This window comes from Primulina tabacum, chromosome 3 (genome assembly GCF_025594145.1).
Source record: "Primulina tabacum isolate GXHZ01 chromosome 3, ASM2559414v2, whole genome shotgun sequence".
NCBI classification, from domain to species: domain Eukaryota; kingdom Viridiplantae; phylum Streptophyta; class Magnoliopsida; order Lamiales; family Gesneriaceae; genus Primulina; species Primulina tabacum.
In genome coordinates this window covers 17,393,915-17,466,003 of record NC_134552.1, presented here as the reverse complement: position 1 = coordinate 17,466,003, position 72,089 = coordinate 17,393,915, and the positions used below count along the sequence as shown (strand labels likewise).

The 72,089-nt window shown below is 33.2% G+C and overlaps 3 protein-coding genes and 3 long non-coding RNA genes across 7 annotated transcripts in view; 3 read left to right on the top strand and 3 right to left on the bottom strand.

Annotated features, from left to right (window-relative positions):
- The window catches only part of LOC142540885 (putative alpha-mannosidase At5g13980), a 9,176-nt gene extending 3,161 nt beyond the window's left edge, over window positions 1-6,015 (bottom strand). Inside the window, exons 1-22 of one of the 2 annotated variants that reach the window (XM_075647322.1) lie at window positions 5,699-6,015; window positions 5,411-5,494; window positions 5,243-5,331; window positions 4,909-5,083; window positions 4,593-4,712; window positions 4,361-4,447; window positions 4,205-4,276; window positions 3,968-4,081; window positions 3,607-3,707; window positions 3,416-3,509; window positions 3,151-3,318; window positions 2,988-3,074; window positions 2,660-2,725; window positions 2,535-2,591; window positions 2,071-2,290; window positions 1,840-1,979; window positions 1,613-1,678; window positions 1,471-1,530; window positions 1,311-1,382; window positions 931-978; window positions 720-839; window positions 490-555 (exon numbers count right to left, since the gene is read on the bottom strand). In XM_075647322.1, the coding sequence (XP_075503437.1) occupies window positions 490-555; window positions 720-839; window positions 931-978; window positions 1,311-1,382; window positions 1,471-1,530; window positions 1,613-1,678; window positions 1,840-1,979; window positions 2,071-2,290; window positions 2,535-2,591; window positions 2,660-2,725; window positions 2,988-3,074; window positions 3,151-3,318; window positions 3,416-3,509; window positions 3,607-3,707; window positions 3,968-4,081; window positions 4,205-4,276; window positions 4,361-4,447; window positions 4,593-4,712; window positions 4,909-5,083; window positions 5,243-5,331; window positions 5,411-5,494; window positions 5,699-5,905 (2,313 nt within the window). In that variant the 5' untranslated portion in view covers window positions 5,906-6,015. The remainder of the gene's footprint in view (window positions 1-489; window positions 556-719; window positions 840-930; window positions 979-1,310; window positions 1,383-1,470; window positions 1,531-1,612; window positions 1,679-1,839; window positions 1,980-2,070; window positions 2,291-2,534; window positions 2,592-2,659; window positions 2,726-2,987; window positions 3,075-3,150; window positions 3,319-3,415; window positions 3,510-3,606; window positions 3,708-3,967; window positions 4,082-4,204; window positions 4,277-4,360; window positions 4,448-4,592; window positions 4,713-4,908; window positions 5,084-5,242; window positions 5,332-5,410; window positions 5,495-5,698) is intronic. The other variant, XM_075647323.1, reaches the window with a different exon arrangement.
- A 31,473-nt stretch (window positions 6,016-37,488) lies between these two features.
- On the top strand, window positions 37,489-39,294 carry LOC142540884 (ethylene-responsive transcription factor ERF114-like). Its single transcript, XM_075647321.1, has 2 exons — window positions 37,489-37,916; window positions 38,428-39,294. The coding sequence occupies exons 1-2, from the start codon at window positions 37,763-37,765 to the stop codon at window positions 39,069-39,071; spliced, it is 798 nt and encodes a 265-aa protein (XP_075503436.1). The 5' UTR covers window positions 37,489-37,762; the 3' UTR covers window positions 39,072-39,294.
- Window positions 39,295-45,581: 6,287 nt separating this feature from the next.
- Window positions 45,582-48,997, bottom strand: LOC142540883 (E3 ubiquitin-protein ligase SPL2-like). The gene is given in 7 exon segments (XM_075647320.1): window positions 45,582-46,093; window positions 46,522-46,641; window positions 47,087-47,208; window positions 47,306-47,470; window positions 47,692-47,793; window positions 48,520-48,822; window positions 48,824-48,997. Coding segments are annotated over 7 exon segments (1,200 nt in total). The 5' UTR covers window positions 48,923-48,997; the 3' UTR covers window positions 45,582-45,804.
- A 1,719-nt stretch (window positions 48,998-50,716) lies between these two features.
- Window positions 50,717-53,206, bottom strand: LOC142539050 (uncharacterized). Its single transcript, XR_012818794.1, has 4 exons — window positions 52,642-53,206; window positions 51,983-52,479; window positions 51,734-51,814; window positions 50,717-51,103 (listed from the first exon to the last, which is right to left on the bottom strand). It is a non-coding gene; the product is annotated as an uncharacterized LOC142539050 (long non-coding RNA).
- An 11,179-nt stretch (window positions 53,207-64,385) lies between these two features.
- Window positions 64,386-65,100, top strand: LOC142539049 (uncharacterized). The gene is made up of 3 exons (XR_012818793.1): window positions 64,386-64,519; window positions 64,635-64,896; window positions 64,962-65,100. It is a non-coding gene; the product is annotated as an uncharacterized LOC142539049 (long non-coding RNA).
- Window positions 65,101-65,223: 123 nt separating this feature from the next.
- Window positions 65,224-65,945, top strand: LOC142539048 (uncharacterized). The gene is made up of 4 exons (XR_012818792.1): window positions 65,224-65,250; window positions 65,328-65,409; window positions 65,507-65,624; window positions 65,876-65,945. It is a non-coding gene; the product is annotated as an uncharacterized LOC142539048 (long non-coding RNA).
- Window positions 65,946-72,089: the final 6,144 nt, after the last annotated feature.

Here is a 72,089-nt window from a genome sequence, read left to right as displayed (position 1 = left end):
TAGACTAAATGTGAAATTACCACATATGTTACCTAATAATGAAAATAAATAAACATGTGAAGGGTAATAATGTCCGTTCACAATGAGAAAACTTTTTTACTATCCACACTTTTATAGGTATATAGAGTAGGTTTGATTGAGAACAGAAGTAGGCTAATAACTATCTACTTGTAGTTTTATTGTCATGCTGTACCAGTTAAATGTTGGATTTTTTAAATTGAATGCAGGCTAAATACTCTATACAACATAATTTCATTTCGTGATTAAAATTTTCAGGTTAAATACCCTGGGAGTATCGCTATATGCATATTGTAAGATTTTTGGAATAGAAGAATCACATTTGGAAGTGGAGACAAAATGTTGCCCATGATAACCACCTACTATGTTGTTGGCAGCAAGAATATGATAGCATAATTCTTTCACATAAATCTTTCCCAGAATGAAAATAAAAGGAAAACTGTAGAAAGGGTTATTTCAGGCTAAACATACCGGATAGTAGTTTCCTGCGATAGGTTGGTTCACTTGAAGGTCCCAATCAGTTCTGTGGTCTCGAATCTAAACAGAAACAGCAAATAGTAATCGATCAAAGCATTGATAATGTCACAGTCAACGAAAACCAATGTATTGTTTTCTGTAATAAGAATGATATATATTCTGAACAGTATGTTAGGTTTTGAAAAGAAAAATCAGCGACTGAGAGATTAGTGGATGAAACATACCCTTTCAAGAAAATCACGCCCGTTGGAGTCTGTATAAAATATTTTATTGTTTCCTATTTTGGATTTTATGCGAGTTACAATTTCCTTACCAAAACCATCATCAATGGGAATAGGACCAATCTGTAAATAAAGAATAACTAGGTAGGTTTCCAACCACAAAGGATGGATAACTTTCACGAAATAAATAGATAAACAAAGAGGGCTGAATTACCACAAATTCAAACTCAGCATGTTCCTTCTCCTTGTACACTCTTGTAATCTATGCATAGACAAATTAAAAATTCATATAACATAGAAAAAAAATCACAATATGCCTATATCTTTCTTCCAAATCTCTAGTTTTTTCAATGTGCAGATTCACATTTGACTTTCTAAATTTCCAACTGTTTTTGTCATAGATTTTTGAAACTTAGTCATGAGAAACCGAATTAGGTTGGATTGTTAGTAGCTAATTTCAAAATCAGTGCTCGTAAAAAGAGTAATAATATTTTCATTTAAATATGTTGGTCAAGGCATTTTAGAAATAGAAGTCCCAAGTAAAATGAAAAATAAATGTCATCTGATGTATAAACTAATGAATCCACTGCGAACCTGATATATCCAGGAATTAATCATCTGATGAACTTCGTCAAAGAGTGGACCTCGAAAAACTGTAAGTGGAACCTGAAACATATATCAATTATCTTATTTTTTTTGTATCAAGCAATTGTTATTCAAACCGGAGGCTAAACTTAGAAAGGAACGTATATACCTTCTCTTCAGAAAGCACTGGAAATGAACCATTTGGCCGGAAAACGTATGCCCCTGAAGCCTTCAATAAGTAAATGAAATTATTGAATAAAGTCCACCAGCAACAATTTGGGAGAGAAATCTAAATAACATGGGGATGTTACCTGAAAATCAATACTCCTGTCATATCCAGTGAAATAACTGTATGATTGCTCTACAGAAATGTTTACCTTCATTACAAAATATAAGTGCTATCATGTATGTTCACTACTTTGCAGCACCAAAACGGAAGTTTACAGACCAGTTACTGATGATAAGACTACTACAGCATATGACAAATAAAAAAGCGCAGCTAAATGGGAGACAAATGAGTAAATTTCTGAGGACATACCAAACTCCTGCTATTAATATATTGCATCAGCTTTCTATTAGTTCCAGAGTGCACAAGCTTCAAGCTGCCTGAACCTATTTCTATAGGACTGGTTTGACTCCGTTCAAATGTGTACAACAATTGTTTTGACAAAACAGAAGCTGCATGAGTTAACAAGTGACAGAATGTTAAAAAAATCGAGTACGAATGCTCAACTCAATTACTACTTTTAAAAAAGATCAGTGTAACAACCTCCCGGTTTATCACTTGAGATCACATAGCTGCTAAAACCCAAAGGTGGAACAACTGCTCTAAATGCAAGCCAATACTTGGGACTGACATTTGAAGATTTGCCCAAGTATACACCGGCGTATAATTTTGTGTTGGCTATTGAAGCATTAACTATAGGGATAAGCTGTGACAAAATCAATTGTCCTTCAGCATCTCTAACACTGACATTCTCATTGACTACCTGCATCGAGGGCATAAAATTACATTATTTAATTATTTGCTGACTTAATTTCTTGACTTTTTTATTCTTGATTTAGTCGAACAAGTACGTCACTTCAGGTATCAAAACCAGTCCATTTTCCTATTAAATCAGGGACCAGGACAAAGCCTGATGTACTGAGCAGAATAGACAAAGAAAACCTGCTAATTTGACATCACTGTCATAGCAAAAACTAAATAAAAATGATCAAATCAAAAATACTCACAGGAATTCTAACAATCTCCGTTCTTTTCCACCCCATAGGGTTATAGACAAGTACCGCCTGTGAAAAGCAAGGGAACGATTTATCTATTGTTTCAATACCTTTTTTCGATAAAAATTGTTACTTACTATTTTTTTCCCAAGAGAGAGATCAATTTCTGTTGGCGGACAATAGCTTATGTTCAGAAGGGGGCACTGGTGAAAGAAGAAAGGATTCAAACTTTGATGCATCTAATTAACTTCAAAATATAAATAGAAGATCAGTCTCCCGATATCTAGAAATAGAAGTTAAATCATCTAGGTGAGAGAGCATAAGCCAATTCAATTTGATAAAAATGGATTGAACAGAAGTTCAAAAGAGTTTATTGAAGAAACTGAACAACTGTTCAAGTTAATATTTGCTTTTAAAGAAAAGATAGCACAAATACAAGAGAACTGGAAGTTCACGGGCATTTGCCTGCTTGAAGTTTGTAACATGACTCTTGCATTCTGAAGTCGATGCTTGTGTCATACAACCAAGTGCAGTTGCCACAACTTGCTCGGACTGCGGTAATAAAAACTCAAGATTTTAATGCATTACCATCTGGTGGCAAAGAAAAAATGTTGGGAAAATATTGTACCTCCTTGTAACCAATTGAAAGCCGTTTTGCACAGTCATTAGCCACATGTTGCTGCTCAGTACCAGTAACTGCATCATGATGTTGTACAATGGCCAACGCATCGGCCAGTGAGTCAGTTGTCGGTCCTGATTCATTTCTTCCTTTGAAAAATTCTAGCTGTCTTGCTGCCTAATTAAGACCGGAGACCAGTGGGATTTTGGATTGAAAGCATTTGAAAGAGAGTTACCTTAACGATCAGAAATATTTGAAGGGTTTCATGACCTACCAAATAGTAGCCACTCATCATCCTGACATAGCCTTTTAACGCAGGCCTACTTGTAAAATATCCTGTCCAATAAGAATTTTCACGATCCGCATATCTGATACACAATGTGATTCAATTATCAGCCAACAACTTTAGCAGAATAATGTGCATTTTTTGAATACGTTTACGAAAAATCAAAAACTTTAACCAACGGGAAGTAGTCTTCAGTTTTAAGAGGCCATGACTCATATAAGTCATATTTTGCATCAGTGTATATAGATGGAGTTGAATAAAATGCATTGACTCTGCCATCCTGCGATCAGGTTGAAAACCATTAGTTTATAAATAGGGACAGGATCAGGATTTTACAATATTTTTAATACAAAAAATGTTTTCAAGAAGAAGTTTTTGAGCAAATTTACTTCATCTGCACATATTCGAAACAAAGTGATCATAAAATAATACTTAAACCATTAAAAGTGCAATGATTGTCAACAAAGTATTTAAAATAATTAAGTTTCTCTTAAGAATGATTCAACAAAAATGTGACTTGTACATTCAGAAAATACTGACTTGATTTACATAATGTATGAGTTTGTCCATATTCCGAAACCACGTATGCGCATATTGATAGTTGAAGTCAGTTCCCATAGTCCACATTATATGACTTGAACGTGTAACATTGGCCTGTCATTGCGAGGGGGTAATAACTAATGAGATCAGTATGACAAAGGAAAAGGTAGAAAACTAGAAACACAAACAGAGGGAAAACAAGAAAATTTTAAAATACATTTGCCAGTAATTAATTACCTGTGAGATGGCAGCAGCTACAAAATCATTGACACGCTCTTGAACATTGTAATCAAAAAGTTCCATGTCATCCTTCAGTCAAAAACCATATACTTTATCACAATCTTCACAGGTAAAATGTCAAGATTCAGACTTTTTTTTTCCCTAAAGAAATACCTGGACAACAGGGGAATCAGATTCGAATTCAAAGTAAAAACCAGTTGGTGGATCGTAATTCCCCGCGTAGAATGCACCAGTAAATATCTAAATAATTCAGAACGAAATGTGAAGCGAAACACTTAACTTTCATTGATAAAAGGCTTAAAGAGATGACAACTAGTTATGAGCATCAAAACAAAGCCTAATGCAATCACAAGTAGGACCTCAAAATTTGAGTCCATAAAATAACCTGAGAGGATGAACCACGACTTTTGGAACCCTGCCAGATAACCTCGAGGGCCTTGTCAGAACTCCTTTTGGCTCTATCTTGGTAGTCAATTCGAGCAAAGAAAAGAGAGTCAAACCCAACCTATACCGAAGAGTGCCATTTTCAGTTAAAAGAAGTCTGCAATGTAAGAATTACACTGTTCTCAATCAATAAGAATCCCTGATACTACAATAAACATCATTCAGCATATTAGCGGATGGATTAGGTAAAAGACTTGGTCATGAATGAGGAGGCAGGATCACGACCATAATCTGCGCGTACAGACTCGTAATGGTACCTCTGCCCCCAAAAGGTATGCTTGAACAGCAGAATGTCCAAAGGGGTCTATTTGCCAACCGATTCTTGGTGTGACATTGAAATCTTCTTTGAGAAATCGGTGTCCTAGTGTTGTCTGATCTATCATATCAATGTAATGTGTAGTTGCCTCGTCATGCATGCACACGCCACCATTTCTGCATAGACAAAATTATTTTGGAACAAAAAAGAAAAACATCATCACCTACCATACACTGGTCAAAAGAAGAGCAGCTACTGAAATATTGTTTTTCGCATTCATAGGAACAACTGAATAAATCGCTTGCTCGTAAATATCATGAAAAGTACATTAGTACATGAATTCAAGTTGACCGGAGTTGACAAGAACCTTGACCGTATTCTTCACTGCTTCACTCTGGTCTCTCCACCACCGCTGGAAAAAAGCCTGACACAATATTGAAATTATTGACACAAACTGAAAACTAAATACGTAAATGAATGAAATCAAATATGATTTATCTCACCTGCTCAGCAAAGATAAATTTCCGATTTTCATCAGCCAACAATGCTGGAATCAACGAATCCAGCACATTCTTCACACACGCTACCTACACAGAGTATTTTCACGCCAAACCTTCAAATCCGTGACAGAAAAAAATCTAACAAAAACCGAAGTCGACCACAAGTCATCTGAAAGTCAACATCACACTACAAGAAACATGCAGGAATTGCATATTACACTATTTCGTCCTTCATCATTAAACAAGCTAGAAACGCAATTCAATTAGGAAAAAGAGATGAAAATGCCGTACTTGAATAGAATTATTGGACCCAACGTAATATTGATCAATTGTCTTCAACCACCCTACATCATCGTGTGAGTGAGGAACCAAATGAACATTCAGCTTTCCAGGAACAATACCTCCGGAAGTATTGTAGACCATGTACTTCGCCTCCACCGCCAAAAGACACACAACACATGCAGTAAAAGCCAACTGGATACCTCGAAGTCTCGCCATTGCCGGAACCAGTAGAAATTTCAGCTTCCTTAGGATTTTTGCATAATAATGGAGTTGAGAGCTGTGGAATTGAATGAGAGATATGATGTCTCATGAGTCTGACAGCGAGTGAGCGAGAAGATATTTCTCCATTTCTGCACATCCAGAAAGTTTTACGGTTGATTGCAACCGTTGATCTCCAACCACATGAGGCGTAAATCGACGGTGGGCGACGGTTCGGACCAATAGTCCAAATTCATTGGAAACCAGACTCAAATAACGGTTGAGATTTTGGTGCGGTTGACTTTCTCCTTTTTTTGTAACTAAGGTGTAATTGCTACTATCTAACCCCCGTTATGGGTTAGTTCACGGGATAAAATTAATTACTATATTAAATTATATAGATTTTTAAAATACAAAAAAATGATTATAAATCATAGTACTAAGAAACAAATTTTTTCACATATTATGAAAAATTTCTTTAAACACAACATTTGTCGTTGAATTTTTTTGTTACTATCGCCATCACATATCAAAATTTTTAAACCTTTAGGATTTGTAACTCTAGATACAATGAGTTACAACTAAACATGACTTAAAACTGATTTTTTCAAAAGAAGTCCTACAAGAGATAAAGATTGCCCATGACTTTTGTTGATTGTCATTGCATATGATACAATCAAAGAAAATTATCTTCGTTGAAATTTGAAAGGAATTCTTGTATCAGAAAGAGTCAATAACAATCTTGGAATAATAATTTTATGACCCGCATTAGTTCCAGTTAGAATCTTTCCTTCCAAAACATGATTTTCAAGTCTTGTCGAAATCAACCTAGTTCCATTACATAGTCCAAAAGAACGATATATGTTCCGCAACAACATAACTGGAGTTCCTACCTTCAAGTTTAACTCATGATTTGGTACTTCAGAACACCTGATCGCGTTTAAGAACTCAGGGGTATGTTCATCATTTAATAAATCAATATTTTTATCTGAATGACACATTGTATCAGAACTTAGATACAATTTTTCCTCTGAATGTTTCATAGAAATCATGTATTCATTTACTGATTGAACGACATCAAGAGTCGGGGCCAATATATCTCTTTGCTGGAAATATGTTGCATCACTGACAGTATTTCCAAATAATGGATATGTGCTGTCAACAATTGTTGCAATAGGATCATTGTAATCTTTAAGCAAAAGTCCGTTAGGAATATCAGTTGTTGCATAACCATCATTTGAAAAAATCTTTGTGCAACAACCATCAGATCGACATACATGGGGATTTCTTTCTTGCCTCTCCACATGGACCGTGCATCATGAGATCACGTACTGAACTGTAACAAACTTGATCATCTTTTTCTTCAGGTATTTCAGTAGAAATGAAACCATTGCCTCTGAGGTTAGATATTTGTCTTCTTTACAGAGGAAAAGCTAAATGTGGGTGTGCGGTAATCCTCGCTTTTGAAATTCCACGGTATATATAACTGCAATAATTTAAGATGAATAATTAGTTATATTTAGTAAAATATTTATAATTTCTAATATTCATGATAATAAAAAATAATATATAGTTGCCAAAACTTAAAATTTTTACTTGCCTTAACATTTCCAAAATTTTTATTATTTCCGAGATCTTTAATCAAGTCATCTAACTTTATTTTAAAAATTCTGCAAACAATATTCGGATGGTCTTCAGGCTTCAACCCACGTTCCTCGAGAAATCTCACAATTTCTGGCCATTTTGGGTTGCATGTAAATGTTATAAACAAAATCTGGATAACCGGCCCATTTTCATATAGCTGCCGCATCTTGATAGTTCTGAATCATATATCTGGCCCCTCCAGTAAATGTAGCAGGCAATATAATACGTTTTCCTTGAGTGGACGAATTTGTTTCACCGCCCAAAAGTGCATCATGAAGACCTTTATACATCTCACATCTCAACTGTTTTTGATTCATCCGGATATATGTCAGCCTTGAAGATTCAACCATTGTGTATGCATCGACAACAAATTGCTGAAAAAGCCTTCTTGAAGATAAAATAGTTGAAGATTCGCAATCCCTGTCTTGAAGTCGATATGCAAAAAAATTTCTTATACTTACTTTTTTTCTCCCTACAGAACTTGATTTAGATTTTGAGAATGAGATATCTTCTCTATAACCATCCTCACCATAGTGAAAAATTAGTGGATATTGGAGAGCAAGATATGCAGGATTTAGTTAATTGATACGTTTAAGTTTTCTCGTTTGTGTTTCGACTAAAATATCTCTATCACCTAGAGACTCGTCGAAATCTCACACAATCAATGCTGCAACTTCAGAAGCAGAAGGAAGATTATATCTTCTTCCATCACCACATCTTCTACCAATCAACTTTAATTAACATCGAATTGTCTTTCTTCCGTCATTCTTTCTTTTGCCATCCTAAAAGACTTGACCAAAACATTGTTTTCATCTAACATGACCTTCAAATCTGAAATTATTTGGAGATGCAGATTATTTGTCTCGCTATTTTATCTGAAAAAATATATTGATGATGCTTTATTTAATTTAGTTTGTATGAACTAATTCATAAACATGAAAAATTAATATAACTATAGATTCTAGATATACCTGACAGAAGAAATCCGAATTGAAATTTCATTTTCTGTGTCGTAAATGTATAGCTGAGCAAACTTAGGGGATACACACTTGACATGGAAGTAAGCTTCCGATTAAATGATAATTTTGACCATAAAGTTTAAAAACTAGAGGAGAGCCGCCTTGACTTAGAATTGAATCTATCCTTCCTCCCATCGACGTGAAGCAAAACATGTTATCAGATGTTTTCACAAAAGTGTTTGCTATTGTCGCTTGTTCCTAGAGATGGCAATGGGCCGGGGCGGAGGCGGGTTTGCCATCCCCGTCCCCGAATTCCATCCCCACCCCCATCCCCGCCCCAATCCCCGATTTTTCGGGTTCGGGGAATCCCCAAACCCGAAACTTCGGGGATCAACTTCCCATCCCCGCCCCCATCCCGTTTCAAAAATATTAATATTGCAAGACGATAACGAATTCGGATATCTTTTCAAATCAAAACTTATTATTATCTATTATTATTAAAGATAATATTAATATAAATATCAATATCAATATTAATAATAATAAGATTATTAATAATTTAAAAAATATTATTATTATTATATTATTAATATTAATAATACTATTATTTTATATTGATATTATTTTCGGAGCGGGTTCGGGGATTTCGGGGATGTGGATAGTATGTCAGCTGCAAAAAATAGTATAATTATTGGTATAACAAAATAAATATACATAAAATTTAACTCATGCAATGCACGAGATGAAATTAATTACTATGCTAAATTTTATAGATATTTAAAATGCAAAAAAAATTAATTACTATGCTAAATAGCATAGAGTATTATAATGTGTGACATGGCTCTCAATGAATCTAAGATATCATATTATTTGTGATATCACATAAAGGAGATCTTGATGTTGCAAAAATCATCTTCTTAACTGAATCATCTAAACTACATCCTTGAGATATTCTTGGTCTGAAATCTAAATTTTCTGTTCACAATAAAACAAAACAAAGTTGTCAGAATAATTGTTGTGAAGTTTATTCTGCAAAAAATATAACAACTAAAATAATAAATCCATTTTGTGTTTATCATTACCGACTAAACTGATCAACTTGTTTATAATAAATATTAATTTATAAATTTCACATAAGTTATTTTTCAAAGTGTGTATCAATAATTTGATGTAACGTCTTAATTTATAAAGTTCAAATATAGTAGTATTATTTGATGTACCATCCTAATTTATGAATTTTTTTGGGTCAAATGGGTCACCATGATTCCTACCCTACCCAAATTTTTTTTCCAAGACATATTTATAGGTCTAACCCGAACCTAAAACCCCAATCTGACCTCAAATTTTTCCTTTGGATTATGATTGTGTTCGTTTTTTGCAACTCCTAACATAATTTATGATTATATAAATTAAAATAAAATTTAAGGCCCAACCCAAGTTGAATTTAACACAAATTTCATATAAATAAAGGTCAAATATAACATTTAATATTTTCACATATGCACATTGTGTGTTTAGACCCAAAGAAAGAGTTTAACCTAATTATTGGAATATATAAACAATACATGTCGGCAAAAACTTTCACTTTTCTCCACTTTTCATTTTCCCGTATCTCACAATACAAACTCACACGTTGATTTGAAGTTTGTAAATTTTTATGATTTCTGTGCTCTTGAGAATCGACATTTTTTGACAACATGATTAGTAGTTGGATCGATTTCAAAGATTCTCAAGAGACATGTTGCACATATTTTTCAGATTGAAATTTCAATAGCTATCCGAATAGCTATGTTGTACATTTTTCATTCAGATCTAAATTTGAAGCCTTATTTAAAGCTATTCCACACTTCAGATCTGAAAATCAAATGATTTCTTTTATGTTATTGGATGGATTTCAGTTTTATTTTGATTTTTGGCTTTAAGTTTTATTTATTTAAATTTTCATTTGAGGAAATGATAAAAACGTCGATATAAAAATTATTGTTAGGATACACTGAAAACAAAATTTATATTGATTTACCACTTGTTCTACATTTTTTCAGGAAGATGTTTATGATATATTACTGTAGATCTATGAAGGATGACTTATTTTTTTCCGGGAAGATGTACGAAGGAGAAATATTTCTCAATTAGTTTTTTTAAATCTTTTGGATTAAAAACACTCTTATCAGTACACTATTTTTTTTTATTTTAATTTTTTTTTTTTACTTTTCTACCTATTCTACATATCTTTTTCTAGAAAAAGATCACATATTTTTTCAGTTTTACTTCGACTGTTTGTATTTATGTTTTGTTTCTTTAAATTTTCATTGAGTAAATGATAGATTTGTGGATGGCCAAAATCTTGTTCGGATAATCTCATGACAAACTTTTTCTCTAAATTTTTAAGGTCTTTACACATACAATAAGCATTTTTATGTATTTTAGCACATATCTATGAAGGAGAAATATTTCTTTGGAGGTTTTTTCACTTTTTTTCTACCTATTTTACAGATCATCCCTTGAGAAAGATAACTAAATCCTATTCACTCGGAACGCTATTTATATTCTAAATAGACATTTGTTTTCTCTCTTGTACAAAAGATAAAATATTCTCTAAAAGCAGCAAATAAAACAAAAAATATAACAATGAAAGAAATGAGAACCATCATCTCCCAAAAGTCACATAACACGATGTTTTTCTGCTAGAAAAAACGGAGATGCAAATAGACTAAGATTATATAAGGCCTTTCCCACTAAATCTACTCCAGTCTATGTTTTGCAAGTAAATTGAGCTAGTTCACTTATGTTATCCCTTTACACAAAAGTTTCATTAAATTTACCTGTCTACTTTATGTTTGAAAGCAGTTTGCTCAAAGGAATCTTTTATTTGCGACTGGCGCTCTCCCAAATCTTTATCAATCTTTGCGATGAAACAAAATTCCCTTGGCTCGTGAGGAGTTTGTTGAAGTCTTCTTTCCTCATTCAAACATGACAGCATATTTAGCCGACATTTTGTAAAGTTTTTTATTCAGATTCATACATATTCAATCTATAGCTTCAGTACCTTTTTTTCTCACTCGTAGGTGTTCAAGATGTGAGAACCTGAAATTCCAGCAGCAACTCATATTTCAGAAGCTGGTATTTTTCCAGCAGACATGTATTTTCCAGCAGACAGAATCCAGCAGCAGAAGAGCGAGAAAGCAGCAGACAGTTACTGATTCAGCTTAGACTTGTAACTGAAGCATTAACATGGAATAAAGGCTGTTAATGGCAGATTATGGTCATTAATTGAGAGGCTAACAGTCAGAATTTGGCCTATAAATAACACTCTCAAACCTCTGAATTGGGTTACACAAATCTTGATATTATCACTTGAATTTTCGAGCTAAAGGAGTACTTATTTTCGAGCAGTAGAATCCAGTAGGAAGAGCAACCAGAATTCCAGTAGACTTCAACCGAAATTCTAGCAAATTACTGTAAGTGGGCTTATATATAAATATCTTGAAATCCGTTTGATAATTCTGTTTTAAAGTTCAGTTTCTGTATGTTTGATTTCTGATTTTGAAGCACTAAAACTCCCTAGTGAACTAATGGTAGGAATATATATTCTGAACATTTCTGAATTCTAATTCTGATTCTGGCCTCACCCCTTAGAGGAGAGAACATATAGGAGACTGATATCAGTTTAGCCATGAAATTCATTAACGTGCTCAGTGCTTACTAATTCTGATTTCTGTTCTGAAACCTGTAAATTCTGAATTCTGATTTCTGTTATGAAAATACGAGTTTTCTGTATATTATTGTATTACTATTTCTGTTGAAAACGATTTCGAAAACTAGGAGTTATTCCCGCCCCTGCTTACTGAGTGACAACCATATCACTCACCCACTAAACCCATCTCAGATAAAAGCGAGGAGGAAAAAGAGCAGATTCAATTCTGGGGCTGGTGAAAAAGACAGTTGTTTATTAGTTCTGATTTATATTTTATATTCCGCTGCATCTGTTCAGACATTGTATTTCTGGTTTTACATTTCCGCTGTAAAACATTATTAATTGAGTTGTATCAGACATTGAATATTCAGTATTATGAATAAAAGACTGGTTTCTGAATTCTGTACTTCTGAGGCTTGTTGTTTTCGAATGTGAATTTGAGAGCAACGCCGGTGTCAACCAACCCCCGTCCCGGGGCGTGACACAAGAAATCATAAATCTTTGAAGTATTATAGTGTAATTTAATTTCCTGTTTTTATTATGTTTGGCTTCAGAATTGAGTATGTAGCTCAAGAAAACCTGGGTGTTTCAAACTTTAGTTCAAATGCAGATTCGCTAAAGTTGCCTGCCACAAATAGAATTACTTAGCTTCCACATATGCTGCTCCAACTTAATACCCTGTTTCATGTTGGTATGTAGACTAATGAATTATTGGTAAAAATAATTGAGTATATCTCTTATGAGATGATCTCACGAATCTTTATATGTGAGACAGGTCAACCCTACCGATATTCACAATAAAAAGTAATATTCTTAGCATTAATTTTTTCATGGATGACCCAAATAAGATATCTGTCTCAAAAAATATGACCTGTGAGACCGTCTCATACAAGTTTTTGCCAAAATAATTTGGGAGAGGTTATTGTTATCTTTAGGTTTCGAACCCCTCGGCATCTCCCTCATCGGGGAGAGGATTATGCCATGGGACCAAGAGACCAGTGCCATTTGCGTGCTATACGTACACTGGCATCTATATGCATGCATATATTCTAATATCTATATCTATATTTGTGGTAGGAGTGTGATCTTAATATTAGTAATCTGAAAAAAGAAATAAAAATAATTATAAACTTGACAAGAAATTTGTTGTGAAAAGTAAAAATTTATGGTAAAAAGTAAAAATCTCAAACTCTCAAAATTTACCAAACTACACACTTTATAATATTTTTCTCTCTACTCAATTGTGAATTTCTTCACAAATGGTGAGGCTATTTATAGAATTTCTTTACAAATAATCCAAAAATAAAATACATCATTACCTACATCATCACACACTAATTTTCAATATTTACAACTCTTATTTTCAACATTCAAATATTCAATACACACATTTTAAATATTATTTTTCAACATTTAAATATATTATTTTCAACACTCTCCCTTGTGATGATGATCATGATACGATGATGTCTTCATTACGTGTTTTTGTACTGCCTCGTTAAAAACCTTACTAGGAAAAACCCATTGGGATAAAAACCATAGTAAGGGAAAAAGAGTGCAGTCACGTAAACTCTCCCTCATGTTGACACGAACAATCCTTCACAAATTTCGTAGATTGTGCATCCCAATATTATATATGTGCTTTCTGAATATTGACGGGGGAAGTGCCTTTGTGAAGAGATCTGATGAGTTTTCACTTGATTGAATGTGACGAACATCAACACATTTATTCTTCTCTAGCTCTTTGGTGAATGCAAAGAACTTAGGAGGAATATGTTTAGTTCTGTCGCTTTTTATGTATCCCTCTTTCATTTGAGCAACACATGCAGCATTATCTTCATATAGTATCACAGGCTTCTCGTTGAATGATAATCTGCATGAGATTTGGATATGTTGGGTCATTGATTTTAACCACACACATTCACGGCTTGCTTCATGTAGTGCAATAATCTCGGCATGGTTTGATGAAGTTGTTACGAGTGTTTGTTTCTGTGAACGCCAAGAAATTGCAGTGCCTCCACGAGTAAATACATATCCAGTTTGAGAACGTGCCTTGTGTGGATCAGATAAGTAACCAGCATCAGCATAACCAATTATACTTGAATTAGCATCTTTTGAATATAAAAGTCCCAAGTCTGTCGTTCCTCGTAGATAACGGAATATATGTTTAATTCCGTTCCAGTGTCTCTTTATTGGATATGTGCTAAATCTTGCCAACAAATTTACGACAAAAGATATATCAGGCCTTGTACAATTTGTAAGATACATAAGGGCACCGATAGCACTTAGATATGGTACTTCTGGACCAAAAATATCTTCATCATCTTCACATGGACGGAATGGATCCTTTTCTATGTTTAATGATCTAACAACCATTGGAGTACTTAAAGGATTTGATTTATCCATATTAAAACGTTTAAGGATCTTTTTTGTATAATTTGTCTGGTGAACAAACATTCCACATTCTTTTTGTTCAATTTGTAAACCCAGACAATACTTGGTTTTTCCAAGATCCTTCATTTCAAATTCTTCCTTCAAGTATGACACAACTTCTTGAATTTCCTTATTTGTTCCAACGATGTTTAAATCATCAACATATACAGCAATAATTACGCATCCAGATGTTATTTTCTTAATGAAAACACAAGGGCATATTGAATTATTTACATATCTCTTTTTCATCAAGTGATCACTTAGCCGATTATACCACATTCGGCCGGATTGCTTTAACCCATATAACGATCTTTGTAATTTCACATAATAACATTCTCTGGGTTTTGAACTTTGTGCTTCAGGCATCTTAAATCCTTCAGGGATTTTCATATATATATTACTATCAAGTGATCCATATAAGTAAGCTGTAACAACATCCATAAGACGCATTTCTAAATTTTCAGATACCGCCAAGCTAATCAAATACCGAAACGTAATTGCATCCATCACGGGAGAATACGTTTCTTCATAATCAATTCCAGGCCTTTGAGAAAAACTTTGCGCAACAAGTCGAGCTTTATATCTTACTATTTCATTTTTCTCATTTCGCTTTCGAATAAAAACCCATTTGTATCCAACAGGTTTTACACCTTCAGGTGTAAGGACTATAGGTCCAAAAACATTACGTTTATTTAGCGAATCCAATTCAACCTGGATGGCTTCTTTCCATTTTATCCAATCCTACCGATTTTTACATTTACCAAAAGATTTTGGTTCATAATCTTCATTATCATTTATGATGTCGATTGCCACATTATAAGAAAATATATAATCAATTTCTTCTATATCTTTTCGGTTCCATATTTTTCAAGTATTAATATAATTGATAGAGATTTCATGATTCTCGTCAGTTTGTGGTTCTGACAGAACATTTTCATCATCATGTGTTTCTTCAGGAACACCATTCTCTATTTTGTGATCATCATGTGTTTCTTCAGAAACATCATTCTTTATTTTGTGATCATCGTGTTTCTCTATGAATTTTCTTTTTCGAGGATTTTTATCCTTGGAACCGACTGGCCTTCCACGCTTCAGGCGTTTAATGACATCATGAGTATTTTCAATTTGTTTCTTCGAAATTTCAATTCGAGCAGGGGCATTTGCAGCATGTATATATGATTTAGTTACCCCTTTTGTGTCTGCAAATGCATCTGGTATTTGATTTGCTATCCTTTGCAAGTGCACAATTTGCTGTACATCTTTTTCACATTGTTTTGTTCTTGGATCCAGATGTAACAATGATGATACATACCATGTAATATCCTTTTCGGTATGTTTTTGTTCTCCCCCTAACATTGGGAAGATTTCCTCATTAAAATGACAATCAACAAAACGTGCTGTGAACACGTCGCCTGTCTGAGGTTCAAGATATCGAATGATTGATGAGCTATCATAACCGATATAAATTCCAACCTTTCTTTGAGGTCCCATTTTCTTTCGTTGCGGTGGTGCAATAGGCACATACACCATATATCCAAAAATTCTCAGATGAGAAATGTCCGGTTCTTTACCAAATGCAAGCTGCAATGGGGAGTATTTATGATATGCACTTGGTCTGATGCGAATTAATGAAGCAGCATGTAAAATTGCATGTCCCCATATAGAAATAGGGAGCTTTGTTTTCATAATCATTGGTCTAACAATCATTTGCAGACGTTTAATCAATGATTCAGCCAATCCATTCTGTGTATGTACATGAGCAACATGATGCTCAACAATGATTCCCATAGACATACAATAATCATTGAAAGTTTGGGAAGTAAATTCACCAGCATTATCAAGTCTAATTTTCTTGATTATATAATCGGGAAATTGATTCCTCAATTTTATTATTTGAGCAAGTAATCTTGCAAATGCAACATTTCGAGTAGACAATAAACATACATGTGACCATCTGCTGGAGGCATCAATTAATACCATAAAGTATCTGAATGGTCCACATGGTGGATGGATTGGTCCACAAATATCACCCTGAATACGTTCAAGAAACATTGGTGATTCAGTTTGGATTTTGGCTGGTGATGGTCTTATAATAAGTTTTCCAAGAGAACATGCTTTACATTGAAACTTATTATTCTGAAAGATCTTCTGGTCTTTCAGTGGATGACCATGTGTATTTTCTATAATTCTTCGCATCATTTTTGAACCAGGATGTCCTAATCGATCATGCCAATTGGTTAATATTGAAGAATTATCTACTACCATGTTTGATTCAATGAGACTTATATGTGTATAATGCAATCCAGTAGGAAGCATTGGTAGTTTTTCAATCACATATTTCTTTCCTGATTTATATGTGATAAGAAACATATATTTCTCATTCCCTTCATTCATTGTTTGAGTATCATACCCATGAGAATATATATCATTAAAAGTCAACAAATTTCTTTTCGATTGTGGTGAATATAAAGCATCATTGATCAAAAATTTTGTACCATTAGATAACAAAAATTGTGCTTTACCACATCCTTCAATCAAGTCTACAGGACCTGATATTGTATTCACCGTTGTTTTTGTTGGTTTTAGTTCCAAGAAATATCTTTTATCTCGGAGGATAGTGTGCGTTGTACCACTATCGGGTATGCAAACTTCAGCTTTGCTCATAGCATTTTCCATATTTGAACTTCAAAAAAAATATGCAATGAAATAAGATTACTGACAATACATATGTAAATATAACACATATCATAATTGTACAATAAAACATTATTATATGAATACATGAAAAATAAATTATTGTACATTTATATTCTACCATTATATTGTTCATTCTTAGAGAAATCATTGAGAAAATCAGTAGCATCAATATTGTTCATTTCTATCCCACCAACATATTGATCATTTCCAGAGAAATCATTCGTAAAATCAGCATCATCAAAATGAGTTGAATCACTCAAACGGTCACTGCGTTCAGTGAAGTTGGTCTCCTTTTCTTTCTCCTTTATCGATTCTTTATAGAGCTTGCAAAGGTGCTCAGGGGCTCGACAAATACGAGACCAATGTCCTGGAATGTCGCATCTGAAACAAGAACTTTCAAATCTTTTCGAGTGATTTTCATTAACACTCATGTTCTCATGATGCCTTTTCTGTGGGTGGTTCGTGACGTCCTTTTGAGATGAGTTATAAAAATAACTATCTCTATTGTTTTCAAAACCACGGCCTCGACCACAACCACAACCACGACCAATTCCACGTCCACGTCCACGTCCACGACCTCGACCTCGACCAAAACCTTGTCTTTGAATTTGATTTTGGTTTCCAGGTTTAAATTCATTTTTACTTACAGCATTTACTTCTGGAAATGCTGTTGATCCAGTGGGTCGGGACTGATGATTTCTCATTAGCAGCTCGTTGTTCTTTTCCGCCACAAGAAGACAGGCGATGAGTTCAGAATATCTCGCAAATCCACGCACTCTATATTGTTGCTGTAAAGTTATATTTGATTCGTGAAACGTGGAAAATGTTTTTTCAAGCATTTCTGATTCTGTAACCTCATGTCCACAAAATTTTAGCTGCGAGATTATTCGATACATCGCTGAATTATAATCACTGGCTTTCTTAAAATCTTGGAATTTTAACATATTCCATTCATCACGGGCGGTCGGAAGTATAACTTCCCTTATATGTTCAAATCTTTCTTTCAATCCTTTTCACAGAGCCATGGGATCTTTTTCGATGAGATATTCACATTTTAAACCTTCATCGAGATGTCGACGCAAAAATATTATAGCTTTTGCTTTTTCTTGTGATGAAGATATACCATTTTCTTTAATGGTCTCGCTTAGACCCAATGACTCAAGATGCATTTCTACATCGAGAGTCCATGGCATATAATTTTTTCCCGTGATGTCGAGCGCAACAAATTCGAGCTTTGTCAAATTTGACATGGTGGTACTAAAAAATTACGATGCATTTTATTAGTTAATGAATATTGCAATACAAAGTAATGGATAAACAACAAGTACAAGCATTTGTAAAAATAAAGAAAACACACGAGGAGGATATTCTCCGATAAATAAAAGACTCGTGAGTATGATAACCAAAATAATTAAAAATAATCTTGAGAAAGCCATCTTCTTTTTTCTTCGAAAAATTTGATGAAGAATAATTTTTTAGAGAATATGAGAAAATTGGAGTGATTGAAAGAGTTTGTGAGATCATATTTATAGGGCAAAAACTAGCCGTTTTGTTACCGTTTATGATCGTTGGTGTACAAAAAAATAAATGTTTGTATTTGTATAATTTTATGGTAATAATATGGTGTATATAATATTAGTCATGTTTAAATAATTATGTATATCATATCACATTATTATAATGATGTGTCATAAGTTATTTTGTTTAAAAATCTTATAGGATTTTATACTTGTCGTATCCCTTACCGGGAGTGTGGAATGTCGTCTTAACATCCTCCCAGGATTTATAACAAGTTTTTGAAAAATTTATTTTTATTATTTCTAATAATAACATTATATTATATATTAAATATATACACAATAAATAAATAACAGTAAAATAAATATTATTACTTTTGTTACCTTTTTCTTCTGTTTGGAGCTTGGAAAAGTATGGAGGACTTTTAGAGCTTCGTGCTGATAACGTGTGGTGAAAAGTAAAAATTTATGGTAAAAAGTAAAAATCTCAAACTCTCAAAATTTACCAAACTACACACTTTATAATATTTTTCTTTCTACTCAATTGTGAATTTCTTCACAAATGGTGAGGCTATTTATAGAATTTCTTTACAAATAATCCAAAAATAAAATACATCATTACTTACATCATCACACACTAATTTTCAATATTTACAACTCTTATTTTCAACATTCAAATATTCAATATTCAAATATTCAATACACACATTTTAAATATTATTTTTCAACATTTAAATATATTATTTTCAACAAAATTGACAGTATTGATATTGTTTTTGGAGCTCCAGAACACACAATAGATATTTTATTTCAACATATATTGTTATATTGTTTGGTGTAGTCGATGAGATTATGGTTCAATCAACACTTAATATATACACCAAACATCATATAATTAATTATACGACATAAATTATGTATTATCGATTCTTTATCATGCATAATATGCATGATCATGTATTAAATAGTATTTTATTTTATACATAAAACGGGCTAAGCACTGTATGCATGCAAATAAATTACATTGCAAATTTATAATATTTGGATATTTACTCAATTGTGTGAAAATATATGCAAATTTTTGTGAGCATGTGTCCACTCGAAACAATTTAAACGGAAACAATATTCTAATTAATTCCTTAGGTTCCGTTTGGTATGTGTGATGAGATAAGTAAATGATTAGTAATTAGAGTGATTAAAAAATGAGATATATTGATTAATAGTATGGTGTTTGTGATGACCAAAATGCCCCAAGTGCTAATTAAATATATATTCTTAAAATAATTGGATATATAATTAAATATTTATAATTTAAATTTATTAAATTTAATTTAAATATATTTATTAGAAATAAATTTGTAAATATGTATTTACTTTAATAATTAAAATAACAATAATATCTTAAATGTTAATGTTAAATAAAGTTTAATAATAATTAAAATATTATTGTTTTTAAAAATAATTATAAATATTCTTAAAATAATTTGATAGATAATTAAATATTTATAATTATAATTTATATTTAGTAAAATTAATTTAAATCAGTAAACAAAATAAATTAGAATTTAATAAATATTATTTTTATAAAATAATTAATTAACAAGATTAAAAATTTATAAAAATTAAATTTAAGATAGATTTGCATTACAATTTATTTTCTTTAAAAAATTGAAAATAATAAAAATATATGAAATTAATTTATAAAAAAATATAATAAAAATATAAATATTATATTAATCATTAAATTTTCACTAATTTTAATTTTCATATTATATTGAAGAAGACAATTCAAGGGTATTATGGTCAAAATACAATCTTATCACGATCACTATTAAAAAATTATACATTATCACACTTTTTGAGGAGAGATATTTAATCACACAAATAAAATGAATAGTGCGGGATTTCAATCATAATCAAGGGCCTGCAGACTAAATAAAAAATGAACCAAATGTGAGATAAATGGTGATTATTTAATAATCATTCTCTTATCATAGCTACCAAACATAGCCTTAATCTTCTAATTAGTGATGAGGTACATATCTTTGAGTATCCAATTTTGTTTCTTGACAACACCATTCATAATCATTGATATATATGTATATATATAGATAGATATAGATCTTGGCATAAAAAATACGTAAATTAGAACAATTTTAAAAACTCTGGATTAAATATTAGGAAGGCCTGAATTTTATGCCTGAAATTAATCTTTGTTATTTTCTTCAACACCCAATCTGGCTAAAAAAATTAGTTAGTGGAATATTTTAATACAAAGAAAATTATCCTTTGATTCTATAAATTTATCTCTTTGCGTTTTTATTTTTTATATTATATTATCAAATTTAAGCAATCAACAATTTCTGTTGTAATGATTTTTTAGCAAATTTATTCATTTATGTTCAATTTCTAGGAAAAAATATTGAGAAGAATGATATCGTGAATTCTGTTTATCCCAGTATTTATTTAAAAAATTGTCTAGTGAAGTTTTTTTTAGGATTGATGGTGAAGGACTTTTGTGAATTGTTCTCCAAAATGATTTGTTCAAAAAAGGATCATACCCTTTGGATAAGTATTTTTTTTGTAGAATCATCATTACACAATCGAGTCATTGTTTCGAGTATATTCAAAGAAAGATATTTTCTGTGAGAACCCGAATTTCCAGCATTTCAGCAGCAATGCAAAACTCGAGCAGAAGTTAATATTTCCAGCAGCTAGCAATATTCAGTAGCAAAGGAAAATTCCAGCAGAAGCTAACAATTCCAGCATCAGCTAATGTTTCAGAAGTTGATATTTTCCAGCAGATAGAGTTCCAGCAGATAGAATCCAGCAGCAGAAGAACGAGATTCCAGCACACAGTTACTAATCCAACTCATGACTTGTAAACTGAAGCATTTAAAATGGAATAAAGGCTGTTAAATGCAGATTATGACCATTAATAAGGAGTCTAACAATCAGATTTTGGCCTATAAATAACACCCTCAAGTATCTGAATTGGTGTTACACAAATCTTGAGATTATTACTTAAATTTTCGAGCTAAGAGAGTGCCTTGTTCGAGCTGTAAAATCCAGTAGCGAGAGCAACCAGATTTCCAGTAGACTTCAACCGAAACTCTAACAAATTACGGTAAGTGGTCTTATATATAAATACCTTGAAATCCGTTTGATAATTCTGTTTTAAAGCACAGTTTCTGTATGTTTAATTTCTGATATATTATTTTGAAGCACTGAAACTCCCTAGTGAACTAATGGTAGGAATATATATTCTGAATATTTCTGAATTCTGATTCTGATTCTGGCCTCACCCCTTAGAGGAGAGAACATATAGGGGACAGATATCAGTTTAGCCATGAAATTCACTAACGTGCTCAGTGCTTACTAATTCTTATTTCTGTTTTGAAACCTGTGATTTCTGAATTCTGAATTCTATTCTGAAAATACGAGTTTTCTGTATATTATTGTATTACTGTTTCTGTTGAAACGATTTCGAAAATTGGGAGTTATTTCCACCTCTGCTTACTGAGTGACAATCATATCACTCACCCACCAGACCCATCTCAGATAAGAACGAGGAAGAAAAGTTAGAAGAAGAAGAGCAGATTCAATTCTGGGGCTGATGAAGAAGGCCGTTGCTTATCAGTTCTTGTTTAAGTTTATTCCGCTGCATCTGTTAAGATACTGTTATATTTGGTTTTACATTTTCGCTGTAAATCATTTGGCATTGAGTTTGTATCATACATTGAAATATTCAGTATTTATGAATAAAAAGACTGGTTTATGAATTCTGTACTTCTAAAACTTGTTGTTTTCGAATGTAAATTTGAGAGCAACGCCGGTGTCAACCAACCCCCGTCCCGGGGCGTGACATTGAAGTGGTATCAGAGCAAACCAGGTTTCATAATCTGGGGAGGAGGAACTAGAAATAATAAGTTCTGATAGACTTCTGAAAATAAGTCCTGAAAGTTACTGAGATAGACTACTGAAAATAAGCTACTGTAATAGACTACTGAAAATAAGTTTCGGTAATAGACTACTGAAAATAAGCTATTGTAATAGACTACTGAAATGAGTAGAAAAAAAATCAGTAGACCGGAACCAGCAGATAACAGAAAAACCAGTATACCATAACCAGTAGACCGAAAAACAGTAGTATCAGACCAGTAGTATGAAACCAGAACCAGTAGATGGAAACCAGTAGGTCTGAATGCAGAAGACTGGGTCAGTAGACTCAGAATGCAGCAGACTGGTTCTAACAGTGCTGGAAAGCAGCAGGCAGTGCTGGAAAAGCAGCAGACTGATTGCAGAAGCACCAGAATTGCAGTAGACCGCGAATTCCAGCAAGCGTATGCAGTAGACCTTGCAAATGACATGGAAGTTGAGGTGTTTTTCGCGCAAACTTCAGACGGCCATAACTTTTGATCCAGGAGGAATTTTTACTACTAAAAGTATGCGTTGGAAAGCTCTCGACGAGGAGAACCTAATCTAGAACCAAACTTTTGTTCTAGCACCACCGACGAACCCCAAAATCCTTCGTTTAGATATGGATATCATCATTTCCGTAAAATTTTCCAGATTTTCCAAATTTTGAGGAATTTTCATTTCCAAACGGCTTAGCATTTTTGCACCAAATTTGGTACGCTTCATGTTCTTGATGTGAAGGATTTTTAGTAAAATTTTCACGCAATTCTAAGACCGAAAAATTTTGACTTGTTTCTTCTATTAAATGTATAGGCAGTACTGATTTCGTTCTTTCCAGTATTCGTCTATAACTTGACTTGTATTTTCGAGATCATTTCTGAACATTCACTTCCATGTTTTGGATGTACGATATGACTGACCATAGTAGCTACATTAAGAGCTTAGAGAGGAAGCTAGAGAAACTCAAGGAACATAACTAATGCCTAGAGCTGGACAAAGATGAATTAGAACGTCGAGCATAACACTTGAGAGGTGACGTTCAATGTTATGCTCATTATCTGCATGAGGCAGAAGAGAGGAATTGGAGAACTCAAGAAGAGTTTGAAACCTCCCAAGAGACTGTGGCAGAGTTCATCGAGTTACGTGATACATTAGTTGAGAAGATCCAAATACACCAGAATGCAGTTCTGCATGGTCACATCGAACACCTGCAAGCAGTGATAGCCAACCATGAAGTCGAACCCGAGGAGGATCTAGAAGAAGAAGATATCGAAGAGGACCCTATGGACTTGGGATTAGAAGAAGTGATAGATTAGACTAGCAGTAGTAGTTCTTTGTAATATCACTTGTTCCAATTGCATTTCTGTTTTCAATTTCGATGTTTCGTTGTAATTTCACTTTCTTGGGAAAATTAATAAAAATTTATTTCTATCCATTGGTTTCATATTTAATTTTGAACAATTACTCAATCATTGCTTCCTTCGTTTAGTCTCTATTCTGCCATCAACCTTAGAACTTTAATAATTGTAGAAAATGGTCGGAAGACCAGTTAGAAACAACCGTAATCCTCGTTACAATAACCGTAACAATAACCGCAATGATGAAGATGCACAACAACCACCACAACCACCACAAGAAATTGACCTCAGTCAGGTGGACTTGATGGCTATAGCCACGATTGTGGCAACAACGCTACAAGGGTTAGTGAACCCTAATGCTAATCAGCCACAACCACCACCTTCAGCTCAGAGTGGGATGAAACAGCACTATGAGGCTCTCCGAAGAGCAAGAGTCCCAAACTTCGATGGAAGCTCCGATCCTGAGGTCCGACAAAATTGGATGAAAGAGGTGGAGAATCATCTTCGACTACTTGAGGTTCCACAAGGGATCAAGGTAGGTGTGATTACACATTTTCTTGTGGATAAAGCAGCCAAATGGTGGGAAGGAGTCTCACCAGCTACGGTAAGGGCGGGACCTATCACTTGGCAAAGGTTCCGAGAGGCATTTCTGAAGCAGTACTTCCCGACAGCAGTTCGAGTGCAGAAGCTGTCAGAATTTGAAAGCTTGGTTCAAGAATCAAACATGTCAGTGGTGGAGTATTCATCCAAGTTCCACTCATTGGGAACTTACTCCCCAACCATCATGGGAGACGAGGCCTTGAAGATGCATCGCTTCAAGAAGGGATTGAACAGCTGTATTCAATCTGCCCTTGCCGTTATCGAGCCCAATAGTTTTGATGAATTGATGGGAGCCGCCATCAGGGCTGAGAATGACATCAAGAGGCGTGAAGGCAAGAACAAACTCAAACGTCCTCAATCAAGCCAATACCAACCGGGCCAACAATTCAAAAGGCCTAGATTTTCAAGCAATCAATTCACCAGTGTTCCAGCTAAAGGAACCACGTCTTTTCAATCAAGCAAAGAGGGAGTCAATTGCCAAACTTGTGGATTCGCTCACACTGGTGAATGTCGTAGGAATTCTGGAGCTTGTTTCCGTTGCAGAAAGATGGACCATCACATTGCTCAATGCCCTCTTCCAGATCCAAGGAATGGTCCAGCAGGAGGAACAACTCCAAACAAGCCTAAGGAAAACAAGACAAATGCTCGAGTTTATGCTCTTACTCAAGAAGAGGCTGACAACTCAAATGATGTCGTAGCAGGTACCATTATAATCAATGATATGCCTGCGTATGTGTTATTTGATTGTGGTGCTATACATTCATTCATGTCTAAGAGATTTGACAAAAAGTTAGGAACTAAGCCTATTAACTTAGAAGAACCCTATAGAGTAGCAATTCCTGCAAATCGGATTTTAGAAACTCGCACTCTATATCGGGATATTGATGTTCTCATAGATAATCAGAGTTTCAAGACAAACCTAATCCAACTGAACATGGTAGAATTCGACGTAATTCTTGGAATGGATTGGTTAGCCAAGAATCATGCTTTAGTAGACTGTCATGGAAAGACGGTAACCATCCAAGCTCTACACCAAGAGAAACTTTTATTTCATGGTAAGACAAAAGAACGAAAGACTCTTCTTTCTGCGTCTCAAACTTGGAAAGCCATGAAAAGTGGAGAAGAAGTTTACCTAACTATGTTAAGCGAGGTAAAGGAAGAAACCACACTTGCACTAGAAGAGATTCCAGTAGTACAAGAATTTTCGGATGTCTTTCCTGAAGAAATCCCTGGCGAACTTCCCGACCGCGAGGTTGAATTTGAGATTAATTTAGTTCCCAATGCTACACCAATCTCAAAAGCACCGTACCGAATGGCTCCGGCAGAGTTGAAAGAACTCAAAGAGCAACTTCAAGAATTGTTGGATAAGAAGAAAATCCGACCAAGCGCATCTCCGTGGGGAGCTCCTGTCTTATTTGTAAAGAATAAGGACGGAAGCATGAGAATGTGTATTGATTACAGAGAGCTGAATAAGATCACAATCAAAAACAAGTATCCGCTTCCGAAGATAGATGACCTATTTGACCAACTCAAAGGAGCTTCAGTCTTTTTCAAGCTCGACTTAAGGTCAGGCTACCACCAACTCAAGGTCAAGAAAGACGATATTCCGAAGACAGCCTTCAGAACGAGGTATGGACACTATGAGTTCATGGTAATGTCATTCGGGTTAACAAACGCTCCGGTAGTATTCATGGATCTCATGAACATGGTGTTCAAACCATTTCTTGACAAGTTTGTTGTGGTATTCATCGAAGATATTCTGGTATACTCGTCAAGTGAAGAAGACCACAAAGAACATCTTTATCTCACCCTCCTGAAGCTGAGAGAAAAGGAACTGTACGCCAAGTTCAAGAAATGCGAATTTTGGCTAGAGAGCGTCGTATTCTTGGGACACATAATATCAGCAGCAGGAGTATCTTTGGACCCTAAGAAAGTTGAAGCAATCTCATATTGGCCTAGACCAAAGACAGTGACAAAATCCATCTTATCAATCAAGATACTATCCCAGTTCTGGGATTCTTCGAGGAGGTATATCTGATGATCACAAGAGTTAGCAATCACATGAGACAAATCCGTCTCAACCCTTTTCTGATTAGCTTACCTCTGATCAAGAATCGGTTCTGATTCATTCTCAAATAATACACATTATCAAATCAACTCAGATATTCAGGTAACATGTATCTTCAAAAACAGTAAACACATATTGTAATATTAGCATATACAATGTAATTTAACATTATAATAAATCACATGCTAGCAATCACATGCAAGAAAAGAAAACTCATTCTACCCCGCTCACTAGCTTCTATCTCAGTCTCAAGAACCTACAGTTCTAGACCTATTGCTCTGATACCACCTGTTGTGGGGACCTGGACGCTAATTCATGTCTTAATCATTATTAATGTCAAATATAACAATTAAGAAAAGTGGGACTAATTTTTTTTTCTTTTTAAAATATAAATGCGGAAACGTAATAGTAATCTATTTGATATACATAATCTAGGGTTCAACAACTATACATCAAGTGCTGAATCCTATTCTACCTCTGAGCCCGGATCTCCACGCTAACCATAATCTCCCATCCTCTTCCTGATCCTGATCCTGTCCCACCTGTTGTCATGCACACATACAAACAAGACAACAGTCGGATAACTCCGGTGAGAATTACATTCCCAGTAAAAATCATGTATACATGCATTTCATATAAACAAATATAACAGCATGAAACAAATATTCATAACATGTATCAAAATCAGAAACATGAATCAATACAAACTCTGAATCACATTCCGTGATTCTTAGACTCTGACTCGACTCATCCTAATCTAGGGATCCCGATCTGAATAAGAACATACACCCACCTACACTCTCGATCGGGGTGGTGGTACGTTCTTATTCGCGGACTTTGGCTCTTTCCATATCGAACATCAGTAATAAAAGAAACTCCAATTCTATCCACTTCGATATAACCAAACGTCCGGCGTCTTGGCGAATCAGCCACTAACTAGGTATATCAGCCTTGGCATATCCTGCCAAACCTCTTGGACAATGTACAATGGGCCCAGTGAAGATTCCATCACTATAAGGCACCCTTGTCACGAGATCAATCGTCTACGACTAGGCGTATCTGCCTATGACTCAATACATAAATCAATAGATAAAAAATATCAATCTCATTCAATTGCAAATATCAATGCAATAAGGTAAAGTATGTGATTTTGGGAAACTCGAATCAAATCAAACTCGAGTTGTGCAATCCCACATCAACATCAATTTATACCTTTCGTTTCGTTCTGTCGAAGTTTCGAACTCACTGCCTGTCAAATCAATCTGGCAATAACAATATCGAATACACTGCATCAATGTATAACTTAATTCAAGACCTGTTCTGATCAATACTCAATTCAAACATAATCTGATCCATATCAACGATATCATGATACAATCTCAATCAATACTGAATCTGATCAAAATCAATCGACTGATGTTTCGACGGCATAATAATACAATCTCGATAACCCCGTCAATCTCAACATCACAGATATAATAACACGACTCATAATCAATATCAGTACAACCTCTAATCTCAACATTAACATATCATAAACTCAAATATGTACAAGCCCGCAATACCGGCAATATAATATCAGTATATACGAATCAACAACTCATCTGATCCAAATCTGAATAATATCAATATATCCAGCAATACAGTATCAATCAGATATCAATCCCAACATCTCATAATCGATAACAACACAATTCTGATATCAACTCGGTCTAATCACAATCAAATTAACTCTGAAAATTCATAACAATTGCATAAACAGTCCGTTCCTTGATCCGGTTTCGATTATACCATGTCTGATATCGCAAGAACAATATATATGGATCATATCTGATTCTGGCAGTATCATAATTTCAAATCATCACAAAACATCATAAAACTTACGTCCAGTTAAAGCTCTCGTCGATAGAAACTCAGTATTGAAGTCGGATTGAAAATCAGACGGGTGGATCTTGCACAAATCATGAATCTACAAGATAAAAGGCGTAAGGATTTTCTGAATAGAATTCTCGACTCTTTCTGATGATTTCTGAAGGATTAACACATATATATATTCATTGCATGTCCATGATACGTGGCTTGTTTTTCTTTCATCTCCAGCGGCGCTCGGGCGGTTAACAATTACCGCTCGGGCGCCGAACACTCTGTTCGGTTACTTGGCTTGTTAAACACTGGCGCTCGGGCGGTCAAAAACTATCGCTCGGGCGCCAGACTTTCTGCCCAAGCCCTCATATTCTCATCCCCTGGCGCTCGGGCGGTCAAAAACTACCGCTCGGGCGCCAGATGTTCTGTCCGAAGGGTAGACTTATGGTGCATTGGCGCTCGGGCGGTTGTAATGTGCCGCTCGGGTGCCAGATGTTCTGTCCAACCTCTTGGCTTATGATGCACCGACGCCCGGCTTCTCTTTTCACATCTTATTTTAGCTCATGAAATCTCAATTCTGTCAATTAATCAATGTCTAATTACGATGGTAAAATCTCAGGCATTACAAAAAAAATAGCCCATACTAAACCTCTCAAAAATCTCTCAAAAGCATAAATAAATAGTCTTAAAATATTTAACGAAATTCATGAATCATAATCGTAAGTGCGGAAAAGTAGAAGCGCTGGTCCTCGGGTTGTGTGCGCCTTCAGTCCAGTCAAATCATCCGTCAAGACCTCCCTCAACCTCACCTGCATCCATCACACCTAGTGAGTCTAAAGACTCAACACACAATCATCTTTATAGCAAGTAATACAATCAACATATAACAGTGAAAAATAATTGTACTTAAAATATCGTTTTCATGAAGATGCATAAACTTCAATCATGAACATTTTCGTAAACCTTTTATGATGCATGAACTTTAAATAGAAACATTTTCATAATGATGCATCAACCTTAAGCATTAACATTTTCATGACATGCATAACATAAACCTTAACCTTTTTCTTTTTCCTCAACGTGACATGACATAAAACATTTTTCATGATCATAACATTTTTTCCTTTTCCTTTTCCTTTGTTGAATTCAGATCGTTAATTGTGACTTTCCTCATCATGACATAAACCTCAAAATTCGATGAATCCATCTACATGTAACCACAGTACTGTGCGGCGGGGACATCAGCGATACTCTCACCCGTCAACTGAGCCTTGGCCTATCCTCTTTCGAGTAGAAATACGATCGTCGGGGTTCCCTCTGGGGCCTTTTCCCATAAATGAGATTCCTCTGGGGCCTTTTCCCCTCACGATATTCCCATTCTTACCGTTACCACAAAACCGTTACCACATAACCGTTACCACATATTCGAAATGATGAAAATACGATCGTCGGGCTCCCACTGGGACCGTCACCCTCACGATATCTCCAACATTAACGAATTAGTCACAATTACTTCACTTCCTTCAACATTTAACATTCTCATCACTTTATAAAATCATGGATAACATAACATTTTCGTTTTTGAAACCAAGCATGCAACATGTCTTTTAAATGTCTTCCTTAAATCATAAAAATCCCATGGACACTTAAAAATCATAATTTAATCATGAACATTTCATAAACATTTTAAATGACATTTTAAACTCAAAACATTTAAAATAACATTTTGACATATTAAATCATAAACATATAAAATTCCCTAAACATTTAAAATATCATTTTAACATATAAAATTTCATAAACATTTAAAATATCATTTTAACATAAAAAAATTCCATAAATATCCATAACTAAAGGAAATAATCATATTAGCACATAAAACAGTATTCAGGGCACTGCCATGACGTTTACTAATTTTTAGGTGTAAAAAGACAGTTTTACCCCTGGACGTAAAATTCCCCGTTTTTGACTTTTTCTTGAATTCATTGAATCTAACATGTCCCAAATAATTATTTAAGCTTACATGAATTTTTCCATAATTTTATTTAGCTTAATTATTGGACTTTTTCATTTATTTTTAATTAATTGTTTTGACGGTGTTTTAATCCCGAAAAATCCCAAACTTTAATATAAAATTCCTAAATTCATAATTTAGTCTTTTTATATTATTTTAGCCCTTATGAACCATGACTCGACCTCCGTGAGCCGTTTTTCAATTTGATTAGTTAACAACCCTATTTTGACGCCTAAACTACGACCCCGAGCCAACCTTCGATTTCCACGAGTTACCCCCGAACCATGTTGATCCAAAACTTGACCAACATCCTAAAGTACCCTACTGGACCTTTAAACCACTAAGAAACCCAAGCCTACCCCAAAAACGAAGGCCCCTAAATAACCCATCTGCTGGCCGAGAGTTACATGAAGAATGGACTCTAAGTTTTGGTGTCTAGGACTCTAGCCCATGACTTGGCCCTCTAACCCACCTTTCCAACACTCGTCTAGGACCCTTAGGATGCACCCTGACCCAGCCCTTGAACCCCAGGCCGAGCCCCACGTCTCCTGTGCAAGCGCTGGAACCTGCGCATGACAGGAAGGCTTCTCGGGTAGAGTCTTGCTTGGCAAGGTCTCCTCCATCCCAAATGACTCGAGTCCTAGCATGGTTAGGACTCCTCCCTGACACAAGACAGCCCCTGGCCGAGCCCTGGCCCAAGCCAAGGCCAAGCCAACCCCTTAACCATGGAACCCGATCACCCTAAACCCCTTGACAGCAATTTACGTTTTTTTTTCTTCTTGTTTCCCAGGTTTCTGGCATGAGTTTGGTGATTGTGTGACTCTAAATCACATAAAATCTTTGTTTAAACATAACTTGACATCATGGCAACCCCTTAACATGCCTGAACAATTTATTGCATCCAAAAATCATGAATTTGAAACTTATATGTGCAATATTTCGAAAATACAGAAAAGTGGCTTCAAGTTCTTCATGCATACTTTATTTAAACAATATTATGATATGATGGATGAGAAAAAAGAGATGTATGGCGTGTCTTTGTGTTATGTACGCACGAAAAATCGTTGACGACGAAGAACGGATCGCAACCTTGGCTTGTTTCTCCTTTGCCCTTCGAATTTTCTTCAAAACTTGTGTGTTTAGTGCCGTGTGTGTGGTGTTTTGAGAGGAGAGAAATTTCAGAATTTAGGGGGTGTGTGGCCGATTTCTTTGATGCCAAAAAGTGTAGGTTTTTTGTTAATTTAACACTTTAAATACTAATTAATTAACATCAAGGCTTTTAGGACTATCAAGCCTCTAAATTAAGCCCATTAGTTTTAATTAGGATTTAATAAAATATTAACAATGTTTTTGTTTAAATAAATTTGTTGAAAACCAGACTCTAAATTCTGGAGTTTGACAAACTGATCAACCAACTGATACGCGCGATTATATTCAGCAACTGAACTTAACAACTGAAATCAGCTGATCTAATAAAGAAAACTGATAAGTTGGAAACCAATTAGTTGATACATTCATCCGTATGCTTTTAAGCTAAGCATCCTTCAACTGAACATGTCTCGGAAAAGAACACTCAACCGAAAAAGAGACATAGAAGACTGCAAATGAATATGAAACGCCGCACTTCAATCAATACAACTTAGAACAATGCATTTCGGCTAAAGCAGTTAAGATGCCGCATTACAATGAAGCAAACAATGCCCAAGAAATAATGAAGTGGCAATCAACGAATACAAAGATTCAAATATATCTCAAGTTACCGTTGGAAGGGAAGCTTATAAATATGACAGAAGAACAGCTGAATAAAAAAGAGAGATCACTCTATTCAAAGCTTGCTGTTACTTTGCCAAAATCCTAGCTCACTCTTACTTGGTTTATTCGTAGGAGTCAAGGCTACAATTTGAGCTCACTAGCACTTTGTAATATTCGTTAAATTCGATAGTGCTAAGATCAGTTACGCACTGAGAACATTTTTTAATACTAAGAGTTTCAGTTTTTGGCAGTGGTAAGTCCAAACTGAAGTGGATCAGTACAAATCTTGTATTCGATCAAAGTCTTTTAGTGGAAATCTTATCCTTGAGATAAAAGGGGTGACGTAGGAGTAATTGAAATCTCCGAACATCCCAGAAACAATCCTTGTGTATTTTATTTTCGTATTCTATCTTTCATTCAGTTACTTTCCGCAACTACTTTAGTTTAACTGATTGTCATTGACCAACAAGATTCTGAGAATCAGTTTTTCACCAAACTGAACTCAAAATTCGAAAAGATCAGTTTTAATTGTGAGTGTTTATTCAACCCCCTTCTAAACACTCTTGATACGTTAATCGATCCTATCAAAATTTGTGAATTTATTAGCCGGGTTGCCAAAAAGCTCGTATTTTAGTTGAAAAACCAACACCGATAAAATTTACGCCCCGGCGTATAAAATCACCTCAAAACCCCTTATTTTCAAAAATATGAAAAACCATCACCCATATTTTAAATAATTAAAAATAATTATTTAATAAAATATTTTCTATTTTTCAGCCCTTGGTCTCCGTTCCTCGGTCGCAACTCGAATAACCTTTAAAAAGACATTTTAATGCAACAATGTAGAAAAATATATTTTAAACATGTAAATATGCATAACATAATTAATTCATGCAATTAAAACATTTAATTAAAATACAAGAGAATTTAATAATTGCATGCATGTGGTTTGCGTGGACCTTTAAATTTCCGGGACGTTACAGATAACCTTCGACAAGAAGTAATGTCTGAGGCACATAAGTCGAAATTTTCAGTCCATCTTGGTAATACCAAGATGTACAGAGATTTGAAGAAAATTTTTTGGTGGAGTGGAATGAAAAAGGACGTGGCAATGTTTGTTTCTAAGTGTCACGTGTGCCAACAAGTCAAAGCAGAACACCAGAGATCTGGTGGACTTCTTCAACCATTAGAAATCCCGGAATGGAAATGGGAACATATTTCCATAGATTATGTAGTTGGTTTACCCAAGTCGAGACAAGGTCATGATGGAATATGGGTAATCGTAGATAGACTCACAAAATCTGCACATTTTTTACATGTCGGCATGAACTATAATTTGGACAAGCTAGCCACATTGTACATGAATGAGATCGTACGAATGCATGGAGTTTCAGCTAGCATACTATCCGACAGAGATCCTCGGTTTACATCCCGATTTTGGAAGAGCTTTCAACAAGCTATGGGGACAAAAGTTACTCTTAGTACGGCGTATCACCCTCGGAGTGATGGTCAAACTGAGAGGACAATACAAACTCTAGAAGATATGCTGAGAGCATGTGCTCTAGACTTCAGTGGTAATTGGAGCGAACATCTGCCCTTAATTGAGTTCGCGTACAATAATAGTTACCACAACAGTATTAAGATGGCACCATACGAAGCTCTGTATGGACGAAAGTGTCGATCACCACTGTATTGGGATGAGGTAGGAGAAAAAGCCATTGTTGGACCCGAAATGATCCAAGAAACAGTGGATAAAGTCGCTCTGATCAAGGAGAGATTAAAAGCTGCACAAGATCGACAGAAAAGCTGGGCTGCTCAGAGAAGACGACCCGTGGAATTTGAAGTTGGAGAAAAGGCATATGTGAAAGTGTCACCCATGAAAGGTATAATCCGATTCAATAAGGCTGTGAAATTGAATCCTAGATAAGTCGGACCCTTTGAAATTCTTGAGAAAGTGGGAACACTTGCTTATAGATTAGCACTTCCACCCGACATGTCAAAAATTCACAATGTATTCCACGTTTCGCAGCTGAGGAGATATATTTCCGATCCTAGTCATATTCTTGAAGCTGGACCACTGTTGGTTGAGGGAAATTTAAATGAAGGGCTAAAATATGAAGAGATTCCAATTCGAATTGTGGATAACAAAGACCAAGTACTGAGGCGACGAACTATTCCATATTTCAAAGTACAATGGTCCAATCACACCGAAAGAGAAGCTACTTGGGAGTTGGAAGAAAAGATGCGAGCACAATACCCTTATCTCTTTGATGATCATGTATAGCCAAGTTTCGAGGACGAAACTTCTCATAAGGAGGGAGGGATGTGAGAACCCGAATTTCCAGCATTTCAGCAGCAATGCAAAACTCCAGCAGAAGTTAATATTTCCAGCCGCTAGCAATATTCAGTAGCAAAGGAAAATTCCAGCAGAAGCTAACAATTCCAGCATCAGCTAATATTTCAGAAGTTGATATTTTTCAGCAGATAGAATTCCAGCAGATAGAATCCAACAGCAGAAGAACGAGATTCCAGCAGACAGTTACTAATCCAACTCATGACTTGTAAACTGAAGCATTTAAAATGGAATAAAGACTGTTAAATGCAGATTATGGCCATTAATAAGGAGTCTAACAGTCAGATTTTGGCCTATAAATAACACCCTCAAGTATCTGAATTGGTGTTACACAAATCTTGAGATTATTACTTAAATTTTCGAGCTAAGAGAGTGCCTTGTTCGAGCTGTAAAATCCAGTAGCGAGAGCAACCAGATTTCCAGTAGACTTCAACCGAAACTCTAGCAAATTACGGTAAGTGGTTTTATATAAAAATACCTTGAAATTCGTTTGATAATTCTGTTTTAAAGCACAGTTTCTGTATGTTTAATTTCTGATATATTATTTTGAAGCACTGAAACTCCCTAGTGAACTAATAGTAGGAATATATATTCTGAACATTTCTGAATTCTGATTCTGATTTTGGCCTCACCCCTTAGAAGAGAGAACATATAGGGGACAGATATCAGTTTAGCCATGAAATTCACTAACGTGCTCAGTGCTTACTAATTCTGATTTCTGTTCTGAAACTTGTGTTTTCTGAATTCTGATTTCTGTTCTGAAAATACGAGTTTTCTGTATATTTTTGTATTACTGTTTCTGTTAAAACGATTTCGAAAATTGGGAGTTATTTTCGCCCCTGCTTACTAAGTGACAACCATATCACTCACCCACCAAACCCATCTCAGATAAGAACGAGGAAGAAAAGTTAGAAAAAAAAGAGCATATTCAATTCTGAGGCTGATGAAGAAGGCCGTTGCTTATCAGTTCTAGTTTATGTTTATTCCGCTGCATCATTTAAGATACTGTTATATTTGGTTTTACATTTCCGCTGTAAAGCATTTGACATTGAGTTTGTATCAGACATTGAAATATTCAGTATTTATGAATAAAAAGACTGATTTATGAATTCTGTACTTCCGAGGCTAGTTGTTTTCAAATGTAAATTTGATAGCAACGTCGGTGTCAACCAACCCCTGTCTTGGGACGTGACATTTTCTATCTAAGGCTTCAATTCTATTTATGAATTCGTTGTTCAGAGGATACCTTTTTTTTTTATCAGTTTCGAAAAAATTGACAAGATTTATTATCTCTATGGGATTAAATCCCGAGTTATTGTAAAGTAAAAAAATCGATAAGATTATGGAAGTAAATATTCTTGCATTTATTGCTGCTGCACTATTCATTCTAGTTCTTACCGCCTTTCTACTTATCATTTATGCAAAAACAGTTAGTCAAAATGATTAATTCATTTGAATTTTCAAATGAATTTGAATAAAACTTTCCTTTTGACAAAAGTTGACGAAGTCTAAGGAAAATGATTCCAATTTCGCATCTTAACTTAAATGAAATGAGGGGGGTTTAATCAGCGTGCAGTATTCTATTAATTTGATAATATGGTAAGAAAGAAATAGATGAATCATTCTTTCTACCATACTATCGAGATCTTATTCTATAAAGTTCTAATGAAATATGTCTAGAATTACAAAAAATCAGAAGATACAAAACTAAAACTGAAATTTGATAATATAAATGACCAAACTTTCAAAGAACTAAATACATTGTGAACATTCCTATCAACATGTGAATATCATTAATCATCTTATTATTAACCACAAAAATACATTATTTTTTTGTTGGGAAAAAAATCAGAATCTAAGGTGTGTTTGGTTGGACTTCGATTTGTTTTAAATCAATCCAATTTTAAATCATCGATAATTTTTAATAGTATTTTTTATATGTCTTTTAGAATTCGAAATAAATTTGGAAAGTTGACGCATGATAAAAAGGTGAAAAAAAAAACATAAGATAATGTTTTCTCTAATAAAGTACAGAGAAAAATTTGTGCGTGTTGATATTAGTGTTTGAATTAATAACCAGTTTGAAGTTTGAATCAACTGTTTGAGCTACGTTTTCAAAAGTTGACAATACATTAGTTGATTTTCACACAACAAAAATCTTAAAATAATGACCTTGTTCGCTTTTGTTCTTGGAAATGATTTCGGGTGGAATATTTTGGCCAAACAAAATTGTATGTTTGATCAAGAAATATGATTGTTAGGTAAAGTTGCAGTTTTGGTCATGATCATTTTACGATTTCGGTTTTCTATATCATTAAATTTCAGTCTTAATCTCTTATAAAAAATTTTTTGCTACAATTTTATTTATTTTTCTGACGTAATGTCGACATGTAATTGATTGACACTACGGAGAATCCACACCATATGACTGGAACATAAGCAAGCGACTTCACCAACTTATGAGCAACTACATTAGCCTGTCGCTGCACCAACTTGAGGCAAAATCCTTGTTCCACATGCACTGGCTGTGCTAGCTGCCAGTTTTTAGCCATTTTATTTCAATTTCAATTATAATATATAAAATTTATGAAACTATATAATATATTTTATTACACTTAATTATAATATTGCGCTAGCTTGTCATTTCTTTCAATATGTCATAATCAATATCCAAGTAAATCCTTGTTCAAAAAAAGGTAAACCCTAGAAATTAAAATAATAGTTTCAAGAAAATAAAAACCCTAGATGAAATATTTGCTCATTTGTCTTTCCAACTTTGTGGAGCTCCTCTTTTCCTCCTTATAAAACCTTAGCTTCCCCATCTACACAATCAATCACTCTCACCTCTTTTGATCATTCCACTTCAAGTCGAAGAACAGAAGACAGTCACGGTGGATCCAAGAAATGGGAAGAGGCCCTTTTCATCCAATGAATCGGAGGAGAAAGCGGATATTAATGGTCATGACCCATTATTCCCTGTATACTCAGCTCGATCCCAATACGACATGTCGGCTATGGTATCTGTTCTATCCCAAGTCATCGGCTGCACCAGAGAAAATCGAGCATTGCCCGATTCTGTCGATGTATTAAACCCATCGGCGGGGCTACCCCATCATCATCATTCAACCGCCGCACCTGCATCTCTCGTTCAAGAAGAAGGTATTAATATCCATACATGTAGGATTACTAAACCCTCAAATCTTTTTTGTACGATGGTGTATAATAAATTAATTGGTTTGTTATTTAAAATCATTTTCATTAAATAAATTAAAAATCACTATTCGAACGAAGAACCATCAATATACTGATGCGCATAGAACACACGTGATTCGATTGCTAGTATATGTATGCGTGTGGGTGCGTGTGCGCGAGTTGTGTGGTAAAAATTAGACTGTTTTGTGATACTCTTTCACGATGATACATATATCGATCAAAACCTTTGTGTACGTAGCTGTGCTAGTTCTTGGCTCTAGTGTTGTATAAGAGTGACATTTTTTGATAATTTTCAGTAGACGATATTTAAAAAATACAATAAATGCACTACCAACTATATACTTTTTGTAAAAGATTAAAAAATGAGATTGCCCTGTACAAAAAAATGCATCTTCCATTAATTAAAAATTGCTATTTTCACATATCATGACTAGTTTTTATTACATGAAATGAAAAGGGAGTAGTCCAAACCAAAAGAGAAGACACTACAGAGGAGTGCGGCAGCGGCCGTGGGGTAAATGGGCGGCGGAGATACGCGATCCCAAGAAAGCAGCAAGAGTTTGGCTCGGAACTTTCGATTCCGCTGAGGCTGCAGCTCTTGCATACGATGAAGCAGCACTCAAATTCAAAGGAAGCAAAGCAAAACTAAACTTTCCCGAAAGGTTACAAGCCGAAAAATCCGAGTTTAGTTGCATCACACATCCTTTTGGTAATATAAGTGGTGCTCAGTTTCCAGCTCCATATCAACAAAATAGTAATCATCTGAATTTTCATCAATATAACTCGCAGCTGGCGCCGTCCGGTGTAATTGATCATGGTTATAATAATTCGACCGGTTACCAAAATTTTTCGACCTCTCTTAGTGGATCAGGACCTTATTTTTATGATGAGGGTTCGTTACATAACGCAGTACCAAGTCTATCCTCTTCTTCTCAGCAGCTACAAGAGCAAGATTTCTTCAGGTTTCAGCTACAATTCGGAACTTCATCGACATCTTCTTCTTCTTCGAATAATTCTAATTATTCTATTCGAAATTGGGAAGAATTTGAGAGACAGAAAAGTGATCGAGAAGGTAATTGGAATGTGGATCAAGATTCATGAGGCAGTATGGAAAAGTCATCGCATGGACGTTCCTTTTATTTATTTTATTTCAGTTTTAACTTTTTTTTGTGTGTTTTTTTGGAGTTTTGATGTCTTTGAAAGAATGTAACCAACCAAAACATTGGTTCATTTTCATAATTATTTTGTCGTAATGGATTTGTTTAAGGTTTCGGGCATGACACGCAGGCTTTGTGTATGTAATGCTTATTTCAAGCATGATTTGTGTACTTTTACTTATAATATTCTCTCTAAAATAATATATCTTTAACTACACATTTAACTTTAATTATAACTAATTATAATTATATATCAAACAAATTCACATTTGTACTTAGTATAGTAAATTGTTTTTTTTATAAAATAATAAAAAATTTGTCGTTATATATTAATATTTTATCTTAAATCAATTTAAACTATGATAAAGAAAAATAATAATTCATAAATTTATATATTTTTTAATTCTTATTAATTAACAGTATATTTGATAATAAATACTCTAAGTTGATTCTTATTACTGATATTTGAGGGATTTTTATACAAAAATAAAAAATAAAAAATTGCCCCGATAAAATATAAAATACAGAGCTAGAAAAAAAAGGTACATAATATAAAATATTATAATTGAACCCTCTTGAAAATGGTGACATTAGGGTTCAAGATTTTAAAAAGAATAAATAAGATTGATATTTGATATGAATGAGGAGAAAGTCTACAAGAAGTTTGATAAAATTAATAACACAAAAACTATGTTAGACAGTCTCACATGTCAGTTTTGTGAAACACATAATTTTTTTGAGTCACCCATAAAAAAATATTACTTTTTTTTTGAAATTTTTTTTATAGAAAAAGACAACCAGTCACAAAGATATAGGGTTCGGCAAACTCGTACCAATTATCCAAATCTGGGGATTAAACCAAAACATTCAATAGTATGTACCAATTAATGATGTATGAGATGGTTAAGTTAATAGCTCAACAAATTAGAATGTCAAAAGATATATGTTTTTCTTCCTCCTAAGTTATAACACATTTGATTGTGATATGTGTCAAAACAAGGAAATTAACCATGCAAAATTTATGTCAACGTGCTGATTTAAGGAGATCTATGTCGGAACAAAAAATTTAAAATTTTATGCATAAATATTTCTCTCAACCATTATTTTTTCCTATGCAAAAAATATATCCTTATTTCTCTCCAACAAAAACCATATATAGCCTGAAATTCTAGGAAACAAAGTTATATTATTATGTTAATCGATTCGCAATATATATAGCATGCATCCACATAGAAACCCTAGTATTCAGATCATATTGAATTGAGTTGCTCATATTAGATCCTAAGAATATATAATCTATCTCACATCAACGTCGTCGTGTGTGTTTATATATACAAGTGCACCGACGCACGCGTTGCGTGCTTATATAATATTTTTTATAATTCATTTGATTTATATTCAAATGAGGATCAAAATATAATTATAAGAAATAGCGATGAACTAAACTGTAATTTTGATATATAGATTAAAAAATAAATTGAAAAATAAAAGAATAAAAAATGAGGATCAAAACATAATTATAAGAAATAGCGAGGGACTACACTGTAATTTCGATATATAAATTAAAAATTAAATCGAAAAATAAAATAATAAAAAAATAACCTCAATTAGAATTGAACATATGACCTAAACCCCACAAAACAATGATTTTATCCACTGAACTACATATAACTTACATTAAAACTTTAACATTTTATTAATATAAATAATTATTAAAACAGAGACCATGACACCAAAGTTAGTTACTCTAAGGGTCTCAAACTTAATAAAATAGTATATATATATATATATATGTCGTCTTTATGAAGACAAAAAGGGTTAAGGATCGTTAAGCACAGACGAAGCAAAGTATATTTACATCATATTTGGTCTGAAAACTAAATAAGGAAAGAAGAAAAGAAAAGTTAAAAGAAAGATGAAAAGGTCACAAAGAGCATAATAAACTTGCCTGAGAAGCTAATTCAGATGCTCTATCTATCTTTTTAGTTTGGCATTTCCAAAGTTTGAAAACCGGACCACCTTGTTATAAAGTGTATCCATATATCCATCTCTATACATTTTATATAGAAAAATATTTATTTTATTAATTTAACTACTTATGATAAAATAATTATAGATATAGAATCACTCCAAATGTGAAATCTGGAAAATGGAACTCTAGTAAGCTAGTCTTTGTAATCGGCTATATATATATATATATATATAAATGAAATTAGTAGCCATTTATTGATTTTATATATGATCTTTCGAATATTAGATTTTTCTTATTGTGCAATGGTTTGATTTTTATGTATTTTAGGTTTGACTTGGGATCATTATATTTTATACAGGCATAAAAAATCATATGAAATTATTTAAATAATATATATATATATATATATATATATATATATATATTATTGTTTTTTTTGGGTGTGGGAAACAAATTATAATTAATTAAATTCGATAATTTCTCGTTCGTAGGTGAATAAATGATAAAAGCTTGTTGTGACAATTGATTTCATTCTCATGCTCCAAAAAATATATTAAAATATCAATATTAATTTAATTGACGACAGAGAACATTAATTAATGAGCTCAAACTCAATTAGTTAAACTCGTTGTATGAGTTTGCGAAATATGTACGAACATATTTCGTAAACACAATATTCTAAGCTAATGAGCAGAGTTCGAGATACTCGAGCTCGAGCTCGATCGAGCTCGAAACTCGATGGATGGATCGAGATTTCAAAGAAAGGCTGAGATAGTAAAATTAAGGAGATAGAGCTGGATCGATTGCTATATACAAAATTTCGAAAGATAAAAGCTGGCTTTTATTATAAAATTATGTATTGAATTTTATGATTCGTATATTTAAGGGATACCATCCTTGTCTATCCAAGAGTGAACGATCATGTATTAATATTTCAAAAAAAAAAAACAAATATGAGACGTTCTCACAAGTCGATTTTTTGATACATATATTCTATTTGAATCACTCATGAAAAGTATTACTTTTTATATACTTTTCAAACCAAAATATGAACATGTTTGGTTCGATTCACGAAATAAAAATACGTGAAATCATCTTAGAAGAGATTTGCTATAATAATTTTCTTCTTTTTCTTGGCTTACAAGAATGAAAGGCACCTAATTAAAGCTTTGATTTTTCTTTGCTTCCGTGCAAGAAAATATTTGATATGTCCACAAGCTTTTCGGCGCCGTCCCACAATATTCTTCTCTCCACACGTGCATCTTATTTATCAAACCTTTTGAACTGATCAAGCTTATTTTGAAGAATAATAATAGTAATAATAAGAGAAAATTGTATTTTTGATATTTTATATTGTTAAATTTTAGTTATAGTTTATTATATTAATTTGTTTTGTTGTAATTTAATAATTTTTAGATGTCGTTTTGTTGTGACATTAATGAAGTTTCGATAAAAAAATATTAAAATTTCAATAAATAAAAATTGACAGTATGAATGATCAAAATAGTAATGAGACAAAAATAAAATACTAAAAATATAAATTTCTCTAATAATAAAAAATATGGTAGTATTTGATTTCGATAAAACATAACATATATGTGATATTCCAACGGTGCAATAAGTTGTAAATAATTATGCAAGACTATTGATTTTTCGATTGAAGTGCTGCTGCGTTTTGGAAGTGTTGTTTGCATGATTCTTATGCTATTTTCGAATTTTTCCAAGCAATCATAAGTTAAGTGGGCTGGGCTTGTTTTAAAATATTTTGCGTATGAGTTATTTCAGTTTTGAAAATTTTGGTCAAGCACCGTTACTCTGTTTCTACTTATCGTATGTTTCATGTTTTGGGCACTGTGAGAATTCATTTAGATATGGGTGGGAATCCCAATATGCATGATATGTTTATGGCCCTTAAACGGTGGGATTGTACCGTTATATGACATCGCCCCCTTACAGAAGTAAAGATTAGGGTATGATATCAGTAAACAATGTAAAGTAAAAGAATCTCAGTATCTTGGCCAAAATTATGCTTATGGTGATGATGATGACATGTTATGAGAATCATGTTATGCGTGATATGATACGTGTTTTTTGAAATTCATGTGTTATTTGTTATGTATGTGCTCGAACGGCCCCCGCTTATTGAGTGACGATCATATTACTCACCCCTTACTCCACCCTCTCCAGATAAATCAGAGGAAAAATCGAGGAAGATAAACAAGACCAATTTGGGGGCTGATAATAAAAAGAATCAAGAAGTTTATTTTAGTTTTCGCTTAGTAAATTGTAAACACTTCCGCATATTTTTATCGTTTTAAGGAATATACTTTGTAAAGACATTCTTATGATTGATTATGATTAATAAACTGATTTTTAGTTTATATTGTACTACGAGGCTTGCTGTTTTCAACTGTGTGGTTGTAAAACAATGTCGGTGACTCGGTGTCTACTAATCTCGGTCTCGGGTAGTGATAATATAAACTTTAGAAAGTCAAATAAAATAATATGAATCAACTCCTATAGTCCCGATCCTTTAACGAAAATATATTAAAAATAATCTTAGTGGGTAGTCAAATTATTCCATTCGCAAGAATTTTTGGTTTTGCAATTGGAATGTGAAAAATAATTTTTTTTTATTTTTTCTAAAATAAAAGTAGAAAAACTCGAAGAAAGTTTAGGAAGTATGGTCCCTTTACCACACGTATTTGGTCAAAACAAGACTTGGTTTAATGGCGTGACACTTTATACGTTATTTTATAATAATTCGTATCGTTTTTCTCCTAAGTTATTATTATATTTTTATAAGTTTCCAAGTCCGCTTCGACGTTTGTCGGCTTTGGTCAAGCTTTTCGGTGTCTCATCACAAATTCGTTTAAATTTGAAAGTAGAGAATTATTAGGTAAGGACTTACGATTATAGTTTGTCACGATCATCTTTGCTTCAATAACAACCCAGTATCAACAAATAGCTTCCTAATGAGTGTCGGAATTGATAAAATATGTGAACATTTGGTCAATACTCATGAGTTCGATTCTTCTACCAACATCTTCTTCTTTCGAGAGAGCATGTCCCATATTACTCTTGCACAACGTGATTTATTTGGAAGTTGGCTAACATGATTTGCAGGCTACTGTGTTTCAATGAGTTTACCAATGTTCACAAAGGATAATAACTGTTCTCATGTAGGTAAAAAAATCTATGTACATATAAGAACAAATAGGTGAAAATGGAAATAAATAACTTAGATATACTTGTAAACCTGTGTATGTAATATGAACCGATAGATCTGAAATATTATTGAATCAGACAATCTAATAATACTAGATAATGGGCTTGTCTAGGCCTAATTATTGGGTTCATCAACCTTATTAAGGATACCATTGCCGTTGGTAATGATCAGTGAAAATGTACAGATTTTGAAACTAAAAACCAATCAGCGAGTGTGTCATGCATGTATGTGAGTACAAGAATTGTTAAACTAGGGGATATAATTTTATTATTTGGTACAAACATCGTCTGATTCTAAATTTGAGATTTTGATATCAGTTATCGACAATTAAACAAGATTTCATGGGTATATAGGTTTAGAGTTGTTAGATTAGTTGTTTCATCTCTTTAATAAACGGCTTAAAATCTCCTCCAAAAAAAAAAATAAACGGCTTAAACTTTTTTGTGTGCACAATTATTTTAGAGTTAGTTAAAAAAAATTATTTTTAATGATAAAAACTTGAGTGAGACGGAGTTAAATTAAAAAAAATAAGTTATTTTAATGACAAAAAAAACTTTGTGAGACGGTCTGACGGGTCGTATTTTGTGAGACTGATATATTATTTAGGTCATCCATGAAAAAATATTACTTTTTATTCTAAGATTATTATTTTTTAGAGTAGGTCTCTTGTGAGACGGTCTCATTAATCTTTATCTGTGAAACATGTCAACCCTACTGATATTCACAATAAAAATAATAATTTTTCATGGATGACCCAAATAAGAGATATATCTCACAAAATATGATTCGTGAGACCATCTCACACAAGTTTTTGCTTACTTTTTATTGTCAATATCGGTAGAGTCTACCTGTCTCACAGATAAAAATTCATGAGATCGTCTCACAAGAAACCTACTCGACATGTTTCATTCCATTAAATAGTTAACTTTATTTGGGTTTTAATAATCATTGTTCATTAGTTAGTTCATAACTGTAAATCAGATCATGGAATGTAGATAAAGAGAGATATTATCATCAAATAACAAATTAATAATTATCAATCTCAGTCATCAGATAATATTAAAAATTATTTCTCTTTTAAATAAATATTGGTGGATAATAAATAAGTCATTCCACGTCTTAAAATTTCATGGTTCTCCAAAAAGAAAAAAGAAAGAAATATGGTAAAAAATAAACAGAATTGCCAACACCTTCCAAGCAAATCATGTTCGGATATAAAGAATAATATATGAAATTATAATATAAAAAAGATATTTATTTTGCTCAATATTTGAATTTTCTCAATATAATGATTAAGTAAGAGGTCACCCTCGACGAGTGCTCTGCTGCCATATAACGTGTTTTACAAAATGCGGTTGCAGCGTAGCTTGCTACACAATATATCAATGGTCCCACAATACACAACAGAAAATGTAGATCCCTTGCCTAATAACTAAGTCCTACGTATTCGACTTTCATGAACATATATGATCTCTTTCAAGAATCGTATATCCTTACTGAACTCCGGATTGATTGCCTGCATACCGGACACTTGGGTGATACTTCACGCTCGACTGATAGAGCACAACGTTGACAACATACAAGATGACCGCATGGGATAAAAGCAGAGCGACGCCTTCTAGTCAGGCAAATCACACATAGCTCTCCGTCTGGGACATCTGCGGACTCTTCTTCTGCAGCAGCCACTGGAGATGGAACATCTATATCATCACGTTGCCGTCGAGCTTCTCTCTGTTGTCTCCATGCTTTCCACTTTATCCAGTTTCTGAACAGTGTAATAAACAATGACGTCGTGAAAAAAGTGCTATTTCGTAACCTTCAGGTTGTTATGAATGGGTACATCTCCCATCTTAAACTATCAATTGTCCCTCCAAAACTGTGAAGGTGTGCACACATTCTCATATTCATTAAAATTAACGTAAATATCAACACAATCAGTCTTAAGCAAGCTAAATAAAGGAAAAAAAGATGATACAAATGTTGTCTTTGGTGCCTGCATAACACCGATTATTTGAAGCACACTGCATAACGATGAAGGTAAGTATCAAGGAATCAGTTTTCAAGGGAGGGTAAAGTGAAGGATGAACTTTTCCCTTTTATGCAACATCTGACAAAGGATATCAAGCATATCATGATGTTTTCTAGGGAAAGTATTGAATTCTAACAAGGAATGGTTAGGTTAATTAATTTTACCTTGCAACAGAGTAGGCAAGGACGCATATTCCGAGGGAACCAAATATAAATCCGCTCCACATTAGCACTTTAGTTTTGAAGGAAAGATCTGATATCATCTGATCCTTGGTCATTTCAGATCTACATAAATCTTTGCAACAGTCAGCTCACGATATTAGATTAGTGAAACAAAAAAACATAGAAAAGATTGATGCGGCTGCAGTTCCATAAACACACAGAAGCATTATTGAACATTTCCTTGGTTTAACTAAACAAATTCACTACAATTTTCAAGCATGAAATAGCCAGAATGCAGCAATATAGAATATCTGGCTGCATGAGTGGACCAACTAATGATATGGATTCACACATTTTCCTAAAGGTCGATAAAATAGGATATCCATATTCTCAGTATACACAGTTATTGTAACAACAACCCAAGAATAAATGCAAATGTATGTGATTTAAAATATCTCATGAGAACCACAAAAAATATTACTTGAATCCTACCACAAAATTCTTAACAAAGATAATCTTGAAGTGTATTATCTTAACTATCAAATGAATTTTAAGAAAATTTCCTTACATAAAATAAGGAAGGTCTTTGCATGATTTGATCTCAGGAATGCCATCTCTAAAACTGCAACTACCAACAACTGTTACATCCTTTCCAAGAGGAAGTATTTTCTCTTCGTCAAGCAGACCAACCTGCGAGATACATAAATAAATTTTAGGGATAAATAAGAAAAAAGCAGCTCAAGAAACTTTTTAGCATGGGACATTCATATATTCAGAATGAACGCACAGGATATTTATGCCCGAAAAGCGCCTGCAAAAAAGTACTAGGAAAAGCGTTGATAGGATGCACGTGGCGATAGACTGTGATGAGCGGTAATGGATGTCTTGAACCTTCCATATTGACATAAACACAATCAGATCTTTTTCCTGCTTCAACAAGAACAAAGGGAACCTGATAGGAAAATGTTAGTCATTCATCAGATCAACATCAACATTAACGATGCTGAATAGTGTCAGAAAATACTGAACTACAGATATAGCGAAACCATGAGTTTAAAAATTTTACATAAAAAAGCGAGAAAATAAAACATCAATAACTGCAAAATTTCACATTAAATCATATTATCACCCAAAATCAAGTGCAAATAAATGTATGAAACCTTAACAAGTTACCATTCTGATTGAGGAAGACCCTTTCTCTTTCCAGGATCTAGGAAGCAAAGAGCGTAGATCTGAAGTCCATCCAAGTATTCCACTCCATTCATTGTATATATACTTCTCGAAATAAAATATGAGAGAAATAAGTCAATTAATAATAGAAAGTGAACAAATGAAAAAGTTTGGTTAAATGCTACAGAGGGTATAAACTTATGTAGACTGTCATTCATTCCTAAGCAATGCTCATATAGAGGTTAGCATCATGGTATAATACGTTCCAACCGTGGGTTTTTCTTGGAGTCATAATTACCCAAAAAGACAACTTATTAATGTGCTTCATGCGGCTGTCAGAAACAATATCTCGTTCAAGATTATTACAAAATCCAAAATGAAGCCAGCACGCCACATATAACCTTCTGTATATTTCTAAAATCACTCGGAGAATAGAAACTCTTGTATTATAACTCAATTCTCTCAGTATCGTCAATACCAATGCTCCAAAGCTTCCGCACCATCAAATCCATCTAAACTTGCAAAAGCTCAAAATTATCATTTTCTCCTCATCCAAATCAACTTTCAATTCAACTTCCAACACATCATTCTAGTAGTTCAAATAATAATTCCATCAACATAAAATCACCAAATACAAATATTGGTGAAGTTCAAAACCTTTTTCTTCCTCCCATTCTCCAAAATTTCAGATTCATTTTAACTTTCAGGAAACCTATAAATTGAAGAAATTCAAGCTGAAACTACTTTTAAAGAGCCAACAGCAACATCAGGTCATATATAAATTAAACTAAAGATGTAAAACACAAAAAAAAAAAAATAAATAGAACATACAGTTTGAGTTTGTTCTAATATAACTCCTTTTTCTCCTGACTCCTCGGAAACAATCACATCATTCGCGTAACCCCTAAGATTCGTCCATTGCCCTTTCACTGCAGATTGCGCCTCAACGATACCCCTAACTATCACTATATTTCCGCCCTCCTCACTGTTCGAATGATTTTCGCTATTTTCAGAAGAATTTGCTGAAATTTTATCGTCTGAACAGAGTGACCGAAGATCCGAAATCTGCGAGTAAGGCAATTGGCGAATTTTCCGGATTGCCGATGATGTGACCAAAAACTTCCGAACGCAGCGGAAGCGCGACGTAAGCAAGGCCAAATCCGAGGAACGCACCGTCAGCCGTGAGCGACAGCTGCACCAGAACCGTAGCTACCGCGCGATCGTGTGCGGACATCGAGCTTCCGAAGCTTAGTTTCCCGATTGATTTCGCGCGTTGTGAATTTGCCTCATCCTCTTGGAAAATGGATAATTGGATTGTATTTTGTTTATATTTGTGGACCATTAGAAACAAAGTGGGATTGGACTAATGCCCAATGGTTATTTTGTGGGCTGGCCCATTTAGCTATATCCAGTGTTCTAAAAGACCCGCTTAAGTTTGAAATTAGACAAAAACGTCCAAAAAAAAACGGTTAAACTGTAGTTTGCCCGAATTAAGCGTAATTAAGGCGTTTAATTTAGTAAACTAAGTACAATTAATCGCATTTATTTATTTTTAAATTTTTTTATTTTGAAGGTATGTCTTTTTATTTTAAAATAATAAATTAGGTTTATAATTTAGATGTTTATTTTTTATTTTAATTATGATTAAGCATGTCTGATAATGATTTGACAAATATTTAGTATTTTTTAATGTGGTCTTGTTGCAAAAACAAATAAAGATTACAATTTTGAGATTTTTATCTTTTTATAAATATGAGAATTAATGCATTAGACTTAAATTTATCATATTTATGTATTATTTTATCTATTTATTAGTTTAAGACAATTACAATTACACTAAAAATAAAAAACGATTTTTCACGTTAAGCATGTGCTAATCTCGCTTAAGCTTGAAAAGCTTGAAACTCGACATCCACGCTTCGGGACGATTCATGCTTTTTAGAACCTTGGCTATAACAAGTAGGATTTGAAAGATTTAAAAAAATTGTTTCAAATTTCTTGAGATGGTCGGATAAAAAAAAATTGAAATGAATTTCAAATTCATTATATATCAAATTATATAATTTCAATAATAATTATAATCAATTCAAAATACATTCAAGATGAATGTTAATTAAAATCATCCGTCGTATCATTTCAGAATATCATTTTCTGAAATCAAATAACCCAGGACAAATCAAATTCATCGATCAAAATACAATCTGATTGAACCTAAAAAAATTTAAAGTTTCTTAACACTATTTCATAAACTTGATAAATATAGTATAGATTAAGTGTGAATTGATAGTTAGTTATTTTAGAGGTCTTGTGCTAACTACTATTTATATATTATAAATAGATTTACTTGTTGATTCTGGATTTCATGGCAAAAACTTATGTGAGACGGTCTAATGAATCGTATTTTATGAGACGGGTCTTTTATTTGGGTCATCCATGAAAAAATATTATTTTTTATGCTAAGAGTATTACTTTTTTATTGTGAATATCGGTAGGATTGACCCGTCTCACAAGAGACCTACTCGGATTTTATTCACTAAATAATTAAATTTCTTTTGAAATTTCTCTTGAAATCTCTTCACTCAAAGCTCTTCTTTAACACCTTAAAGAAAAATATTCACGAGAGGTCCAGTATTTCGTTTTCACCATCCGTCATCATAATCGACCTGAATTGATTCATAATATGACAGCAATCAAAATCAGAAGATATGATTTAAGTGCTTTACCGGTCTATGGAATGATATTTTCAAATTAATATATATAATATCATAATTATTTATCATGCTTGAGATACAATTTATTGTCGAATCGAATGTTTTATCAATGTTTAATTGTATTTTGTTCATAGATGGTGTTTAATGCATTTAATTTTTAATAATTTGTGCAAACGAGACTTTGAAGCCAGTCGAAAATATGAACATGTCAGTTGGGCGTCATTGCATGAATAGATCATTGTGAGCACTTGAAATTAATGTTGATGAAACAAGAAATTGGTTTTTTAAAAAATTGCGATAGGGGGATGGACCAAATAGAAAAGTACTCCAGATTTCTTCTTTAATCATCCAGAATTTTGAAGAGCACTCAGTAGATAAATCTATGTTTGTAAACTTAACAGAAAACGTGACATATATCAAATGTAGTGATAAAGCAATACTTTTTTTTTTGCATGGAATTTCAGTCCTCCATCGGAAAATATATCCATGGAACCTTTTCCTTCAGAATGATGTGGTTTCAGCCAAAGTTTGCAGAGCTCTGGAAATGAATAAGACCAGTAAAAATGCAAAATCTGTTGCATTCAGTTATACCTTGACGACGATATTTCCTATTCGTTCGATCCTCAGAAATATCGGTCTTTCCCTTGCTTGTTTCTCCAGGAGCCTTCGTGGACCAAGAACATTGTCGTTTCTTAGAAAAAAGTCTGGATCCCAGCAATTCACCAACTCATTAGAGAGTTGAATATCAGAAACAAGAGCGTAAGCAATAATTATAGTGACGCTTAAGAAAAGTATTTCCAGTGCTTTTTTTCTTTTCCAATGGCTTTCAATCATGCATTGCAAAGTGGAAATAGGGACGACACTTTCATCATCAGAGAAATAGACAACGGCATGGGGATATATAGATATTTAATCAGACAACTCGATTAAAAGTTAACCAAATGTCATACTTCACGTTCATCAAGAAATTTATAAGAAAATGCAAAATACATACTATCCATGCATTTATCAAACAATCTCTAGGAAATGGAACATAAGTATCGACCATATATCATGCATATGTTAGAGTAGCTGTCCACAAGCTTTATTGACTCTTATATAAAAATAATCTTGAATCTGAGATAGTCAAATTCAAATTGAATTTGGCGACTATAGTTTTATGAACATCAAACGTACTGCTTACAAAAAAGTTTATGAGTAGATTCCACTGTTGGTAGTTGTGGAAGTTGGTTTAACTGCAAATGAAGTGAGGAGAGTACAACTATCAAATTCAATGAAAGAGTTAACAAAATACAATCCATACAGTTGATGTGTGATTGAATGCACAATTTTACCAAGAAGCCGATTATCTTTCAGTTCCTCTTTCTTTTCCTCGTCCTCAAACGAACACTCCAATTCCCCATCCCTTCCTGGCTCTGTTAAATTAGTGCATCACACAAAAAATGGCTCAACTAAGACAAGTGATGGTGTAGCCGTCACAAAACAATATTATCATACAATAAATCCAAAGTCCACAGTACTTGAAGGGGAAGTATATTTATTTTGGTAATGAGACAGTATAGGATATTCATAAAAAACCATACCTTGCTCATATAATGATCGTGTATGCCATTGTTCAAACCTTTCATTTCAACTACTTCATCGTCTATCCGAAACCAAAATAAAGTCGGTGTACTTAGCAAACCCAAAGTGAAAGTTTCCATCCGAGGGCAATCATCAATCTCAACAAATATAAGTGATGGAAACTCAAAAGCATGTTCCCAACGGAAAAAGCTCTCAACTTATGTAGGCTTCTAAGATGGAGTGCCGCCAACTTCGGAAATAGTGATGTAGCATCTACTTCTTTCTCATCTTCGATCACTTCAGCCATCTCTTGGCATCTTTCTATCCTTAATTCATCGAGATTCAGAAGATTTTTAGCTATCGAAGATTTCATCAAGTTCCTGATGCCATTGACACAAAATATATGCAAACAACCAAGATTCTGGAAAAAGCTGATTGGGATATTGCGGCACCATATGTTGCTAATAGAACCCTGCAAGTCGATGAGGTGCAGTGTCTTCAAGGCAGGAATCTCAACCTGCAAAGAATATATATATTGAATGGCACACATTCGTTAACAAAATAATCTTTTTAATCCCGAAAATGATGGAAAACTTTTATAGAAATGTGCATATGATGGAAGTAAATATATGGGTTTGTTTTGGGAGATAAAAATAATAATAATATTGAAAAGAGATACCTTTTGACTGCAAAAGAAATGAAGAGAATGTTGGTCATGAGTGGATTCTGAATCCATTGGTGTGAAACTATTGAGCTTCGGCAAATATCCAATCTTCATCCATTTTAGTTTTGGAAACTTAATAATTTGAACACCTCTGTAGAATGTTGTGAGACATGGCAAATCACTTAGGTGCAGTGCAGTTAATTCCGGGAATACGACATGATGTTTTCCTTCATCTTCGATTTCGTCCCAAAATATTTCTTCCTATGGCGTCATAATTATCAATTTCAAGCCTCTGAAATTGTGTATTCCATTTTCTCATGCAGCATGAAGAGAGGAGCTGGTTTAGGCCATCGAAAGAACAAAGTTCCATTGTTTTGAGGTTTGGGCACCTGTCAAATTTGGTTACGAGTTTTGGGCAGTACCTGATTTCTAGTATTGCTAACTGAGGACATTCTATGGTTGCAACTCCCCGAGAGAAATCTGTGACGTTTGGCAGATGAGAAAGTCTCAGCTCCTTCAACTTTGGTAACTCGATAATAGAAGCATTTTCGTTGCTTTCGGTTTCATTCCAAAACACTTGTTCGATATGACACCTACAACTATTCTTTCGAGGTTTTTGCAACTCCTCTCCAGTTCTAATACTCTTTGTTGATTCAATCTCCAAGCAAGCCAAATTGGGAAGAGACTCGAGCTCTGATAGACATGCATTCCTTTCATCACTTCGATTTCCCTCTGTCTCCCATTTATCAAAGCATTTAATAATCTTCAATTCCTCCAACCCAACCAGATTTGATATGACACACCTACAACTATTCTTTCGAGGTTTTTGCAACTCTCCAGTTCTAATACTCTTTGTTGATTCAATCTCCCAATATGTGCGGGTAATTCTTTGATATTATCACAGTGCTGGACACACAGAATTTCCAAACATGTTAACTCACCAACAACAGAGATGTCTTCCACCTTACAATACTCCAAATGCAACGTCCTAAGTTGTTGTAGCAAATCCAGAGTTTGTGGTAAGGATACAATGTTTATGCTTGAAAAATACAAGACATTAAGCTTCTCCATTAATACTCTCTCGTAGGAGTTTCTGCGTATGGGCATTGGTCGATCCCTATGTTTTTATAATCACTAAAGTAATATTAATCTATATAAAATATGCCACTAATGCCGGCTAATGTTGTAAGCAAAGCGCACGGGGTTGGTTTATGAATTTGTGAAAGTTGACTTGATTTTAAATAATTATGTGTTCGTTAGTTTGTCTCCGTCAATTTTTATTATTTTCATTTGAAATTAACGAGGAACAGGTGTCTTGAGTAGAGATGAAAATTGTTTTCCGCGTGTCCGGGACCACGCGAGAAAAACCCGAAACGAGAATGATCTGATGACTAATTTTTAGGTTCGAATTTGGGAAATCTCTGAACCGGCCCTTGCCAACGAACCGGACCCATTACTATTTTTGAAGTAGGGACTAGGATGAGGATTTGATCTCTGTAGGTTCAAGTAAAAATTGTGGCGGGTATAGTGGCAGAGATGAGGATGGTAAATCTGCTCTCGTCTCATGGTCATCTCTACTTATCAGACGGCTTCATGGATCAAGATTAGTGAGACGAGTCAATCTGATTCATATTTACGGTGAAAAAATAATATTTTTGACATAAAAAATAATAATTTTTCATTAGTCAGGTCATGTTGAATATTCGTTTATCAAAATTAACATGTGAGACGGTCTTGTAAGAATTTAATGATTAATATTTATTTATATAAAATATGCAATTTTTTATTATTGTGAAAAGGCATGGTTGTCCTTCAATTTTTTTCCCCTTCTTTGTGAAAAGGCATAATTGTAAAATGACAATAATGTCGAGTCATACTTCTTTGTAGTCTTTCAAATGTTCTCTCCAATTTAATTTATATTAATGCCATCGATCGATTCATTTCATTTCTTCTATGTAATTTAATGGCTGACGATGCATTATAATATATATAATCTTATTATTATTACTCGCCTATTTTTCCATGGGAAATTTGATAAGACGTGATGGCATCAATAATTAAACTCTCAAAATGTTAAATTCACTTAGTCTTATATTTCAAACAAATATTCGATTCGAAATTCAATTATAATAAATTTCATCTCTAGTAATGTCCAAGTCCTTCCCTCTCCTTTTTAAAAGCGTGATTGTATCAAAGCATCTCCCATACTCGAACAAAACAAAGTTCAAATCTTTTATAAAAACTAGGAAAAGACACGTGCGACGCACGTGAAAATACATTTCTATTATCAATAATTGTTGTTAAAGAAATGAGATCCGAATAGATTAATTTACAAAAAATTATATATTAATGATTTCATGCTATATTAATCGATAGAAAATGAGTAATGTTACATGTGCAACCAAATTTGTACAATAATTCTTACAATTCAAAAAAAGCAATACATAAATTTAATTTATCAAAATCTCATGATAAATTAAATATAAAATCACATTAGATAATAACAAAATCTCACGATATAATTGTTGTAAATATCGCAGTACGATATATTGGTTGTACCTTTAGTATTATCCATAGGAAATTCAATGTAATATAATTTGTACTACATTTATTATAAAATGAGTGCAAAAGATATTTGTTTAAAAATTTTATGTGTTATAAATCTAAGGTTATTCTTGAATGGAATGATTTCAAATCCATGGATTTCAATACATTCAAATGTATTTTTGTTATTTAGAGAAGTAACATCATAAACTTCAAATCCACTCATTTCATGTTTATATAGTAGTATTTCATGTTAATTATGATATTTTTCAAGTCCACCCAATGTTATTTGAAATTTATTCTATTTTATATAAATAATAATATGTAAATAAGTAATGCGTAGATTCAAGATTTGATATATTGTTTCATTGTTAACAAGAAAATTATAATTTTAATCCATAAATTTGAAATCAATTTATCCAAGCGCAATCTAAATAAATTAATAATTGTTGAAAAACATAGTAGTAATAAATATTATAATTTTGTATAAATTAGACACTGGAGAAAATATAATATAAAATTGATATCACAATAGTTATTAAAATTAAATTTGAGAGAATAAAAAAGTATAATACATAACGTTGACCACTTATTTCACCACGTGTTATTGATTTATGAAAAATAAAAATATAACATAGATAATATATTCTAAACCTTAAATTAAATTATTGCGTCAAATGTTTTCTTCTTTTATATTTTCAATTTATATTGCTTTCACGATTTTTTGTTGTCATCAGATTTTTCTTCTCTGTGAAAAACAATATTCTCGACATCTTCATTAGCAAATCTTATGAGAAGAAATGTATATTCTTCTCTATTTGATGCCTCTACAAATCTCCACACAAATTAAGTTTTTGTTGAAAAAAAAAAGTTTGTTTCATCAAGCTAATAAAACCAAAGAATTTTGTTATTTCAATATTCTACAAATTATATTTATTTTTTGTAAATATTTTAACTTAATCTACAAACAAATAAAATCAATGAAATTTTGGTTATTCTATTTTCTAGACAACTGACAAAATATGATTAATTAATATTTTATTATATTTATCAAAAAGTGTTCAACTCTTAATGATATAACATATTTATGCAATATGTTATTTAAATACGAAAATTCAAAATTACGATAACATATTTTTTTATATATTTCATACTATATTATTGGAATTATTAAATTTGTATATATTAATTTTTTTTTCTGAGAAACTTCTTGCATATATAACTCATTCAAAAGATTATAGATTTACAAAATAAAACAAATCATATTCAATTTAATATTTTGTGAAAAATATATGTTCACTTCATCTACAAGCAAATAAAAACAAATAAATTTGACCTTACTTATTATCAATCATAACTCATAAGGAGAAATATTGAGCAATAATGAATAATTTTTGTAAAGATTTATTCATAATAATTTTAAAAATTTACCTTAAAAGATATGTCATTTCAGATTACATGAATTTATAATTGATTTACTTATATCCACTCTTTATAAAAATACATCTTCGTCAATTGCAAGATCATCAAATAAGTAATTGTTACAGTTTCTTATCTTTACAAAGACGAAAAATAGTTAAAATTAGTAAAACTGTATGTATTCAATCATAAATTGTTAAATTTTAATAATAAACTAAGGCTTTGAAAAATATTAGTTGGATTTTTTTATAAAGAAAAATAGATAGAATAAATACTCACGAAATATTTATAAGGTCATCTTTCTTCTATATTCAATAATGCTTTGTATCATTTTTGTAAAATGTAATTAACCGTCGAACCTTCTTCATAACACCAACCCACATGATTTAATTATTTGGCTTCATTATTTTAATTTGTCGTTTTAAATTAATTATTCTCAATTAATGCAAAATAGATGATAATTAATATCATGTCCTTACACAAATAATGTTTTTTGTGGAAAAAATTCACTATATTTACAACCAAATAAAACAAAAGAATTTTGGTATTTCAATATTGTACAAACTAATTTTTTTGGGAAAAAATTATTTTCGCTTCATCTATAAACAAATAAAACCCATGATTTTTTGTATTTCAATATTCTCAAATTAATATTTTGTGGAAAAAAATATAGATAAAATAAATCAAGGCTTTGAACAATATTAGTTGACTCTTTCTTTTTGATAAAGAAATATAGATAAAATAAATATCAATGAAATATTTATTAGGATTATATCTGATAATTCTTGTATAATTTTGTAAATGTAATTAAATATCTAACCTTCTTCATGACACCAACCTTGTTAAAACAAAAACAAAATTAGTTTAATTATTTGGCTTCATTAGTTTAATTCTTCATTTAAAAAAAATTAATCTTAATGAACGTAAAATAAAATATATTTAACATCATATCGTTATACAAATTAAGTTTTTGTGAAAAAAATATTTTCCCTTTATTTACAAGAAAATAAAACAAAATAATTTTGTTATTTTAATCTTCTACAAATTAACTTTTTTTGTGAAAAAATTCTACAAATTAAGTTTTTTGTGAAAAAATTCTTTTTCACCTCATCTATAAGCAAATAAAACCAATATATTTTGGTATTTTAATCTTTTCAAATTAATATTTTTTGTGAAAAAAGTTTGTTCAATTCATCTATAAGAAAATAAAAATCAAAGAATTTTAAAGTTTCAGTTTTTTTGGCAACTTGACCATTATCTAACATAAATGTAGTTTGACAATTTTGTCCTTATCATAATAACTGATTTGACAAAAACATCCTCACTAAATTTTTCTTGTATGTACAAACTAAGGACAAAGTTGACATTACACAATAGAAAAACTTTGACCTTGATTCACACTTTTATAATATGTATAGACTAGTCCTCTCATTCGCACACATCAAAATTTTTTATGTTAGACAATTTATTTTGGTGAATTTCAAGAGATTATATTAGAATTTTAAATGTTTTATATAATTATTTTTTTATGTTAGGAGTGATATGATTATTTAATGTAAAAATTCGAAAGTACAGACAAAGATAAAGAATTTTTTTTATTAAGAAATGATAGGTATAGATAAGATATAAATTTATTAAAATAGATTTAACGACGTTTTTTATTAAATAAAAAGAGAACTTGTTTTATAATTTGATAAAAAATGATCTTTGTTTATCAAAAAACATATCATGACACTGAAGTTAGTTATTGTAAGGGGTGTGTATTCAATCTTGGAAATTTAATTATTTGTATTGACTTTTGTAGAGTTTAAAAGTCTATAGGTATTGAACATAGGCTTTTATAAATTCTATAAAAGTTTAGTGGTATCCAAATTAGATTTTTCTTTTCAAATGATTGTAAGAAAAATCTTAAAATATAAATATATAGTGAAAACAAATTCAAATTTTCTATTAATAGCTTCGAACCTTAGCATATGTAATTCTAAAAAAATGAGTAGATAATGATTATAATGATACATGACAGTGAATATTAATTTAGAGTGGTGATATTTTTTTTCTCTTTTCTGAGATAGAATAATGATATTTCAATTATTAATTCAAGGAAATTAATCTCCATTTAATAAAATTATTGGAAATGAAGTTTTCTTAGTTCCCTGCTTTAAGCAAATATATCTTGAACATAGAAGGGGTTAGGGATGACAACTGTTTCCGCGGGTTTAGGGCCCCGTGGGGAAAAACCGAAACGAGGATGGGATCCCCGAATTTTTCGGGTTCGGGTATTTTTTAAAATCTACAAAGTAGTTTGTGCCGGATTGCACAAATTTCTTCGAAAGAAGTGTCGATCTGATTAATTTCCAGTTGAACCAGAGAATGAAATTCAACAACCTTCAACATAACAAGTTTACGAGGGTAACAACTTTGATCAAATATTTGACAATGAAGAACAACAAGAAGCAAATGCAAATGCCAATACATGGAAGGATACTATAGCAAATCGAATGTGGAGTGACGATAATCATATTGGCAATAATGAACCTTAGATTTTTTTTCATAAAAACAGCTTAAATTTTATCAAATTTCATAATGATTTGACTAGTTATTTATCAATGTTGATCAAATTTTTATATATGCTTATAAATTTAAAATTTATTGATTAATTATTTATGTATGTTGAATAGACAAGGGGATTGAAATTTTGATTATGTTAAATTGAATTGTGATTTTTTCATATATTAAACATATTTACTTTTAAAATAAGTAAATATATTTCAAAGTGAAGATGTTATATATATATATATATTCATAAAAGTACAAAATTTGCATCATTGATAAAAAAAAATTGTAATTATCTACCAAAATCTTACAAAAAGTCTACAAAAGCCCATAGAATTCTGTTTATAAATCTGTGAGATTCTATAAGAGTCACTAAAAATCTACCAAATCCACGTAAATCTTTCATTTCAAAAAAGTTATTAAATCTCTTCATCGAATATACCCCCACTAAGTTCTTCGACTTTATTTATATGGAATAGATGATCATTCTTTATTATATTTTTTATTTCATTTTCTTGAATATCAAGTAGAATTGCATCTCTTCTTATGTTTGTAACAAAGTATATCTATTATTACTATTACTATTACTATTACTATTACTATTACTACTTATACATTACTACTTATATAAAAGAGCCAAATGAATTGTCATTTATGCTATTTGGTTTTTAATTATTATTGGTCTTTGGTTAGAATGAGTGTGTATATATAAGCGTGTGTATATATTTTGAGAATGTGAATCATCATTAAATTTAATTTGGATAATGTGTGGACTCCATAATAGGGGATTTTGGTCAAAACTTCGTATATATTTTGAGAATATGGACCATCATTAAATTTAATGATGGATAATGTATGCACTCCATATTAGGGATTTTTCGTCAAAACTTCGAAATTAGTTATTGATTATCAAACCGTCGCAGTTTTACCAAAACCATCGTTAATTCCCAAAATTTTAAAAAAAAATTAAGAAATGTTATTTCCTAAACAATAATAAAATAACTTTATTTTCCAAACAATATTTCATAATATTGAATCAAAAAATTTATTATTGTTTGGGAATCTTAATTGTTTTGGGATTTAGAAGTTGCTGGTAACTTTTATTAACCGTCGCTATTTGCGACGGTTTAACCAAAAACCGTCGTTAATGATAATTTAAGGACGCATCTTGAAGCATTTGATTGACCGTGAATTTCTCTGCAAATGAATGATTGTAATGATAATATTCCAAGAGAAATCCAAGAGAAATGCAATGATTGTAATGATAATATTCCAAGAGAAATCCAAGAGAAATGCAGGAAGAAATGTCCTGGATGATTTAGAAGCAAAGCAGAATTTGAATGCTGAGAAAAAAGAAAGCATTTTCAGCTATTATTGAATGCTTAAATCACGGTACAGGTGGTGTATTTTTTGTAAATGCTCAGGTGGAACTGGAGATATTTTTTTGTATAGAGAACTTCTTGTAAAGATATGAAGCAAAAAGTTGATGCACTCGCAACGGCAACCTCAGTAGTGGCAGCTTCAATTTTACCTGAAGGTCGAACAACCCATTTGTTGGTTGAGAAAAACTAGCAATCTTGATTTTGATGATAACAAAACTTTTTATTGTGTTTCTAACATATTTACTCAAGTGTGAAATTAATACATCAAGTTGGAAGCTGGAACATCAATTTCGCAACCGGTTGAATTCTGGCGAGGTGCGGTATTTTGAGCATATCTTACAAACCAGAGATCGAAATGACCTAAGGCCAAAACGGTTGGAAAGCCAACTCAATTATCTACAAGTCATATCTCAGGCCGGTTGGACCAGTTCGAATGTTATCTAGGTCAAACCGCTGATTGAATTTCAGATAAGATATTTTGGATTCTGCAAACGGTTCAAAACGAGCAGTGTTAGTATTTTGCCCATATCTCTCAGCTGATTGATTCAATTGACAATCCGCCAACTTCCCTGATTAGAAAACACATTTTGGAACAAGTCGTATTTCACGTCATTTGGGAAAAATCGAATGGTATCTAGTCCAAACCGGTTGTTGAATGACCAAACTGATTGCACAAAACAGCAATCAGTTGGGTATTAGCAGTTGCGGTATTTTGGCCATATCTCTCAGCTCTCTTATTGGAATGAAACGATTCAGTATGATTGGAAATATAAAAAGATGATCTACAAATCATCTTGAGAAGTCAAAGTCTGAATCGAAGTTTAAGATGCTGATAAATGGCGATGAAGCTACTGGTTCTGCACAGCACACCAGTTGAGCTGCGGTTGAGATGCTGACCAGATTGAACAACTGACCAGTTTGAACCGCTGACCAGTTTTCAACCGCTGATCAGTTCAACCGCTGATCAGTTCAACCGCTGACCAGTTTGAACCGTTAACCAACCAGTTTAAGCTCGGGAAGAAGTCCAGCAAGGCGAATTTGACCGTTGCAATCTCAGAAACAGTACAGAAACTTTTCAAACGGTCATATTCTTGTGTCTAACGTATATATCATTATTGGGACTTATAAATACAACATCTTGAAGATCCAACAATCGCTTTTGAAGGGGATTCAAAGCATGGGCAGTTAGCATGAAGATATCTGCTATTTGAGAGCACAAGCCCTTGTGTGATGATACATTTGAGATGTACACTTTAAAGGATAAATTTCTCACACACAATCACTCAAACATATACAAGAGAGTTGAACTTCAAAGTTTAGTTGAGTGAGTCTTCACACAAAGACATTAAAGATTGTGTTTGTAGTCTTGGCATAAGAGATGTTAAACATTATGCGGATTGTGAGGTTGCGGTCTACAATCGAGAGTGTGCTAGGAGTTTCAATTAGGCAAGAGATAAGTCCTAAGTTGAAATGGGTTTGTACAAGATGTTGTATAAATCAAAGTCTTCTAGTTGATCCTTCCCAAGGGGAAGAAGGGGTGACGTAGGAGTTGTTAATCTCCAAACATCCATAAACAAATTCATATCTATTTATTTATTGCATTTACTTATCATTTCCACTATTTTTAAAGATGCATTGTTGAAGCATTTTATGTGTTCTTCAAATACCAAAATATTGCACACCAAGTGTTTGATTAAATACTTCAACCATTTTTACTCATTCAACTTGCATATATTTTAAATGTTTTACAAAATCTTTAATCAGTTTCTACGAGGGATTATTTCGAGTGTCTTCCGTTTGGTTTGAAAACCAAACTCGATTTAATTAATCGGTGTTCAAATTTTCAAGAACAAGCTATTGTAGCTTTTAAAAAACAACTATTTTTTCAAAGAGTTTATTCACCCCTTCTAAACTCTTTTCCGATCCTAACACCATTCAAGTTCAAGATTCCATTTAAATTACACGAAGAGAGTTACAGTATGATCTCAAAACAAAGTGGTCTTGCGGATTTATTAAGGCATGCAACATTAATTATATGAGATGAAGCACCAATGGCAAAAAGAACAGCAATTGAAGCCGTTGATAGAACACTTCAAGACTTGACAGCAATCCAAAAGCCGTTTCGTGGCAAAGTGGTTGTGTTTGGAGGAGATTCTATGCAAGTATTACCAGTGATCCCGAGAGCAACAGTGCATGAAACAATAAATGGCAGTTTGGTGAAATCGTATTTGTATCCCCACATGCAGCAACTATCATTCACTGAAAACATGAGGGCGAAAACAGATCCTGAATTTTGTGAATTCTTAATTCGAATTGGAAAGGGCACTGAGCATACTGGCCTCGATGGAAATGTCCACATTCCAGAGAATATGGTCATAAGATATGATATTGATGATGAAGAATGCTCAGAACAAAAATTGATTGACAGAATTTTTCCACGTCTTGAAAATAATTGTCATTCGTCGATGTACATGACAACTCGAGCTATTCTTGCATCTAAGAATGAACATGTTGATAGACTGAATGAGAAAATAATTAAAGTGTTCCCCGGAGAAACACATATATTTACAAGCTTTGATGAAGCTGTTGATGATGCTCAAAATTCAGGAAAGCAAGTTTTAATCCCTCGAATTCCACTCTCTCCAGCTGAAAACGAAGGATATCCTTTTCAATTCAAAAGGAAAAAATTCCCAATTCGACTCTGCTTTGCAATGACAAACAATAAAGCTCAAGGACAAACAATTCCAGTAGTTGGAGTATATTTACCGCAACCAGTGTTTTCACATGGACAATTGTACGTTGCATTATCTAGAGGCACTTTAATGGCAACAACGACAATGTTTATACGACCTGATACTGTTCTTAAGACAGATTATACTCAAACAAAAAATGTGGTCTATAAAGAAATAATAGAGCAAGTTGAGTAATGGTTGTTTACTTCAGTAGAATGTAATTTTTGTTTATTTTTTATAATCATTGTATTCCACATTTTCTTATTGTTCGTTGTGCAGGGGAAAAACACTCTTTATCATTTTGATACTAATGATTTTGGCCATCCTTCTTCATTGCTGTGGCCAAGGTAGAATTTCGTGTTCGACGATTGAACCCTACCAATATAGGTAATTTTATGTTCTTTATACTATATCCTGCACTTTACTTGGATTTTGGATCCATTATCGGAGTCACAGAAAGTCATCTTATTATTTTATTTTTGCTGGTGATTTACTCCCAAATCATCTATTCATTTTATTATTTAATCAAATTTGATGTTACATGTTGCAATTTAGATTTTCTTGGATTTCGAATCAATTATGAAGTCAAAAAAATATCATTTTATTATTTTATTTTTGCTGATTATTTATTCTAGAGTCATCTAGCAAGTTATTTTTTCGATTCGACGTGCTACAATTTTAATTTTCTTGGATTTTGTATCAATTATGAAGTCCAAGGTACTCATTTTATTATTTTATTTTTATTGGGGATTTTATCATTAATCATCTAGAAAGTAATTTTATTATTTTAATTTTTTTGTGAACTTTACTTTCGTCGTTTCGGTTATTATAAGTATACAAGTATGTAAATGTGGGTTTAAAAAAACATATAAATGTTTAAGTATTAATTAAATATATAGTTCCACCGCTAAGCCAAAGTCAAGTCTTTTGAGTGGGGAAAGTACAGAAAAGAAAAACATGGTCACAGGTCAGCAAATCTATTCATCTATGAGAAAATTATTTTCATTTTATTGATTTGTTCGTGAATTGTGAGACATACATATAAATTATTTGTTGTTAACTACGTCGAACAAAATAATATTTGTTTAGAATAACTTCAAAATATCAACTCTTATGAATAATTACACGATTGTATCTACCAATTCTTTGAAAGATAACCAAAAAGATGCAACAATCAGAGTAATTGTTGTTCGCCAAGGTAGTCAGATGGAGACGCAATTGAACTCAAAATCCATTCGAAAACTAATTTTCATAGATGAAAATGTTAGTGATGTACTAAATACAAATTTTTAATATAATATCAAGTATTTGCTTCAAATTCATATCATACTTTCATATATAAACATCCTTCTCATAACTATTATGTATTCAACTTAAGGGACATATGATTCATGGGCTTCTATTCACATGTACAATACAACAATTGCAAGATCAGATGTGCATCAACAATAGCTGTCTTATCTTCGACCCTATTGTTAAACACATTAATCAATATTTTCCAACTGTCAACCCGAAACTTGAATTGATTTTCCAAGTAACTACAAGAATTGAAGTTCGGCCAGACATATCATACGCACTCAATTTCAGTTTCAAGCAATTTGCAGATATCAAGAATAATTCATGGAAATATGAATACCATGGTAATAATCATTTTTTTTTTATACATTTTTATGTTCATATCGACAAATTTTGCATGCCCTCACAGATGTTATAGGAATTGTAAAAATATTTGAGCATTTGGTCTGTTTCAAAACGTCAAAAAAGCCTACTGCATATAGAAGGGAGATCATATTGATCAATTCAATGCAAGTTCTTACCAAAATAATACTTATATAGTTTAATCAAATATTAATTTGCAATGTCGATTTGTATGTAGGTTGGATACAATTACATTAACTTAATGGGACCACCTAGCACTCAATGAATGCCTTTCGTTGGAGGCTATGGAAATTGAACATCCAGTGATATTAACATGAAAGCACAATCCTATCAAGGTCAGAAAACTTAACTACTCATACATTCGATAAAATTATGATAACATATGTTTCTCATCCTTGGCAAAATGATTCAGGAGTAAATCAATTGCTATCGTTTTCAACAATGGGAATGCTGCGGAATCCAATTTGCATCGAAGCTAAGGACAAGATCTCATGGTATAATCTATAGTAAATTTTAATCTACACCTCATTTATACTATCGTGAAATAATATTAACATATTTAGAATGTCATTATTTTGTACACACGAGCAGGTTGGAAACTGATCAAAACAACATAAACTTGGATATGATGTATATGGAAAAGATGGTGTCAAGTTCGAAGACTGTCACTATTGCACAGTTGCAAAAGGAAATACATGCTTTAACAGAGGTATACATGATTTGATCTTGTCCTTATCAACATCATTAGCATATAAATGCATGATTAGATATTGTTCTTATCTACATCATTAACATATAAATGCTCAACAAGCAATAGGTTGCAATATTTAACATATACACTCCATATATACTCTTGATAAAAACAATAGAACATTTTGGTCACCTTTCCCAAACAAACACATTGTAGTAGTCAATCCAATAACAATAATCGTTTGCCCATGTTATTGTCTACGTTTACAGAATCACTACTATTGTCTCGAAGGTATTATTTCAAAGATTGAGAATAAATCGACCCCATGGTATGACACATTCACAAAAACAACTGAAGGAAACAATTACATACACTACATCGACTTCAACAGTAAGATCATTTCAAGGTAAGAAAATAATCACCAGCACCATATAATTACAAATAAGATAATTAAATATTTAAAACATACAATGAAATATAAACATGTATCAGTTTATCATTCACTGTACAAGAAAATGATTTGGTGGCAAGGATTACTTTGTTTGAGGATATTGCTGCGACGTTGATAGGCTTCCCAGTACAAGAGTTCATTGACAAGACTTTGAAGGTAACATATTTCGTAATATAACAACAGTTCATCTTCGATTTCACGCCGATAGAAAATAACATTTCTTAATGTCAGGATGAAATACCTAAACAATATCTCCAACAACTTGAGGAGCAAAATAATGTCAAACACAAATTCTTGTTAAGTTAGACAACAATGTAAAACAAAATAATGGCACAGTCCATCATAGCGGAAGGATTGATGACAGATAAAAAAATACAAGCTAACTCCGAAGATGTTAAGAAAAGGAAGAGTACTTCAGCTTCAAGTTCAAAGGAAAAAAATAGTTCACCGCATACCAGAAAAGCAAGGAAAAAAGGTCAACACAACAAGAGCACAGAGAAACTGAAAATCCAATCAAGTGAAATAGAAGATGAAGAGAAGCTATCAACATTCACTCGCAGAAGCTGAAAACAAGCTAAAATTCTAGAGATGCCAGAAAAACAAGATATTAAGATAAAAAAAAACTATGAAGGGTTGTAATATTGATAAACTTTTAAAATAATCTATTTTTCAATAAAATATTATTATCTTTATTGTTGTGCCTATTGTCTGTATTATTGATAATATACGCTTACAACCTTAATTATTATCCCCATGTACAACGCACGTGTCTTTACCTAGTATGCCTTAAAATAAAGACTGATGCTTCATATATCAATCATTTAATCGATGCAGATCATAAAAATATTATAGTGAAATTCTTTTCATCTTGCCCGTGATTTTTACCCTAATAATTTTTAGGGATTTTTCACGTAAATAATGGTGTCAAGTTTATTCTTTATTTCATATATTATTATCTCAAGTTGTTGCACGTGGAACCAACGAGTTGTATCAGAACTTTGGTTTAAAGTTTATTAAAATTCTGAGTATGCTATAGTGGTTGCAGCCTAGACTGATCTTCCACATCAAAAAATATTTTTGAGATTTTTTTATTAAGGCGTGATTATTTTGTCCAGTCTACTAAATTGTTGTAGACATAATGACGGACGGGTACGAGATAACAAAGTTCAATGAAAGCAATTTTATGCTGTTGAAAATAAAGATACAAGCAGTTTTAAGAAAGAAGAATTTCTTGGCAGCTATTGGAGATAGACCGGTGGAAATTACGGATGATGGAAAGTGGAATGAGATGAATGATAATGTTGTCGTCAATTTACAATTGGTTATAGCAGACAAAATACTGTCAAGTATATCTGAGATAAGAACAGCAAAAGTTATCAGGGATACTCTAACAAAGATGTACGAGGTCAAGTCGCTACACAACATGATTTTCCTAAAGAGAATGCTTTATACTCTTCGGATGGCGGATCCTCATCCATGACCGACCATATCAACACACTAAATACTCTATTTGCCCAACTCACTTCCATGGGGCATAAAATAGGGGAAATGAACGTGCAGAGCTTTTACTTCAAAGTCTACCAGATTCATATGATCAACTTATCATCAACATAACCAACAATATTCTTATGGGCTTTCTAAAATTCGACGATGTCTTATCTGCGGTTGTCGGTGAAGAAATTCGGCACAAGAATAAAGAAGATAACTTGGTAACTTCGAAGCAGGCAGAGGCTTTGTCAATGATAAGAGGAAAATTTATGGACTAGTGACTCCAATGAGAGCCAAAGGCGAGGTAGATCAAAAGTAAGAAGAAAAATATTTATTGTTTTAAAATGTGGCGGTAAAGGGCACTTCAAGAAAGAGTGTACGAGTATCGACAAGAGTTCTCAAGAATGTGGCCAGTACTTCAGGCGGTGGTAAAATATATTCAGCGAATCAACAACAGTTGGAGAAGACATGCACAAATTTTGTGACACATGCATTATGGATTCAGAAGCGACGTGGCACATGACATCTCAGAGAGAATGGTCGATCATTATGAACCAGTCTCAGGAGGATATGTATTCATGAGAAATGATCATGCTTTGGAAATAGATGGATTCAGTAATATCAATATAAAAATGTTTGATGGCACCATTCGCACTATACATGAGGTACGATGTGAAGGGACTGACGAAAAATATTTTGTCTTTGGGTCAATTGGATGACATCGGGTGCAAAACCTGTATGGAGAACGAGATCATGAAAATTGTGAAGGATGAGCTTGTGGTTATGAAAGCGGAAAAAATTTGCTGCAAATCTGTATATACTTTTGGGAGAAACACACAAAGTAGCAGAACTAGATGTTGCTTCAATTGCTTCAGGAGAAGAATTAACAGTGTTATGGCATAGAAAGCTCGGGCATATGTCAAAACGTAGGTTGAAATTTCTCTCAGAACGGAAGCTGCTGCCGAGACTTACAAAAGTGTCATTACCCTTTTGTGAGCATTGTGTTATCAGTAAACAACACAGATTAAAGTTCGGCACTTCTACTGCCAGAAGCAAAAGCATACTGGAACTGATTCATTCGGATGTTTTTCAGATCTTCAAAGATTTCAAAGCGCTGGTTGAATTTGATTTTGAAACGAAAATCAAGTGTCTGAGGACTAACAATTGAGGAGAATATACCAGTGATGAATTTGATTCATATTGTCAACATGAAGGCATCAAAAGAATTCACAATGGCTTACACACCTCAATAGAATGGAGTGGCGGAGCAGATGAACAGAACCTAGTTGAACAGAACAAGAGCCATGTTGAGGACTGCGGGTCTAGACAAGTCCATTTTGGGCGGAAGCAGTCAAAACCGCTTGTTATATTATCAATCGTTCTCCTTCAGTGGCGATTGATCTGAAGACTCTGATGGAGATGTGGACTGGGAAGCCGATTGATTATTCTCACTTGCATAAATTTTGGAAGTTCAGTGTACATTTTGTACAATGAGCAAAAAAGATCGAAGTTGGATTCGAAATCCAGAAAATGTATCTTCTTGGATTATGCTGATAGAGTAAAAGGGTTTCTCTTGTGGGATCCTACTGTCCACAAGTTGGTCATAAGCAGATATATTAAATTCGAGGAAGATAAAGTAAAGGGAGACAAATGCACACTGAATTCAGAAACTACTATATTTCAAGTGGAAAATAAGACGGATGAAGGTCAAAATTCTTGTGAAGCAGTACCAGAGCACGAAGAACAAGAACATGTTGAGTCTGCGGTTTTCAATGTCAGGCAGTCAACTCGAGAAAGAAGACCACCGGATTGGCTTTCAGATTATGTCACTGAAAGCAATATTGCATATTGTCTATTATCTGAGGATGTTGAGCCATCGAGTTTCCACGAGGCTACTCAAATCTCGGATGTATCCTTGTGGATTATAGCAATGCAAGAAAAGTTGGAGGCATTAGACAGGAATAAAACTTAGGATCTTGTTACACTACCACGAGGGAGAAAAACTATTGGAAATAGATGGGTCTATAAGATCAAGCGTAATGGCAATAACCAAGTGGAGCGGTATCGTGCTAGATTGGTGGTAAAAGGATATGCTCAGAAACAAGGCACCGACTTCAATGAGAAATTTGCTCCTGTGGTTCGACTTACAACAGTCATAGTAGTTCTGGCATTATGTGTGGTGTTTGACCTACCTATAGAACAACTAGACGTGAAAACAACATTTCTTTATGGAGATCTTGAAGAATAAATTTATATACTCCAGCCTGAAGGTTTCTCGAAAAAATGCATAGAGAACTCGGTTTGCAGGTTGAACAAATCTCTATACGGTCTCAAACAGGCGCCGAGATGTTGGTATAAGAGATTTGATTCTTATATCATGAGCCTTGGATACAACAGACTGAATGTAGACCGTTGTACGTATTTTAAGAGGTCTGGTAAATAATATAATATTTTGATGTTGTATGTGGACGACATGTTGGTAGCATGCCTCAACAAATATCGGGTCCAAGGATTGAAGGCACAATTGGCTAGAGAATTTGATATGAAGGACTTGGGACCAGCAAACAAGATTCTAGGGATGCAAGTTCACCGAAACAGAAGTAACAGAAAAATTTGGCTTTCCCAGAAAAATTATTTGAAGAAAGACTTGCAACGCTTCAACATGCAAGATAGTAAGCCAATATCGACCCATCTTCATGTTAACTTCAAGTTATCCTCCAAGATGTGTCCTAGCAGTGAAGCAGAGAGGATGGAGATATCTCGAGTAAAATATGCATCAGCAGTGAGAAGTTTGATGTTCGCCAAGATCTGTACAAGACCGGACATTGCTCAAGCAGTGGGAGCAGTTAGTCGGTATATGATGAATCCTGGACGAGAGCATTGGAATACAGTTAAGAGGATCCTTAGATACATTAGGGGTACCTCAAATGCTGCATTATGTTATGGAGGATCAGATTTTACACTCAAGGGCTATGTCGATTCAGATTATACAGGTGATCCTAATAAAAGAAAATATATTACTGGTTATGTGTTTACACTTGCAAGAGAAGCTGTAAGTTAGATTTCAAAACTGCAGACAGTTGTGACGTTATCTACAACGGAGGCAGAATACATGACAGCTACTCAAGCTTGCAAGGAAGCAATATGGATTAAAAGGTTATTGAAGAGATCGGACACAAACAAGAGATTGTTCATTTGTTTTGTGATAGTCAGAGTGCCTTGCACATCGCAAGAAATCCAGCCTTTCATTCCAGGACGAAACACATCGAGTCCAATTTCACTTTGTACGAGAAGTAGTAGAAGAAGGAATTATGGATATCCAGAAGATCCATACAAAATATAACATAGATGATTTTCTGACCAAACCAGTAAACACTGATAAGTTTGATTGATGTAGATCCTCAAGTGGCCTAGAGAAAACGTGAGCAGCAGAGAATGGCAAGATTGAAAAGATGTGTGAAGATGTGTTTGATTATCAATCAAATCTCAAGTGGGAGAAATTTCGGAAAGTGATTTGTCAAAGAAAGTGGGCAGACTTATTTAATAGGGTTTGTGGCAAAAACGTTTATGAAACTGGGTTGACATATTTGACGAGGAAATTTCAGACGACGCGTTGTATATGCGTCTTCACACGGACAAGGAGCTCTATAAATATAGCCCCCCTTTCATTCTGAAGTCATTCATTCTTCGAGTTTTCTCTCATCTTATAAGCATTTGAGTGCTTAGTTTTATAATATTTGTTTGTTTTGTTCTCCTGTATTGAGAGAGTGTGTTCTCTTTGGAAACACAGTGAGTGGGTTGTACACTATAAAAATATTATAGTGGAATTCTTTTCATCTTACCCGTGGTTTTTACCCTAATAATTTTTATGTTTTTTCCACGTAAATATCGGTGTCCAGTTTATTCTTTATTTTCATATTATTATCTCAAGTTGTCGCACGTGGGACCAACAGGTAACACACTCTCCTAATGGAACTCCTACTGCCCCCAGCTTAAAGCTTTCCCATATGTCATCAAATATTATGATTTTTTTCTTTGAATATAGTATCATGTTGCAAAATTTAGCTGCTCTACCAACCACAATGTTCTCACTGAACTTCAAACCTAAATATTCAGCAATTTCTTCCTAAAATTTATGCATTCCAATCTGTTGACTTACAACTTCTTGGTGTATCGAATTATAACACTCAAGAAGCAGCGGAAGTTTAAAATTTTTGTTCTTGGACATCATGTGCTCAAAAACATTCAAAAGATGTTCTAAGAATTACTACCTTCGCGTATCAAATGCTAGACACCAAACTATTCCGATTTTTACGCGAAGATAGTATTTCTTGTAGATCCCTATGAACGGCTCTCTTCTTGGATCGTCTAATCAGGTCCACGATCGAAGGCTATGTTCCTCGTTGGATTGCACTAGAAATCACAAGCAATTTGTGAGTTGCGACTGTAGTATCTGAATTTCCAAAATCCGGAGGCGTTGCACCGACGGCGGCGCGGCCGTGGAAGGAATTCACTTCGCCGAAATTCTTCCCCAATCCTTTCTT

Bases quoted from the DNA above. Each gene is read 5' to 3' on its own strand.
- LOC142540884 (XM_075647321.1), top strand. From the start codon at position 37,763: ATGTCGGCTATGGTATCTGTTCTATCCCAAGTCATCGGCTGCACCAGA. The intron at 37,917-38,427 runs GTATTAATATCC...TGAAATGAAAAG, and splicing joins ATCTCTCGTTCAAGAAGAAG to GGAGTAGTCCAAACCAAAAG.